The sequence below is a fragment of the Pogoniulus pusillus genome, chromosome 15 (assembly GCF_015220805.1).
Source record: "Pogoniulus pusillus isolate bPogPus1 chromosome 15, bPogPus1.pri, whole genome shotgun sequence".
NCBI classification, from domain to species: domain Eukaryota; kingdom Metazoa; phylum Chordata; class Aves; order Piciformes; family Lybiidae; genus Pogoniulus; species Pogoniulus pusillus.
The window spans coordinates 8991153-9060621 of record NC_087278.1 but is presented as its reverse complement, the minus strand read 5'-3'; the positions used below and the strand labels follow the sequence as shown (position 1 = coordinate 9060621).

The 69469-nt window shown below is 46.3% G+C and overlaps 5 protein-coding genes and 1 long non-coding RNA gene across 6 annotated transcripts in view; 2 read left to right on the top strand and 4 right to left on the bottom strand.

Annotated features, from left to right (window-relative positions):
• The window catches only part of KCNJ4 (potassium inwardly rectifying channel subfamily J member 4), a 19140-nt gene extending 753 nt beyond the window's left edge, over positions 1-18387 (bottom strand). Inside the window, exons 1-3 of the mRNA XM_064155257.1 lie at positions 17795-18387; positions 5747-5922; positions 1-3613 (exon numbers count right to left, since the gene is read on the bottom strand). The exon at positions 1-3613 is cut by the window's left edge and continues 753 nt beyond it. Of these exons, the coding sequence (XP_064011327.1) occupies positions 2284-3613; positions 5747-5769 (1353 nt within the window). The 5' untranslated portion in view covers positions 5770-5922; positions 17795-18387 and the 3' untranslated portion in view covers positions 1-2283. The remainder of the gene's footprint in view (positions 3614-5746; positions 5923-17794) is intronic.
• On the bottom strand, positions 8166-9868 carry LOC135181549 (endosome-associated-trafficking regulator 1-like). The gene has a single exon (XM_064154793.1). It carries the CDS (start codon positions 9412-9414, stop codon positions 8308-8310), a length of 1107 nt encoding a protein of 368 aa, XP_064010863.1. The 5' UTR covers positions 9415-9868; the 3' UTR covers positions 8166-8307.
• A 5731-nt stretch (positions 18388-24118) lies between the features above and the next one.
• On the top strand, positions 24119-31350 carry KDELR3 (KDEL endoplasmic reticulum protein retention receptor 3). The gene is made up of 5 exons (XM_064155255.1): positions 24119-24583; positions 25542-25642; positions 26180-26338; positions 26645-26897; positions 30602-31350. The coding sequence occupies exons 1-5, from the start codon at positions 24493-24495 to the stop codon at positions 30640-30642; spliced, it is 645 nt and encodes a 214-aa protein (XP_064011325.1). The 5' UTR covers positions 24119-24492; the 3' UTR covers positions 30643-31350.
• DDX17 (DEAD-box helicase 17) lies at positions 31347-52462 on the bottom strand. The gene is made up of 13 exons (XM_064155254.1): positions 52380-52462; positions 48139-48289; positions 45817-45916; positions 45554-45687; positions 44916-44981; positions 44482-44623; positions 41459-41619; positions 41199-41371; positions 40773-40883; positions 40197-40258; positions 39676-39735; positions 35195-35434; positions 31347-34559 (listed from the first exon to the last, which is right to left on the bottom strand). The coding sequence occupies exons 1-13, from the start codon at positions 52421-52423 to the stop codon at positions 34036-34038; spliced, it is 1968 nt and encodes a 655-aa protein (XP_064011324.1). The 5' UTR covers positions 52424-52462; the 3' UTR covers positions 31347-34035.
• Positions 52463-52897: 435 nt separating this feature from the next.
• Positions 52898-53466, top strand: LOC135181837 (uncharacterized). Its single transcript, XR_010305000.1, has 2 exons — positions 52898-52985; positions 53321-53466. It is a non-coding gene; the product is annotated as an uncharacterized LOC135181837 (long non-coding RNA).
• Positions 53467-55433: 1967 nt separating this feature from the next.
• DMC1 (DNA meiotic recombinase 1) lies at positions 55434-67585 on the bottom strand. The gene is made up of 14 exons (XM_064155256.1): positions 67487-67585; positions 66621-66711; positions 66007-66051; positions 63201-63347; positions 62826-62908; positions 62181-62233; positions 61189-61230; positions 59910-59982; positions 59219-59310; positions 58304-58377; positions 58088-58202; positions 56777-56837; positions 56142-56258; positions 55434-55516 (listed from the first exon to the last, which is right to left on the bottom strand). The coding sequence occupies exons 2-14, from the start codon at positions 66675-66677 to the stop codon at positions 55447-55449; spliced, it is 1029 nt and encodes a 342-aa protein (XP_064011326.1). The 5' UTR covers positions 66678-66711; positions 67487-67585; the 3' UTR covers positions 55434-55446.
• Between the last annotated feature and the right edge of the window lie 1884 nt (positions 67586-69469).

Below are 69469 nucleotides of genomic sequence, written 5' to 3'. Positions count from 1 at the left end.
GGGAGGTGATGGAGTCACTGTCCCTGGAGGTGTTCAAAAAAAGACTGGATGAGGCACTTAGTGCCATGGTCTAGTTGATTGGCTAGGGCTGGGTGATAGGTTGGACTAGATGAGCTTGGAGGTCTCTTCCAACCTGTTTGATTCTGTGATTCTATGATCATACCTGGGAAAAAAAACAGGAGTCACCAGGACCCACGAGCTTCTGCCCCTACTCTGTGCCCAATAGGAGGAAAGAGAAGCATCAGGAGTGATCCCCTTCCTTTCCTCCCGGCTCTCCTGGTGCTCTATGATTCAGTTGTCACCTGCCTGTTCTTCTCTCCCACCTGCTATCCTTCCCTTTTGGCAAGGCTTCCCATAGACAGATCACTGCTTGGTTGCAGAACAAAGCTGTGCAGGACAGCTGTCCCCACAAAGCCTGTGTGCCAGGGTGAGAAACGGCCACATCTGGGTCTAAACACATCTTGTTAGTCTATCCTTGGTCTTTCTCATCTGCACTCCCATATATGTCATTTTCTCCTCTTCTTTTTCCCTTCCTCCTCCGCCTGCCTGCTGTGCCCGCTTCTTCCTCTCCTGCTATTTCCTTCCTTCCCCTTCTGCTTCTTCCCCGCTTCCTCTTGCTTCTTGAACCAATTCCAATTTGATATTGAGATGCTATTTTTCTGCTTTGTACATCAGAGGTTGGTTGGGACATAATTTCTTCAGCCGTTCTCCCCATAGCACAACTGTTGCGTGCTCAGAGCAGTTTCCTGACTTACCTGCTTGTCTTTCTGTTCTCATGTCACCTAGTCTTGAAGGGGTGATTCTGCTGCTCCTGAAGAAAAAAGGCTCACCAGGTTTCCCTATCTTCTAAGTAACAGCAAAGTGATGTTACAGGTCTAACTCTGGCTGATGTTCTCTCTCCTTTCCCCTGTATCTTGCTTGCCTCTATCAAAAAAAGAAGCTTTGAGGTTTCTGTATTTTTTTTGAGTCTTACATCTACAGCAATGCCTTACACATCTCTGCCTCTTCATCAAGTGTATCTATAACCCTTCCCTCAGCAAAACTCTCTTTATCTTCAAAGCAAGCAGGATTGCTTGACCCATCCTACTGGTAATTTTAATTCAGATGCTTCTTTCATGCATTTTTTATGATCTTCTCCTCAAGAAAATTCTCTGAGCCTCTTATTACAGGTCATTACCAGAGAGGCCCAAAACAAGGGAGCCCTTGTGGTGGAGCTTCCAGGCACCAGCAGTGTACAAGCAGCAAACACCACACTAATAACTGTCATAAGTCTCTGTACCAGGCTGCAGTCTTGGGATCTCTCCTTTGCTTCCAACCCTCTCCCTGGGATAATAGACTTTATTAAAAATAAATAGTTACAAATTTCATTTTACAGCTGATGGCAGCAGGGAGAAGAACAGAGGAGATGGAAGGAGAAAATCAAGGGTCTGCTGTCCAGTCAGGCCACTTGTCTGTCATCCCAGCCGCACCACATCAGGGAGCAGTCTGAGTGTGCAAGCATGGGGCCCTGCCTCCTCTGCCAGGATTTCAGGAGAGGACTGGGAGAGTTTGGTCTGAGTCCATGGAGATCTTAGTCCATGGAGCTGAGCTGCTTCTGGAGGTGACAGGTGCCAAAAGCCAAGGAGAGTACAGAATAGGTTACAGAGTGTCCTTGCCTCCTAGCTTGGCATTTGCAGTGGGAGAATATGGATTTCAGTTCTCACTCTGGTTTGTGTACAAAGAAAGAGTCATGTGCAATAAAGCAATAAACATGCAAGTAAAGCACTCTCTTGATATCCTTCTCCACTCCCTCCAGGAGTCCTAAACTTTCCCATCCAGCCTCATTTGGTCAGTGCTTAGGTGCTGCTCCTCTCCAAGTGAAGGTCATGACTCTTGACAGCCGTGGGGACTACTCATGTCGAGGTGGGACGCAAAGTCTGCTGTTGCCTCAGCAGCAGAAAGGTTTGCTGTGAGTGCCAGTCTGTCCACTGAGGGCAGGGGCTCCTGTCACTTCTCCAGAGATAAGAAAACAGGCATGCTGCTCTCCTGGCTCTGGGCAGGAAAGGGGCCCTAGCTCACACTGCACGCATAGAAGTAGTGTAGCCTTACTCCTCTTCCAGGCAGCATGACTTCGTGGGAAAGGGAGTATATATCAGAGCAGCTCTGTGCCTTGGTGTACTCACAGGCTGAGAGCAGTTGTGGGAGGCATTTTTTGGTGGTCAAGGGACTTATCCAGCTACGTGTGGGTGCAGAATAGAGGAGGAGATGATGGGCAACAGGTGTGAAATGGAGAGGTTGGAGGAGTTAGATGGCCGACTCCCTGCGGTATGAGATCGTATCTAGGGGAAGAGTTGCCTGCAGTCGTTCCAGGTCCAGGTGGCTCCCAAAATCCATCATTTGGATGACACCTCCCTCCTCCTTGGTGCTGCCCCCTAACACCACGCCCACTTCATCATCATCTTCGTCTTCATCTTGGCTGACAAGAGCCAGCTCGTTCTCATAGCAGAAGGCACTGGGAGGTGGGGGAGAAGGCAGGATAGTCATCTTGCTCTCTTGCAGCTCCCGGGCAGAGCAGCAAGGTGTGCCAGCTACTTCATAGGTCTTGTGAAAGCGTGAGTAATCTACTTTGTAGTGATTCTTCTCCTCAAACACCACTGGCTCAAAACGATGACCCCAGAGGATTTCACTAGCAAGGTAAGAGCTTCGTGCCTGTGTGGTCATGGCCGTGGCTTCCACCATCCCCTCCAGGATAACAACAATCTCAAAGTTCTCCGTCTCCAGCTCCTCCTTGCCAATCCCATAAAGTGGGCTCTCCTCATCAATCTCGTGAACGATAATAATGGGGGAGACCAAAAATATACGATCGAGGCCCACGTCATAGCCCACATTTAGGTCCCTCTGGTCCAGCGGGAGGTATTCTCCTTCCTCTGTCATGTAGGGCTTGATGAGCTGAGCTCGGACATGGGCCTCCACAATGTGGCTCCTCCTCAGGTTGCCCACCCGCCACATGAGGCACAGTTTGCCATCCCGCACTGAGATAACTGCATGGTGACTGAAGAGGAGAGTCTGGGCCCGCTTCTTGGGCCTTGCCATCTTGGCCATGATAGTGCCAATCATGAAAGAGTCAATAACGCAGCCCACAATAGACTGGACCACAACCGCCATGATAGCCAGCGGGCACTCCTCAGTCACACAGCGAAAGCCATACCCAATGGTTGTCTGTGTCTCCACTGAGAAAAGAAAAGCCCCTAGGAAGCTGTTCACGTGCATGATGCAGGGTTTGAGGAGGGAGGGACCACCTCCCACCACCGGTGCGTTGAGGTCACCATGGAAGAAAGCAATGCACCAGAAGAGGAAGCCAAAGAAGAGCCAGGAGACCAGGAAGGCGGCGGAGAAGATCATAAGCATGTACCGCCAGCGCGTGTCCACGCAGGTGGTGAAGATGTCAGCCATGTAGCGCTGAGACTTGTTGCTGAGGTTGGCAAAGTAGACGTTGCACTGGCCGTTCTTCTTCACAAAGCGGTTGCGGTGCTTCCGCCGGGGAGCGTGGCCCTTCCCGTTCCGGCTGTGCCCGTTCATGCTGCCCAGTGCAGAGACCTTCTGTCCCTCCTCTTCAGTTGAGACGATGCTGTACCTAGAAGAGAAGAAACAGGCATTCCCAGCAGAAATGCTTGAAGAATAACAGTGGCCGTTGAGACAGTGAGGGTGGGAGACACTTGGGTGGCTCACAGGGCTACCATACCATGGTGTTGAGGTTCACAGCCACACATTTCCCAGGGTGTTGCACTTTGGTGCCACCCTGACCAAACTGGTGGAGCTCAGTCGTCGGGAGGTTGTATCTAGCAAAATAATGAGAAGCTTGCAGTACTGTGCCACCTTCTAGCTTTTGTGGTGAGAAGAGATCCAAAGCTTCAAAACCTGACAGCATCTGGGACAGCTGTGAAGCCTGGCAGCAAGCGCTCACAGTCTGGCCGCGTTTTGGCCTCGATGTTATGTAAAGCCAGGAGCTGTTATTTTCTCCTCCTCTCTCCTCACCGATTACATGGTACATTGGTGACAATGTTTATACACTTATTGTGCTCAGGACAATTCTGTTGCCACAGCAACATGTGTGGCTCCCAGCATCCTGCATCTGAAGCCAAAGGTGTCATTTGGAGATCAACAGTCAAAGCACTGGCAGTTTCCCTGGCAGAAGCTACTCACATGCTTTCTAGGAGACATTTGGCCCTCCCTTGCAGATGGCACTGCCACTGCCCTTCATGTGCTGTTGGGGTATGATGACAGAAGCTGCTCTGACCACTGAAGAAATTAAGCAAGTGCACAGCCCCACTGAAACAGCTCTGCCATTGTGATGATGGAGCTGCAACCTCTCAGGTCCCCCTCAGGTTGGCAGTGTCTCCTTCCCACTCCATGGTGTTGACATGTCATCTGGAGCTCACCAGCATGGACTTTGTGACTGCAGTTGTCATTCCTTCAGGAGATAGAGTTTTCTGCAGTGCTGCTGGAATTGGTAACTTCAGTCCAGCACCTTGCAGTGCTCTGCTTCTCCTCCATAGTACTCCTCCAAGCACTGCCCCCACCCACATACAGAGTGTTTTGGACTGGGGAATGACAGAGGAACCATACCTGGAGCAGAAGGGCCCCTGGCAGGTCATTTGAGAAGAATATACTGAAAGGCACAATGTCCACCTGGAGACAGTGCCAAGTGGCATCCTTCAGGGGTCAGTGCTGGGACCAGTGCTGTTTAACATCGTTACCAGTGACAGAGCAACCGAGTGCACCCTCAGCAAGTCTGCAGATGACACCAAGCTGTGTGGCACAGTCGACTTGCTAGAGGGCAGGGATGCCATCCAGAGGGACCTGGACAGGCTGCAGAGGTGGGCCCAGGCCAACCTCATGAAATTCAACAAGGCCAAGTGTAAGGTCCTGCACCTGGGTCAGCGCAAGCCCAAGCACAACTCCAGGCTGGGTGGAAAATGGCTAAGAGCAACCCTGAGGAAAAGGACCTGGGGGTCTGGGGTGATGAAAAGCTCAACATGAGGCTGCAGTGTGAGTGCAGCCCAGACAGCAACTGTGTGCTGGGCTGCAGCAAGAGCAGTGTGGGCAGCAGGCAAGGGAGGGGATTCTGCCCCTTTGCTCTGCTCTCGTCAGACTCCACCTGGAGTAGTGTGTGCAGTTCTGGAGCCCCCAACACAGGAAGGACATGGAACTGCTGGAGTGAGTCCAGAGGAGACCACGAAGAGGCTCAGAGGGCTGCAGCAGCTCTGCTATGAGGACAGGCTATGAGAGCTGAGGCTCTTCAGCCTGGAGAAGAGAAGGCTTCAAGGAGACCTTATAGTGGCCTTCCAGTATCTGAAAGGGACCTACGGGAAGGCTGGGGAGGGACTATTGACAAGGTCTTGTAATGACAGGATAAGGAGTAATGGGTTTAAACTGGCAGAGGAGAGATTCAAACTAGATGTTAGGAAAGGGTTCTTTTCAGTGAGGGTGGTGAGACACTGGCACAGGCTGCCCAGGGAGGTTGTGGCTGCTCTGTCCCTGGAGGTGTTCAAGGCCAAGTTGGATGTGGCCTTGAGCAACCTGTTCTAGTGGGAGATATCCTTGCCTATGGCAGGGGGTTGGAAATGGATGATCTTTGAGGTCCCTTCCAACCTAAACTATTCTATGATTGATTCTATGACAAGCAGGCTGAGGGTATGGCCTGAGTGGCCAGGTGAGGAAGACCAAGATATGAAGGGGAGCAGCAGTCCTTGAGAGGGTTACTTACCGATTGACTCTGACGCTGCCCATGGCTCACTCTATCAACAGGTGTCAGGGGGCCACAGGAGCTGGAAGGGCACAGGATCTCATGCAGCACCACTCACATGGGACCAGGCAGCTCCAGGTTTCACCTCTGGTGAGCTGGGACCCACACTGCCATTGTGACTGCTCCTGGGCATGTGCCTTGCAGAGAAGGAAGAGGCAGAACCAGTTAGAGCCTGCCCTGACAGCACTTGTCCCAGTCCCAGGGTGCAGGGCTCACAGCCTTTTGCTCCGGAGAGGTCTGGGGGTGTTCACTGAGCATCACACCACAGTCTGCAGCCTTCATGGTCCCCAGCACCTACCACCAGGAGAGGTGCAAGGCCAGGTAGTCACTGCTCTCCAGGTCAAGGGCACAATGGCTGACGAGCTTGCAGGGCCCTTGTCCTGAGCCCTTATATTAATATCATAGCTTACAGTAGGATGAGAGCTCAGGCAGGCTAAATACCTCATACACAAGGGCTCACAAAGCATGGACATGCATGGCTACCCTGAGAGATTCCTGCCCACCCAGCCTGATCTAGAGGGGATTTATTTCCAGGGGGTGAAAAGCATCTCCCCCCCACCCCCCAGTTTAAAAGAAGATAATAAAAGCAACAGGTAAGAAGAAGGAGAACTGCTGGCAAGGAAAGGCTGTAGGGTAGCTGAGGAGAAGGCAGTTAGAGCAAACAGACCTTGTGACATGCCCTGTGTACAGCATCCAAGGAGCAGGTCGTCAGCAGAACCCTGGGGAAGGATGTCCAACAGATGTTATGCCCCGGCCCAGTCCTCCCTGAACTGAAGAATGGGCAGACTGAAGGCTCCAGAGCTGACCTATACCACCTGCCCAGAGCTGCTGGGAAGTATGCAGTGCGGGAGTAATGACTCAGAGATTAGGCAGGGCTTTGTACACCCATGCTGATCCTGCACTGTAGCCTTTGGATTACAGCAGCTGTGCAGATGGAGCACAGGACACAGACGGGGACAGCTAGTTTGCTTCCTCTCAGCCTCACCACTGGACAACCAGTGATTGCCATATCTGGGGAAAATCCAAGTATTTTGGGGTCAGATACAAGGTTTAGAGCAACTTGCCAGTGGTCGTGCATGGACAGAAGAGAAGAGCAGCAAGTGATCTTGCCTGGGATGGGAAAGCTGTTGAGAACTATCCTTGTCTCATCACCAGTGTTGCAAAAGGGAGCTTCACCTGACTGGGGCTGTCCACCAGACTTCCCAAATTAGGAGCCCAGACCAGAAAACAGAAAGTAAGTAGCTGCAGACATCATCTCTGATGTGCAAGCACTGTGGTGTCTGAAATTAAGATAAACCAGAAGTTTCTCTTCCAGAGACCAAGGCTACTGAGGCAGTTTAAGCTCTGTGGCAGCACAAACATGGTTGTTCAGACCCAAGGTATTATGGAACCAGGAGAAGACAGCAACCTTGTAGTCAACAACTTACCATATAGAGGTAAAAGGGAACAGCTGCCTCAAAACTCCCATCAGGAAAAAAACACTTTGGCACCAAACTCTGCCAGCAGCCACCCACTCATCACCTTGCAGTGTGTAGGGCTCTAAGGAGGGTTGGTTTGGCCAGATAGGGGAAATTGTGTTGTGCAGCTGGGTAAACCTGCAGCAGAGGCTGAAGTCAGTAACCTAAATTCACCAGAAACACTGAGGGATGACTAAGTGATAAAAAAAGGTCACTCCCTGCCCACAGGTGGTCCTGCTGGAATAAAGCTAAGATGTATATTCAGTGATTGCGTGCTGAGTTTGGACTACAGAGTCTCACAGGTCCTAAGGAGGTGAGAGAGGCAAGCAATGTGGGTATGCCTCTCTATGCTAACACCAGCCAGAAGAGCTATGGCATCCTCTTGCTTAGCCACCCTGGACAAGCCAAGCTGATCCTTAGTCACTGTCACTGACATTGAGAGAGGAGGAAAGGCACTGCCACAGCTCACACATGTGGATACTTCACAACTTCCTAAAGATTTCTGTCTACCACCACCTTTTCCCCAGCTGCTGGAAAGTGGCTTTGGATTTCCAGCCCAGGCAGTTGGCCTCCTCCAGAAGAAGAGGAAAGAAGACCTAAGGAACTTCTGTAAGCATGTGCAGCAGCACCTGGATCTCTGCTCCTCACCTTCCCTTCCTCACTGAGAAGGTGAAAAGCAAGGGCTTTGCTTAAAGGAAGGTAAGTGCACACAGAGTAAGAGTGCTGCATCTCACGCTGCTGTGCTCCCTCCTGGCTCCCACAGAGGAGCTCAACTTTGCCAGAGCAGTGACACAGCTTCCTGTGCAGCACCCACCATGGCTGGACCTTGCAGCTCAGAGCCTAGGAAAGGCTTATTGCTAGTTCCACAGTGCCAGAGCAGAGCATCAGTGAGTACAAGTACATCACTAAGAATTTGTACTTAAGGATAAGAAAACTATTTCCTTGAAGAATAAAGGCTACAAATCTGAACACACACTTCAAGTAAACGGTTTTAGTATAAGCTGTAGTGGAAGTTCTGTGGTCTTGGTCCATATCCTCATCCATGAGACCTTCACAGAACTGGCTTCACAGCTCTTTTTCTGCTTCAGCTTTGGAAATTCTGCCAGTAGATCTGAGGACCTCAGCAACAAAATAGAGAGACTGTGCTCCAGAGGCAAGCTGGCTGATGGACCAGTTTGCACCCACTAATATCTTGTGGAGGTTCTGCAAAGCAAAGTCTATGTTGTGCTTCACTGCCCCCATGTCCATTGTTTGGCCTGCTTTCAGGTTTTTGTTCTCTGCCTTGGAGCACTCCAGCTCTCTCTGGAGAACAGAGATCTCCTCTTTCAGCTTCTCCACATTGCTTTCTGCATCCATTGCCCGCTGGGTCATTAGAGAGAGGCTCCACTCAGTCTGATGGACAAAGTACTGCAGCTCTTGGGCTTTCCTCTCCTCTTTGGCCAGCCTGGCCCTCAGATGCTTCTCCAGCTTCTGTACGGTGCATGCCTGTCTCTCCAAGGAGCTCTGCATGCTCCTGATCACCCTCTTGAGCTTGGTGTTCTCTGTCCTGAGCACATTGTATGTCAGCAACATGGAGGGGACCTCTCTGTCCTCGATGGTCTGCTCATGCAGCATGTGGGGCTCTGCTCCCCATGTGTGCTCTGGGTGTCCCAGATAAGGGTCATTGGCATGGGCCCATGGGGCAAAGTCATCAGTCCCCAAGTGTTTGCCCATGCTACACTGGAGAGAGTCATAAGAGCCACCCGGTGTTGTACTGGCAGTTTGGAGAACATGCAGCCTTTGATGCACAGGGAGATGATTGGTCCAGCTGTGGCACTCAGCTCTGGACAAGCCACCAGGAGTTTCTGTGTCTTCATAAAACGGCTTCTGAAACTCCTGAGCTTCCTCCCCAAGCTCCAGTGCGTGTTCAGCCAACCTCTTGGCATACATTTTGTTTTTCACTCTGTCTTTCACCATGTAAGAGTGCCTGAGATTTAGGGAAAGTGGGATGGGTTCTCCCAGATCCTCTACTTGACTGTCACCCAAGCTGTCGTAGCTCTTGCACTGGGTTGGAGGATGTAAGGAGTGACAGGAGTAGCTGAATTTGTCATCGTTGTCATCATCATCTTCCAAGCCCTGAGATCCTAGGCAGATCCTTTCCATTGCCCCAGAGATGTCCTGCAGCCACGACATTTTTCAGGATGGTTTGGGCTGGAGCGAGTGGGGGTATCCAAACTGTCCTCCTGGAACACGGGGCATGCAGGCAGGTGACACTCACAAGCAAGGTGCCAACTTCTGGACCCTCAGTGACACTTGTGAAGGAAGAGGAAGTCACCAAACCCCCTCCATTTAGATAGCTCACCAGGGTGTTTTGGAGGGAGCAGAGAGGAGGACCAGGCATCTGTGTGTCCTTGCCATGGGGACAACAGGAATCACCAAGATCTGTGATGTCACCGTCTGACTTCAGCTCCCGCAGTGAGGTGTGACAGGGGGGAGGGGGTGGAGGGTGGAAAGGAACCAATCAACTGCAGAAGTGCTTTTTTGGCAGTAGGAGAATAAGCTGGACCCTTGTGGTCACAAAGCCCATGCTGCCAGTGGGCAGAGATGAGCTTCTGAAGCCACCTGGGACATGCAGGGTGGGGCAGGAATCAGTCAGCCCTAGGCAGGCGGGGGAGGGGGGCAGAGGGGACAGCTCTGCCCAGCAGGCTACCAAGACAGCAGCAAAATCAAGCTGCTGGTGTCTTGGTGCCAGGGCTCACCCTGGGCAGAGGCAAGAGACATCACCAGCTTTGACCAGAGGCATCACCTGGAGCCAGTCAGCTAGCAAGGGGTCCGTGCTGTGCTGCTGCCAGTCTGATTCATCCCCTGCTGCCAGCTGGCACAGGGAAGCGTTAGCAGTACCGGGCGCCACAAACTCAATGTGGCACGAGCCAGGAGACGAGCAAAAATAAACCCACTTACCACTTCCACCTCAACACACCCCCACAGCACACCGTGCCACCATGGGAAAGAGAGACAGGCAACTGAGAAGCCCTGGGACCCATTGTGCTGCACCAGCATCTGAGTCCCCCAGGAGATGCCACAGCAAAAGGTGAGGTAGCCAACATCCCTGCACAGCAGTTGGTGGTCCAGGCATATCCTTGCCTGAAAAATGGATGCTACCAATTCAGCAAGGTTATACCAGGCTGAATCTTATGCAGATTCAGTTCAGATGGCTGTGACATGGTCCTGTTGCTCCTTAGAAACTTGAAACATGGATGGGATGAAGGGGGAACCTCAGGGATCCCTTCAGCAAAAAGGACATTCACGTCCTGAACAGGCAGCTGCCTGTCACACAGACAAGGAGAAGGAAAGTCGTGCCAAGGACAGAGGTGCAAACCATGGAACATACCTGAGGACCTTTTTGGGAGCTTGCTTTCCTACCTGAGACCCATATGAGAAGGGGGAAGACAGGCCATCAGCAGCAGCTCCTGAGGAGTGAGATGAAACCATGCTGGTGGGTGCAGCATGGGATACTCTGGGAGACGCTAGGCAGGAGACTGGTCCAGAGAGATGCCTCTCCACTCCTCTGCCACCTTGTCGCTGTCACACATGAGCACCCACATATTCATGGGCTGAGGAAGCCCCCCAGCACTTCGGGAAGCCCCCAGGCACTTCGGGAAGCCCCCCAGCACTTTGGGAAGCCCCCAGGCACTTTGGGAAGCCCCCCAGGACTTTGGGAAGCCACTGCAGCATGGCTTTGAAGCCACTGTCCTGCAGCATTGGAGCTGTCAGACAGCTGGATCCCTGGGGGCCAACAGCTGCCTCCATCACTGCAGAGTGGGCTTCCCTTCCCTCCTTCCCAATCGCTTTCCCCACCCTGTGCCCTAGATTAAGCAACACAGGGGACACTGCCGCCCTGGTGCAGTCATCCCCACCTTCCCGGGTGTCACTGTGTTCCAGCAGCACAAGCCATCACACCAGCCCACACTGCCACCCCGGTGCTGCTCTGACCCTGAGCAGATGCATGGGGCTGGGCTGCTGCCATCTCTTTCCAAGGCATCCGTGGGCTAATAAAGTCAGGGCACATGGTGCTGATGCGGTGCCTCCATCGCCCTATCCCCGATACATGGTGCAGCACCTCATACATCCCAGGCTTTCTCCAGAGCTTTTCTGCCAAAGCAGATCATACATTGTCAATCCTTCCTTTTTTCTGTGGTGGAAGAGTCTCATGAAACAGAGCAGAGAAGTCCACGCTGAAGCACTCCCCCACTTGTCTTTTTATAACAAGCATATCTGGTGCTCTGGGACGCACGCCGTGAGCAACACCGATGGAAAAATCACAGGGTATTTTTACACTCTTAGTCTTTGCTTTATGTGGAGCTGTCTGGCAAATGCTTCCCTCCTGTCTGTGGTCAATACCACAGCCGCTGGCTGCGCTGTGCCTCATGCCTTTATTCCTCTTACCGGCTGTGTAGCACTGTCTGGCTTGGAGACCAGCATCCATAGACCCATCCTGATGGCTTGGGCATGGTGACAACATGAGTGATGTCTTCTCATTTCTTAGGGAGTCAGAGTGGAACCACCTGCAGAGGGGCAGGGACCCCTTTGGCTTTTTGCAGAACCTCGCAGACCTGCAGCATCCATTTTGTCCTCTCCATCTTCTTTGTAGCTCCATCCCTTCTGCTTCTCCTCACAAATATTCCCAGGGTTCATGCCAGGGCTCGTAGGGCAGCTCAGTGCCACAGGGCTGTCTTACCACAAGAGAGAGTGGCCAAGCTCTCGCTCTTCCCTGCCGGCAGGACTGGGTGCTAGGTGCTGTAGGAGCACGGGCGAAGGCACAGTCACCATGCAGGAGTTTTACCATATTAAAAAGGCAAGTGACATATGGAAGGTGAGGGGAGGAAGCTGCAATCAACTCTATACCATTTTTATATACACACTTCTGCCTTTTCGTTCAATAATTATAAATAGATCAAGTAAGTGCCAACAGTCCCCATCTGCTCCGCAAGGCATGAGCCGCTGACCAGTTTCTCTCTCCAGAAGAGGATTTTGCCAATGTGCCTCTGCCCCGTTTATATTTTGGGGTGGAGTGAGAACAGGGGAATTTTTTTTTTCCCCCCTTGTGGAGCTCTGGAGCCTGGGGATGGGTAATATCAAAACAAAACAAAATGATTTGAAGTTAAACCATCTCAGTGTGTGACTCAGAGCTATTCATAGCTCCCTGAAGCCAGCTGCAGCAATGGAGCCAGAAGGATTCTGCCCGTATTATTATTCCAATTACCATCTGAATTAAAAGTTTGAGCAGTGATCAGCCCACATACTGATGGGAGGGGGAGAGGAGAAAGCAAAGAGAGAAGGAGAAAAAGAGAGAGAGGGAGAAAAAAAAAAAACAGATAAAAATGGGATCCACACAAAGGTCTCTACGATGACAAAGTTGGGAAGAGGCACAGAAAGGTGACAGCATCACCTCCTGCCTGCTCCCACACCACCCCGGTGATCCCTGCTCTGGCTGCACCATCCAGGCAATGGCACTGCGAAAGCAGCTGTCTGCTCCCCAAGATCTTGGCTGAGAGTGGAGATACACCACAGTGGGTCTGGTGGGACTGGCATGGACACTCACCCACTCTCCTCCAGCCAAAATGGGGATGGGAGGACAAGAAGCAGGGGCCGGTGGACAGCCAAGCAGAAAAGTAAGGAGAGGATGCTGCTGGGGCAGCAGCCAGGGAGATGTCCCCACTTTGTCTTATCAAGTGAGATAAGTGGGAGTTATTCCTTGTGGTCAACATCACAAGGGAAATTAAATGCTCAGAAGGCCCCTGGCCTTCTCTGGGCTGTCTTCTTGGCCAAAAAGGAGACAGGCTTTTGTGGCAGGCAGGCTGCAGATGGTGTGCCACCTGCTCCTGAAGGAGCACTGGGGTTGACATAGACCCCCAGTATCCGTCCTGTCCAAACCATGGCCTGAACTCCAAAGGGTTGGTGCAAAACCCACAAGAGCAGAAAACATGAAAGGGCTGAAGTGTCCCTCAGGTCCCTGTACCCTGGGCAGCTGCAGTACACTAAGGTGGCTTCTTCCAGCTTCCCTGCACAACTACACATCTCCCGTAGCACCACAACTCAGGAGCTCTGTTTTCTGAGCATCCTGCCCTGCAGGAGACTTCCCCAAAGACCACCTTCAGCAGTGCCCCTGTGCCTCAGCATCTCTCCAGTACAGAGCCCTTCCTGTGCTGTACTGGCCAGGAAGGCTTCCCATGTGAGGCCTCTAAATAGCTTTTGGCTGGTGGTGGCTGAGGATTGTTATTGATGTGCAGGAAAAGGGGGCAAGGGTGGCTCACATCATCTGCCTGCCCAATGCATTTGTGCTCCTGACAGGGCAGAAAAGACCTGCCAGTGCCTCCCCAAAGCACCCAGCAAGGCAGGCACCTGCAAATGGGTTATGAAGGATGATTACAACAGCAACAGCAGCAAAGGGTGAGCAATACCCAGGGCAAAGCCTGCTCGGTGCCAAGCCCCCGACCGAGAGAGGCTGCAGCTGCTGCTCCACACCCAGCTGCTGCACAAGGGCTGAGTTCCCAGCCTGGCCTGGCTGCTCAGCACTAAACTTACCAGTGACTGGGAAAAAGAAATTTCCCCCCCAAACCCCTCGTCATTACTCTAGCAAGGAGTGCAGCTGAGCCACCAGCTTCTGGAGGGTGTCTCAGCTTCTCCCCTTTCAGTCATGCCTGCCAGACACCAGAGACATTGCTGAGAGAGCATCCCAGGTAAGCTGCAATCCTGCACTCCTGTGGAGAGCAGATCGACTGTTTCACTACAGGTCTGCCGACTTGCACTGCAGCAGCTTGCTCCATCTGGTTAAACAAATGCACCTGAAATATGCCAAGCCTGAGTGCTACCCAACACTCCAGGTACAGAGGACCATTCCCTGCCTCCTTTCCCTGCCTACTGACTCCCCAAGCAGCCAGTATAGACAGGCTTGGATGCAGGGGGAGAGTGATGTGGCATGGGACATGGCAGCCACATTTGCATGCTACTACACCAGTGATATTCCCACCACCATCATTACTAGTTGCTGTCATAGTCCTGGTCCTCCAGGCTCTGATGCTTGCCCCTGCTGGCACCCTGCCTGCTCACCTGTCTCCTGCACCCTGGCACTTGGTGCTTCCCACAGCTTCTGCCTGATTGCCTCCACTCAGACACTAGGCTCTTTCTTGGTGGTGGGGTCAACATGAATGGCAGGGGAGAGGACTTACAGAATCACTGGGATCTAGTCCTGTGGCAGGCATCACCTCTTTGTAATGCCATTGAGGTTTTTGGAGGGATGAAGGAACACCTGCCTGTACCACCTCTGGGATTCCCCTAATGTCCTTCAGCCCTGCACTCACCATGCTGCTGGTGGAGCCAATCTCTGCAGCTCCATGGGGCTAGAGGGCAGCTTTCTCCTCCTCCATGGGGCCCCTCTGTGTGAGTGCTTAAGCAGGCTGCCAGCAGGCACCATGACCTGATGCAGAAAGGGAGCAGGTCAGGGGGCAGGGGACAGCAAAAATAAAGGCAAGGGAAGGGGCAAGAGGCATCAGAGAGGCAGGTGAGATGAGACAAGGCGAGATGAGGCTGACAGCTAATTGCACCAATGCTGGTGCTACTCACTGGGCAGGGAGGAAGAAAAGGAAATGAGAAGGGAGGTAGGAGAGGTGATGTGGTCTACTCTCCAAGCTGCTGCCTCACTCTTTTTCACTCAGTACCAGGCTCCTTCTGAAGTATTTCAGGAGAAATGTTGCCATAGAAATAAACCAGCCGTCCAGATTGCAAGGGGCAGGCCCACCACCATGGTGCCAGGGGCTGGCACAAGCACAGCCCGAATTGCAGCAGGAGGCCCTGGCCAGTGGCATGGGGCAGTGCTGGGCTGGAGGGTACCTTGTGCTGCATCCTCTGCTGCTTCTCCATTGAAAGCAGCAGCGGTGCTACTGTGCCAGCGTTGCCGGTACCTGCCCCAGGTGGCATCTCCTTCCCAAATGCACTGGAGGGTGAATGCTGAAACTGCCCCTTCAGGCAAACTGCCTGACATCAGCCTCCTGAGGGAATGGGCACAGAGATGTATGGATCTCTGGGACATTCTGGGACACTGAGGACAGGGTTGCACTGCAGCTGGCTCACATTCTTCATCTGCCCAGGTCATGGCATCACCTTCATTGATGGAGAACAAGTCTAAGAGAGCTGAGGGGGAGAATCAGTTCAGAGGTAGCCCTGCCCACCTTGGGCCCCCCACTGCTGGAGAATCAGCATCTCTCCCAAGAAGAGGCTTCAAGACCAAACATGCCCAGCAAAGCCACCTTGTCTGGGGAGAGAAAGCAGCGCCAGTGTCTCGGTAAGGGGAGGGAAGCTGCGCGGTCGAGGAACAGGAGTTTAGGCTGCCGCGGTCCCGCAGCGCGGCGAGGCGAGCGGGGACGGTTCCCTCGGTGCTCACCATTCAGAGGAACGGGAGCGGTTCCCTCGGTGCTCCCCATTCAGAGGAACGGGAGCGGTTCCCTCGGTGCTCCCCATTCAGCGGAACGGGAGCGGTTCCCTCGGTGCTCCCCATTCAGCGGAACGGGAGCGGTTCCCTCGGTGCTCCCCATTCAGCGGAACGGGAGCGGTTCCCTCGGTGCTCCCCATTCAGCGGAACGGGAGCGGTTCCCTCGGTGCTCCCCATTCAGCGGAACGGGAGCGCCGGCGGCAGGCTGCGAGCCACGCGGCTGCGGGAGGCATTGATGGCTGCGGCGCCGGCAGCCACCCATCGACCCCAGGCCCTGCTGTCGGGCTGAGCCAGCCTAGCACGATAACGAGACAGGACAGGGGGAACTTGCTGAGGGCAGATTGCCATCAGCTGCTCTGCTCTGCATCTGCACTGATGTCAGCAAGAGCCCAGCACAGGCACCCCTCACCGTGGCCTGTTCGCCCTTGCTGGCACAAGGGGCTCCCAGGGCGGTGGCTGGCAGCTGAACTCGGGGTGGCCCAGAGACTGGAGGGCCCAGCAGAGACAGGGATCCATTCTTCCATGCCCTTTCTGGCCAATTCGCTGCTTCCTGCCTTTCCTTGTAAACCATGGTAGGGGTCATACGGGGCAAGACACGCTGCCAGTCCCCTCCCAGAGCTGCACAGCATGGGATTTGGTCCTGGCATCCAAGGAAGGTGAGAGGAGATAAGCAGAGGAGAGGGAGCCCCAGTTGCTCCCAGATCAGACCTTTCCAGATCACACTTTATGTGGCCATCCTCACTGTCCCTTTTCTTCTCCAAGACCCCCTGTCCTCTCCTAAGCTACGTATTCTCCCTGTACATATTATTATTGTCATCAGCTACAAACAGGGGTGGTCACATGCCAGGATGACTCAGGCATCTGTGGGCATTCCAGTGGTGAATGAAGAGGGGGCACATCCCCAAGTCTTAGGCAAGATGTGCTCCCCTTGCACCCCTTGTCCCTTCTCAGGCTCCAGGTGACCCCAAGCCTCAGGTTCCTCTCCACACCTCCCACCTTCTGTGCACACCTCCTCCAGAGAAGCCGAGGAGGGCACAGAGAAGAGCTTGAGGGTGATCTTGGAGGCATGTCACCTCCACCACTCATCCCCTGTGTACACTGTCACCGACTCCCCCTTTCAGCACACCCCCTGAAAGGGAGGAAGGGGAGAAGGAGGAGGCCCAGAGCTGCCATTCACTTTGCCATGGATGAAGCCAGGGCTGAATGGTGAAGATGGGAGACTCTAAGCTCTAGGCAGAGAGGTTTGGTTGTCTGCAGGCAATTTACCCAGGAGGGAGGGCATTAACAGCTGAAGGTGGCACTAGGGACGCATGAGGTGACCTGCCTTTACTATGCAAACCTGCATACCTGCTCCCACTTTGGCACAAAAACTCTGCAAAGGCAGAGTTTCTCTGGCATTTCATTCATGGCTTTCTCCTCAGCTCTTTCATGCAAACCCAATACTCAGAGGATCATTTGCACTGTGCCTGTCTAGTTCATGTTGGACCACCACTGGCAGAATCAGCCATGCTGGGACTAGAAGAACTGGAAGGCAAGGGAAAGGTGAGCAGGTCTGGATCCTGAAAAGCTGCATGGGCAGTCTGAGAGCCAAGACAGCTGCTAGAGCCCCAGTTGTGCCCGAGTGCTTGGAGAACAGGTCTCCAGCTCCATTCTTCTCTGGGAACCAGCTGAGACCTTCACCCACGTAGAACAGGAGAAATGAGAGGTGAGCAAGATCCAGCCCCAGGTAAGGAGGCACTAAGGAAACAGAAGGAGCTGAGAAAAAGAAGTCACCTGCAAAGCGACTCCAGGCAGGGTGGCGAGGGATGAGGAGGGAAGCTTGGGGAGGTTTACAGGCAGGCAGTCACCCCTGTCCCTTGGCCCATGGCCACCCAGGCAGCCGTATGTGCATATGCCGTGCACACAGGCAACTTTATTATTCACTGGCACGCTCACATGAAGCCACGCATCTCTCTCTAAGTTATATTTATAGCTGCTCCTCAGAGCCAGCGCAGATGAAACAATGCATTATTTTGCTAAGGGGAAAAAACCCTCCCCGATCTCATGCCAGCGAGGGCTGCAGTGCGCCCCGGCACCGCCTCTTACCCGGGTCCTGCCGAGGGCTGCAGCCTGCTCCAGCCGAGCCAACATCAGAGGAAGTGGACAGCGACCGGTTTCTCCATCTCACCATGAAATATCTCAGCTGGACGGGAGGAATCAGGAAGGTCTCTTCTGCAGCCCTCGCTCGCCTCTGGCTTGTTGTTTTTTTTTTTCTTCCCTCTGAGGAGCGACGACCTGCTCCACTGCGACCTGCTCCTCTCCTAACTCTGCCCTGCCCACGCCAGCGTTCTCCTCCTGCCTCTGCCTCTCCTCAGAATTCTTTGCTCCCTGGAGCATCCATCCCACGGAGCACTGATGTGACTTTGTGGCTTGGCAATGGATTCAGGTCTCCCTCTCCTGCCTGGCTGTCTCTTTCCCTGCTGTTACTCACCCCATGCCTTTCACTGCCCCCTTGCTCTAGTTCCCAGATTCTCCCTCTCCCTTCCACTCTCCCTTGCTTTGCGCTCCGCTCCCTTTCCCTGGCTGCCTCTCCCCCTCGCTGATTGCTATGCAGTCTGTAGCTGAGAAGTCAGTAACTCTGTGGTAGGATCCAACAGCTTTCCGCTACTTTAGCCCATCCTCGCGTGTGAGCTCAGAGCCACGGAGGCACTGCTGCCGAGCCACCATGGGGGAGACAAGAGCGCAACCATCGGCAGCAGGAAGGGGACAGGCAGGCTCCTGGATGCCCTCGGGGAGGCAAATCCGCCAAGCAGGCTGGCATGAGGGGCTGAAATATCTACTGCTAGAGTGTTTTTTGCATCTGAGGTTGGGATGCTGAGCTGACTCCTTGCCCTGAGGAAGGACCAATCTCTCCCAGCTTGTACAGAGCGTTTGCTCCAGGGTCATCAGCCCTCTGCATCTACAGCCTGACCTTTCCATCCCGCAGTGCTGGAGCCAGCCTGCCAGGCCGGGCAATGCTGGGGACGAGGCATGGAGGGACAAGGCATGGAGGGACAAGGAAGACTGGTCAGGAGGGACTGGCCCTCTGGGGCTCTGGGATGATGTACAGTTGCTCTGCTGGGAAATATGTCCCAGAAAGCTCCACTGGGTCTCCATGGTCAGCAACATCTCAGGGCCTTTGAAGAGCTCACTTCTTAGTGGCAAGATGAGGGGCCAGGGGACCCTGTGGCAGTGAAGAGAGCCTCAGCCCCACAGACATGGACTTCTGGGGACAGCCCCACACCAGGCTGACAGAGTGCAAGGTTATTGTTCCCATCTCAGTGTCTTATCTGCTGTACTCAGGGTTAAGGTCTGTGCAGGAAAGTTTAAAAAAGGTTAAAACCCACTCTTTGAATGGATCCCAGTCCTGCAACAATTACAATTGTCCCTCCCAAAATCATCTCAAGATCCCTGGCAGATGGGATGCTCCCTCGTGTAACACGCTGCGAGAGCTGCTGTCCCCCATCAGCATCAGTGAGCACCACGGTGGCAAGCATGGCCTGCTCTCACCTGCCAAAGCCACCCCAGGGGAAGCAGAGGGTATTTTTAGCTGCTCTTCTCACAGAGAAGCATCTGCAAATGAGAAGCATCAGTCTTCTGCACCAGCCAGTGCTCCCTGGTCTGCCCACAGCTGCTCCACGCTGCTCAAATGGGATGTCTTGGGTGGCCACAGCACCTAGCAAGAACTGGGCCAGTCCACTCATTCCATCACCTCTGCAATTGTCCTTATGGTGACCTTGTTGAGGTTCACAGTGGGACTTGTTTTCCCAAAAGCCCTAGCCCTAGGGCAGAGAGGGCTGCTTCCCAAAAGCAATCAGCTGGGAGCTGCACAAAAGCTCCACGGCAGTGTAACAGCCCCCTGGCACCACGACAGACCCTTCTCTTCTGGGCAGTAAAGGGAAGAAGGTGCTACCCAAGGTGGGAGAATCCTCCAGGCATGCATGCACACCTGCAGCCTCCCTGACTTTAGGTGGGTTTTCAACCTCTCTGCCTTTTGCTTCTCATCACCAGCTCCCCCTAAACATCTCCTTGTTTCCCTCCACCTGGGCAGCAGCTGCACCTTGTGCACAACGCAGCACTCTGGTGCAGCCAAGAGGCAGCCAGCACAGCCAGGGCCACTGGGAAGGACAAGGGGATGTTGCATGGAGGATGTCACCAGCCTGCCACTGTCCTTGTGCCCCCGAGGTGCCGTGCCCTGGCTGTGCCAGGCCCGCTGGCCCCAGTACTGAGGTGGCTCACACTCGCCACCCCCGCGCGTCTCCACCAGCAGCGTCTTTAATAAGAAGCGTGGAATATTTTAGCACCTATGGAAAAGCCACCACAGACGGTGGTGGCAGCCGTTGCTAGGGAGACGCTCCCAAAAATAGCCCCACGCCGCCAACCTTTCCCGATGCTGCTGTGGGGAGGAGGGAGGCAGAGGGATGGAGGGACAGAGCAATGGGAGGGTGGAGAGATGGGTAAAGGAAAGGAGGGAAAGGGATGGAGGGATAGATGAAGGAATGTTTGGATGGATGGATGGATGGATGGATGGATGGATGGATGGATGGATAGAGAGGAATGGATAGGTGGATGAAGGGATTGAGGAGAAAACAGAGGAATGGATAGAGGAATGGTTGGAGGGGTGGATGCTGGAGCTCCTGGAAAAGTGTGCAAGTGCTGCCTGACACCTCTCCTGCTTGGGGATGAAGTCAAGCACAACCACCATGACAGCAGGCCCTGCTTGACTACTTATGGTCCTACTTCCCTGCTACACCAGCTAAGCCAGCACAAGCTCTTGAGACCTTTCTGCCCTGGGCAGGTCTGATTTTGAGCAAGTGAGACACAGTTTTGTACCCCTTAGCATCTGCCAGGCTCCCTCTCTCACCCTCCTCTGGCTGACTTCCAAGACTTCCCCAGCCAAACTGTCCCAGTCCAAGGGCAGAGGTAAGGAGAGATGGAGGTGACCCAGGATGCTGAACCCCACTGTGTTCCCCAGCACCTCTGGGAAAGCCAAATCACTTCCCTCTCTGGGACCGCTCTGGTATGAATTTCATGGTCTGCTCACCCTTCTGAGGTGTCTGAACGTGGCTTGAGCCACAGCCCAAGGCAGAAATGTGACAAGTGAGTGTCAGGAGGACAGAGCCAGGCTCTTCTCAGAGATGCCCAATGATAGGACAAGGGGCAATGGGTGCAAGCTGGAGCACAGAAGGTTCCATGTGAACATAAGGAACAACTTTTTCACCATGAGGGTGACAGAACACTGGAACAGGCTGTTTGGAGAGGTTGTGGAGTCTCCTTCTCCAGAGACATTCAAAACCTGCCTGGATGCATTCACGTGTGACCTGTTCTAGGTGATCCTGCCCTGGCAGGGATGTTGGACTCAATGATCTTTTGAGGTCCCTTCCAACCCCTAATGTTCTGCAATTCTGTGCTTCTGTGAGATGGAGAGGGACTCCCAGCTGAGCACCTGCAGAAGCCTTCCTGGTGGCAGCAAACAAATACTTCAATGAGAAGGAAACATCCTTCACTCTTCATGGCATCACCATCACCTTGCAAGTCAGGCAGGAGCGGGGAAAGGCCTTTGATGGAGCTGCTGCTGCCTGGCCCAGGAGCTGTGGGGGTGGAGCCTGCCAGGCCAGTGGAGGCAGAGAGGGAAATCCAAAAATAGAACTAAAGGGAGGAATTAAAAAAAGAAAAAAATGCCAGAACCCCAAATTCCCGATTTTCATGCCAAATCCCAGCTCGCTCACTTCCCTGTCACCCTGGCGACATTCCTTGTGGTCGCCATGGAGACAGGAGGCATGGAGAGAGCATCACCGTGTGGTGCAGTGGCAGCACCCGGCATTATTTCGGGAGGCAGGGAGACACCCGGTGCAAGGCGTTTCGTGCTGGGGCAGGGAGGGAGGAGGGAAGGTTTATTTTTACTTGCTCCCTCTTAGTGTGCCACTTTTTCCTCCTCGAAGTGTCCAGGTGCCCCTTTCCCTCCCAGCAGCTTTCCTATGGGCCTCCTTCATGCCACCCGGGGATGTCCCGTGGGGAGGCCCAAGCCCCACCACATGTCCCATCTGGGTGAGCTCAGTTGGGCTGCTGTCATGAAGCCTTTCTGATGGCCACCTCAGCTGTTTGGTTTGGGTGCTGCAGCAGAAGGTAAAGCTGTGGCTTGAAGGCTATCAGATCTGCTTGGGAAGATGCAGGATGAAAAGAATAAACCTTTGCCACCTAAAATTGTCTTACTCTTGCACAGGAGATTTTGTCCTAGGTGGGATGAGAAGCTGCAAAGGGGAGTGGAGGCACAAGACAATGACAGGGGCTATACCAGACAGTGCACCCCAGGAACTTTGAGGGGGGTCAGAAAAGATGACCTTAACTATGCTCCTTTCTCTGAAACCTCCCATGCCCATTCCATAGTTCAAACCACACTCTGCCCACCTGCAAAAGCACCTTGGACACCAGGGACCTTCTGGGTCACTGAGGCTGAGACTTGGCTTTCACCAATACCCACACAGCCTTGCAGAACCCTGCTGAAACCCTGAGTGACTCTGCTCTGGCCGCTGGAAACTCAGTTTTGGCTGGACTTTACCCCATTGCTCCTTTGTCAATGCTCTCCTGCGGTCCAACCTCCTCTTCTCCTCTGCACCAGCCTCTGCCTTGCTGCTCTGTCTAGGGGCAGGCAGGCCCTCCCTGCTTTTGCAAACCCAAGCAGGTGTTTTCCAGCCTGAATTGGGAACATGACTGGAAAAGCCTGGTGCAGCAGGTGCTGGAGCAGCAGAGGGAAAACACAGCAGTCAGCCTAATGGGCAGGGAGGAAATGTATGCAAATATATTCAGAAAGGAATCTGGTGTTACTAATAGAGTTGGTTATTCCTCTCAGGAAGCACCAGGGATAACGTTTTTACACTTTAATCACTAAGGACGTTACTCCAAGCCAGCCTGTAAGGATGGAGGGACACCCGAAGTAGATGGCAGCAGGGGACAGGAGGGGACAGCTGGGGACAGGGAGGGCTGGCGAGAGCCAGCCACAGGTCAAAAGCAAGGAGGGTCAGGCGACCCTTGAACAACCAAATTAGACTCACAGCCAGATGCGATTTGCTCGGGGACAAGGTGGCATATTAAACATCCACTTGGTTGTATTAAAGCAACTTCATTTTAGTGACTAAATAATGAAGATCTATTATCTAATGGATATCTCTCTTGATGTGGAGGTCCCCCACTGCTGCAAGGGTTTATCCTGGCCAGGCTGCTCACCCAGGGCTGTTCCTGAGTAAATGGAAACTTAAGCTCCTTCCTGTTGAATCTCTACAGGCAGCAGCACCTGTGTGCTTCTTTCACTTGCAAGAATCCAGCATTAATATGATCAGAGAGTGCGTTGGGTTGGAAGGGACCCTCAAAGGTCATCTGGCCCAAACTCCCTGCAGTGAGCAGGGACATCTCCAACTAGATCAGGCTGCTCAGGACCCCATCTATTTTGACCTTGAATGTCTCCAGAGATGTGGCTGCCACCACACCTCTGGGCAACTTGTTCAAATATTTCTCTGCCTTTATTGTAAAGAACTTCCTCCTAATGTCCAGCCTAAATCTATCCTGCTCTAGTTTCAAACCATTGTCCCTTGTCCTATCTCTACAAGCCCTTCTTAGCAGCCCCTCCCCAGCTTTCCTGTAGATGCCCTTCAGATACTGAGATTCAGCTATAATGTCTCCCTGGAGCCTTCTCTTCCCCAGGCTGAGCAGCCCCAACTGTCTCAGCCTTTCCTCTTAGGAGAGGTGCTCTGGCTCTCCAGTTATCTTCCTGGCCTTTCTCTGGACCCACTCCAGCAGGTCCATGTCCTTGTGTTGGGGGACACTTCAGCAAAGTTTGTTTCAAACCAGCCCTTGGGAGGACCTTTTCTTCCCTTCAGGGCTAGGCTCTGGCATTCACAGCACTGCAGGGTGGGCAGCCGAAGGCATGGGTGCCTGCTGGGGAGGCCACTAGGGAATGTGGCACATGGCCTGCTGTGGAAGTGGGGTGTGATGTACGGCTGCAGCTACACAGTCATCCAGATCTCATCCCTCTTCTTCCTTTGCTGTGGGAGACAAGGTGGAGCACTGAGAAGGTGGCACTGGAGTGCTGGAGCCAGGATGGGGATGGGAAAGGCAGAGGGCAGGCGGCTGCCAGCTGGGAACAGGGCAGAGATTAATGCACCCAGAGGAAACGTCAGGGCAAGCCCTCGCAGGACAGTGCGTCCCCAAAGCCGGAGGATGCGGATTCCCTTCCCTCTGCCTTTCCCCCTTGAACGACACTTCCGCATGTAACTTGAGACAAGTTAGGGAAGCAGAGAGGGGAAGGAAAAAAAAAGAAACAGGGGAAAAAAGCGCAGCTATTCCCGCCTCTGCCTCCTCCTCTCTCTCCTCCCCGGCCAGCCAGGAGCCACGTCACCGTCCCCCAGTGCTGCTCAGCAGGCTTAGCCCGAAGCTCTCCAGGGGACATCCCCAGCTTTCAGCCTGCAGCAGGGACGGGAAGGTCCTGGGGCAGGGAAGAGAAAGAAAATATACCTTGGGGAAAACACAAGCGAGGGGAACATCCAGCTTGAGTGCCTGGCAGGGGAAAAGCACTCACGACCAGCGGGGAGAGGAGTCTGAACTTTCCTGTGCCAGAAGAGAGGACTCCGTACTTGAGGACAAAAGGAAAGTTGAGCCAGAGGAGAGCGTTTGCTCGGTGAAGGCTTGGGAGAAAAAGCTCCCGACCCTTGCCCTCCCTGCCCACAGAAAGCACTCCACTCCCTTCGCCCTAAAGGAGCACCCCTGGCACCATGAACATCTTCCGCATCCTGGGGGACCTTTCCCACTTGCTGGCCATCATCATCCTCCTGATGAAGATCTTTAAGTCCAAGTCCTGTGCTGGTGAGTGTTCCCACCAAGGAGGGGAGCCCTTCTTGGAGGGCTCGGTGAGGGGTGCAGGCAAAACAGGGTGCCAAAAAGGCTAGCAACAGTCCACACAATCTGGCAGCCCTCCCTGGTGGGCTTTCTTGAGGGAATTCATCCCCCTCCTCTGGGAAGTTTCTCAGCCAGAAGGAGATGGCTGCATTGGAAGGATGTGATGTGGCAAGGCACACTACCTTGGACACATACTGGTCAAAGGCTGCTGTAGCAAGGGAGAGGGCAGCAAAGCCAAAGAGAGGTGGAAAATGGGCAGCAGTTGTGGCAGCACCAACCAACCTGGAAAGATAGCTGCTTTAGGTCAGAGGTCCTGTCAGGGGCTAGGTACCAGAGGCAGCCCCATCTCTGGATGAGGAAATCGGGGCAGCAGCTTCCCATGGGAAGATTTTGCTCTGAGTTCATGGTTTTCATCCCAACAGACTTTGGGGCCAGGCTGCAGCACCATGGCTGTCACCTCAGGTAGAGAAATGGGTGCAGCTGACTTCTTGTCAGCAGTGACTGAGCTCTATGAGCATCCCTGGGCTGGTTCCTGACCCCACAGCTCTTCCATCATGCAGCAGATGTCACAACACACAACCCTCAGTGAGGTGGGCAGATGAAAGGGGCAAGGAAGGGAAAAGAAAGGGGGTTTGATGACAGTAAGGCCTGAATTGGCCAAAGCAGTGAATGCCCTCTGAGCACTCGTGCCAATGACCCAAGGTAGGACTCAGGGACATCAACAGAACCCTGCTGACATAGTCCCTTACTTGGGAGCCTCCAGGCAGTCCTGGGGTAGGTCTAGCACTACCACAGCACCTACATGCCAGACCTGGCTCATGATGTAACACACAACTGCTCCTGAAGAAGGCATAAAAGGAAACCACCATCCTAAAGGTCTCTCCTCTCATCTGCAACACTTTCCTTTCTTCTCCCTGCCACGCAGGTATCTCTGGGAAGAGTCAGATTCTTTTTGCCCTCGTCTTCACAACCCGCTACCTGGACCTGTTCACAAGCTTCATCTCTGTCTATAACACTGTGATGAAGGTAAGGAGAGGGCAGTGCAGAAGCAGAGGTTCCCCTCAGCTTGTGATGGTTTCCTGGGGAGGTGAGGGTACAGTCACCAAGTCAGTTTTTCAGTCAGGACAGCTGGATAAAGAGGCTTCCTTTGGTGTCACTGACCCTCCACTGACCAAAAAAACCCCAGACCCTACCCACAGTCAGTGAGCAAGCTGAACCCACCACATTTAGCACCACCAGAACAAGACACCATGAAGCAGGCCTAGACGCCCTTGCACAGCAGGAGCTCTAACAAACAGCTGTCACCAAGCCAACTTCTTCACACAGAGCTCTCTCCAGAGAGCTCAAACAAGTGCAACCCTCATTGTGAGGCAGTCTTTAATTGAGCACCAGATTACCTGCTGCTGAAATCAACCCGCAGGACATTGCAGGAAAAGCACTCACCACTACCTTGCTCTGGCATGGCCCCACCAAAGCTGGGTTAAGAAGTCTTGAGTATGGCAACGCCTCCCTCTCTTTGAGCAGTTGCAGGTAAAGTCTTGCCACCTCCCTTCCCTCTCCCAGGTCATTTTTCTGCTGTGTGCCTATGTCACTGTGTACATGATCTACGTGAGATGCCGGAAGACGTTCGACAGCGAGAACGACTCCTTCCGCCTCGAGTTCCTGCTGGTCCCTGTCACAGGCCTGTCCTTCCTGGAGAACCACAGCTTCACTCCCTTGGAGGTAAGGAAAACCTCAGACAGGAAGAGGCAGAGGAAGCAGCAGCCTGGCAGTAGAGTGAGCAGCACATGGAGTAGCTGAGGGTTTTAACAGCAAAAGCCAGCAGGCCAGGCTGGCAGGCTCGAAGGCCATACCATTCACACAGCGGCTCAGCACCATCTCCTCTCGCTCCCAGTGTGTTTTCTTCAACTCACCAGCACTCTTTACTCTGCCCACACCACAGGTGCTCTGCCAGATGAAAGGCTTTGGGTCTTAATGCATGTTAACTAGTGCCAAGACTCTCCACTGCTGTCATTTTGCATCTCACAGATACTCTGGACCTTCTCCATCTACCTGGAGTCAGTGGCTATCCTTCCTCAGCTCTTCATGATCAGCAAGACAGGGGAAGCAGAGACCATCACCACACACTACCTTTTCTTCCTGGGCCTCTACCGCGCTCTCTACATTGCCAACTGGGTCTGGCGCTACTACACAGAGAATTTCTACGACCAGATTGCTGTGGTTTCTGGGGTGGTACAAACCATCTTCTACTGTGATTTCTTCTACCTTTATGTTACCAAAGGTAGGTGGATAGGCTGGTATAAATCTGAAATGCTCATTTGGCATTCTTGTGAAGCATGATGGAGCTGCAGCTTGCCCTGCGTTCATCTTTCCATGGCTTTATTGTCTACCTCAAGTCCAGTTTTAGAAAGGAATCTGCTGAATGCACCGGGGCACTTCTGCTCACAAGGTTCTGCATGTGCAGAACCAGGCTTAACCTCACCTTGGGAAGTGAATGACTGAGGTATATCCAGTTCTACATACATTTTGAAAGATTATGAATCACATAAAAAATCCCTTTTGAGTGGGGAAAAAATAGCTGTAGGCAGACAATGTACCTGAGAAAGCAACTGCAGACATATGGAGGTATTATTAAGCCTCCTTTTTCTTTTGATGGAAAGGGTGTTAACATTCTGCAGAACTGACTGTAAGGAGATGGGTGCCTGCATGGACAAGGCACCCTTTCCTGCTTCCCAAAATCAGATGCCCTTTCCACTTCAGCACTGTGGTAAATGACTATGTACCAGAGCTAACAAGTATAGAGGGCATAACAGGTGGTAGAACATGCTATGGCTTCTGAGGCTGAAGCATGCTTTGCAACACTTTTCTGCTCAAGATGGGTCAGGACAAGGGGCAGTGACTGGAGGTGAGGCATAGGAAGTTCCATGTAAACATAAGGAGGAATTTTTTCACTGTGAGGGTGACAGAACACTGGAACAGGCTGCCCAGGGGGTTTGTGGAGTCTCCCTCTCTGGAGATACTCAAAACCTGCGTGGATGTGTTCCTGTGTATAGGTGATCCTGCTTTGCATAGGGGCTGGACTAGATGATCCTTCAAGGTCCCTTCCAGCCCCTGGCATTCTGTCATTCTGTGAATGGAGTTCGATGAAATCTAACTGAGCAGAATTCTTCTTTCCAACTTTCTTCTTCTTTGCGTTCCCAAACTACTGTGCCCAAAAGCAGCAGTGATAGCCTGTGTTTGGTGTTCTGAGGGACGGATTGTGGTAGCTTCAAGCTGACAGAGAGGTGACAGGAGCATCGAGCAGGTGGCTGGCCTTGGCAGATTAAGACTTCCTTCTGTCATTAAAACATTTTTGTAGCCAGAAAAGTACTTTGTAAAACTGCCATCAAGGTGCTCCACGTCAATTCTCCTTTTTTTAAAAAAAAAAAACACTTCCCATTTTAGCTTCACTCACTTCATGCATCCTCTGTGCTTCTGTGTTTTGTGAGAAATCCACACCCTTTGTAGGCGCGGGTGGAACAAAAGGGAGAGAAAACCAGCGGCTGGCTTCCAGTCTCACATCACTAGCATTAAAGCTGCAAAGTTTAGATGATAAGGCAGGCAGGCAAAAAATACCTTTGTCCCTGGGACATCACAGCAGGAAGAGAATGGCCTTTTCTGTTTGTTTCTCTTTTTTTCCTCCTTCTTTCTTTTACACAATTGTTCTGGATCACAGGAGAGGAAAAAAGGTGCCTGAAGATATGCAAATCCTTTGCAGTCATTTATGAAACCCACCAATGTTAAAGCAGGATGCATCTCTTGCACGTTCTTGCAAAAAAACCCCACCAGCAACAACCATCTTTTCAAAACATTTCTACCTGTGAAGTGCTTGGACAAAAGGGCAGCAGCACTGCAAAGAAAGCAGAGATGTGTTACATAAAGAAATCTATTTAACTGGCTTCGGAGCCGATTCCAAAATAGCCTGAAGGGATTTTTATAGGACCCAACTTCTCTTTATTTTGTTTTTATAACTTGATGAGATCCTTTCTGTTTAACACAAGGACCTGAAAGATGTTCTGAGGAAGCTTTCAGCTCCCAAAAGTTTGTATTTCACAGAGTGGCTGAGGCTGTGAGCAATCAGGGGCATCACCTAATTAATCCACCTGCTCACAGCAGGATCACCTACAGCACCTCGTTGAAGGTCCTGCCCAGCCAGGCTTTGAGTATCTCCAGGATTGAGATAGCTTCTCCTGGACAACCTGCACCAGTGTATGACCACCTTCAGTGTAAATAATTCTTCATGTTTAAGTGGAATTTCTGATTGCCCCTTGCCCACACACTGAGCACTGCTCAGTGCAGTGACCCCACTGCAGTGTGGGCCTATCTCCGTTACTACTCCTATCAGACATTCTGCACATGGGTAAGATCCTCCTCAGCCTGCAGTCTAGTCCCTTAACCATACACATGGTCTTTCTGGGTCTGCTCCAGCATGTCCCTATCTCTTGTACTGAGTCCAGAGATAGACCCTTCCTTTGAGCTGCGACCTCACAAAAGCTGAGGACACCTCCATCAACCTGCTGCTGATGCAGCTCAGGGGGCTGCTTGCATTCTCTGCCGCAAAAGCACATCAGTAGCTCACGTTCACCTTAGTGGTTCAAGGCCTTTTCAGCCAAGCTGCTTTCCAGATGGGCTGCCCTCAGCAACCGGTAGTGCAGAGGGCTGCTCCACCCCCTGGGCAAGAGCCCTGCCAGCCCACGTCTCCAGCCTGCCACTCTCTGACCCAGCCTGCTGTTATCAGCTGCTCCCCTCCACTGTGCATCATCAGCAAATCACCAAGGTTGTACTCTGCTCTTCCCTCTGGCACCAAAGCCATTGAGCACTACTCGCACAGTACCCACCCCCACAGTACAGGAACAGTAGGAGGCTGAGAGCTGTATCCCACACCACTCTTCACCACCCAGTCACCTCATCCCAGCCTATGGACCCCTGTTGGGGTACAGAGGCTTACGAGAGGCGAGATCGGGGTACTGACGACTCAAGACAGCAGCTTCTAGGCATCTGTGCATCAGTACGATTTATTAAGGCAATACAATAGCTTTTATAGGCCCCAGAGGGGGCGTCCACAACCAGCCTGGGGCAGGCAGAAGTAGACAGTACAAATTGGCCCCAAGTTATGTGTAAGGCAGAGATAGGTTACCTGTAGTAAACAACCTGTGAGTACCACCCAGGGGCGCTGGCCGGGGTCAGCCCCCTTGGGGCTGTGTCCGCCCCGGAGGCCGGCAGATTCCACCCCCTGACAGCTGTGCGTGGGTTGCTCATGGTTCTCAGCTTAGGCCCCTGGGAATCAGTAAGACTCCAAGGACACTTCCCATCACAGGGCCTGATGTTTACATTCCATACCTCATTGCAGGAGAAAGCTTCCCACAGACCCCTGGTAGTCCCAAAAAGGCCTCTCCAGTCACAGCTTCCAGATGAGATGAGGCAAATGTGGAGAGGCCTGGTGACAAGCTAGGCGAGGGAAAGCAGTGGGGATAGAATTCGAGACACCATACTGCAGCAGAACTTAAAAACTGGAGTAAGAGGATCTGCACGTGAGTAACCATGGAAGAGGAAACAAGAACCTTTTCCTTTAGCCTAAGTAGGTTGTAGTTTCCACCCTTAGAATTTTGTAGTGGCCATCTCCCATCATTCTCAGATTCCTTAATTTCACCCTTACTTGTCCTAGATGCTCCCTTCTGAGCACACAGGACTTTCTGGACCTGCTAGCATTAGTCACAGCTGAGGATGAGCATTTGTGCTACTTGAAGCCAGCAAAGCTCTAGTCCTACTAGCCTAGAGTAGCACATGAAGGATGCCCAAAGTCTATTCAACAGTCATCACCCCACTGCTGTTTGCAGACCTGACAACCCTCAGTCCAGCACTCTGAACAGCAAGAGAAAATTTAAAAATTGTTGAAACAGTTGAATTCTACAGAGGTCCTTCACTACCCTATCCTTCTCTTTGCAGTCCTAAAAGGAAAGAAGCTAAGTCTGCCCATGCCTGTTTGAAGACATTTTCACAGACAACACAAGGCACTCTGTAGAAGCTCTGAAGATCACAGCTTTCCTCTCCTGGCCCTTTTTGACTAATGAATGGCACAGCAAAGTTCTACTCCAGTGCCACGAAGACAGTGATACCTGGAAGGCTGATAGCTTCTCACCCAGATAAGACTTTCCCTCAATTATTTTTTCCCCTTACTTGAATTTGGTGCTAGTAAGTAGTGCTGGCCAACACTGAAGTAGTTAAAATTAATCTCTCCTGGCTCTTCCCAACATCTACCTCCAAAACACACCTCTACTTTGACCCTGAGGCAGCACAAGGAGTATAAGGAACTAGTCACTACCTTCAGTCTTGTAACAAGTGCCCATGGTAATGTGGCATTACTACATCTGGTAACACAAGGGCTACTGACCCATTTCACATGTGGTCACTTCTGACACAGAAGATGCTATAAACTGTTACTCTAAGTCCCTCTGAGCTAACAGCCTCCTGAAAGTTAACTGCCTGACCCTCAGTCTGGTCAGGTCCTGTAAAAGTGACATTCTTCCACTTTCAGTGACAGTTCCTCATGTTCTACAAATGGGGACCATTTCAAGCACAATTCAGAGCACGGCCAAAAAATGTTTCCAACTCTTCTAATTTGACTTTAAGAACTGGGAAGAACAGGGTCAGAGACAGTTTTACACTCTAAAAATAAAGACAAAGTTCACAATTTATTGACAACGGTGTTTTTATTTATACCTACAAAAGAAAACAAGATGGTATCAAAAGGACAATTTACAAACTAAGAATAGTAACATAGCTCTTAGTATCCTGTGTCTGAACACCACAGATCTATGCATCTCTCAATTCAAGTCTTTGTTAATACAACAGGAATGTGCTCAGAGACCAGCAGGTGTGTGAAACAAGATGCTGATCCCACACAAAGCCACTAACCCTTCCGTTGTTCAGAGAAATCCAAATGGTAAATTGCTTCAGCAAGTGGGAGGGGAGGAGACACCCAACTCGTCTGACACTCCCACAAAACTTGTACAGACTGAAAACAGTGCAAACACCACAACGTGCTAATGCTTTATCCACAAGGGTCCAGCAGCTGGTGGATAGACAGAGTAGCAAGCACCCGGTGCGACAGGGGCAGCACATGCCATGGTGCATTTATGCATTCAACAGTCTGGTTACCACTCTGAACTGAGACCTTGGACTTCAGCTGACTTCAACCTCAATAGCAATAAAGCACTGCAAGACTTGGCATAAACATTTACACGTGCACAAGTTGTGCTGTGTGTCCCTTAAAGGAAGTGAAAGCTATAGCAGACTATAAGGCAGTTTGAGTGGTCCAGAGACCCTTTTAAAAGCCAGTCAGTGGGACATTCTACTCCTACACCCCTCATACACATTTCTGTGTTAACTTGCAAATCTGATTTACTCTTTCAAGAAAAAAGAAAACAAACAAACTTTACATTGGCTTGTGAGGGAGGCCAAAGACAAGTCAGTCAGTGTCTGGACAAACTAAATGTGTCTGGCTTTCATTTAACATAGGCAAGAGAACTTCCTGCCCAAGCACTAGAATTACAAGATTGGATGAGGGAACCAAGGTTCTGGAAGATGTCTCCCTGTGGCCTCTGTGCCAGCAAACTTTACCTGTGTATAGCGTTGAAAAAAAGAAAAAAAAGAACAAAAAACCAAACAATCCTAAACCAAACAAAAAAAAACCCAAAACCCACATTCATCCCCCAAAATTTTACTCTGGGAAGAAATTACATTTTATACCAAGTAATTTCTGTATAAGCAAGCTCTTTCTGTGGGCTGTAAGACGTTCCACTCTACTAGAGGAGAGTGAACTGCCTTGTTCATCCATATGCAACACCACCAACTGGAAAAAAAAAACAACCACCAAAAAAAACAACAACCCAAACCCTGCACTCTCATAATGTAAAGATGAAATCTCACAAACCAGGTGATGTATCCAGTCCTTTGGCACAGTATCAGATCAAGAACAGCCAACTCCTGTTATCATCTACTGTCTCTGAACCGTCTGGTATTAGAAATAACGAGTCAACAACATGCATTACTAAAGGGGAACTCCCCCAAGCCCCCACCTCAGCCTGTAAAATAAACAAGTTTTATTTATGTATTTACTAAAATTTCACTCTTCTCTAACATTTTTCTAAAATGCTACCTACCTGCGAGAGCTCTGCTCAAAGAGACCAATGGAGCAGGGAAATGCACTCAAAAAGCCAGGAAAAGCAATAGTCAAAGCACAAAAGAAAGAAAGGTTCAGAATCAAGATACACTAACCAGCTCACCTTACCTCATGAAAAGGAGATTCCAGGTAATCTCCTTCTCTTCCCTTCCTCCATGTGCCCTCCCCCCCACCCACCCTAAACAAACCTCTTAAATTGAAGTGTGGAAAACTCTGTCACATTTTATTCGGCGTAGTGGCATTCGGAACATTCCCCACAGCAAAAGGTAGTTTGTTCATGAAGGGCAGACAAATGAGATCTGCCATTCATCATCTCAGTTCTGTTTAGTTTCTGGGCTCTCAAATCAGACCTCTCTCAATAAACACAATTTGAGAGCAGAAACTAATTTAAGTACAACCGGGCTCCACGTGTCTGAGATGCTGCAATGTAACAACTGGAGGAGAACTGATTTGGCCGAACATCACAGCAGTGGTACCTACACTGGCTATCTGGTTTTCAGGTATGGAGTCCAAGGCAGGTTTGGTCTCAACACTGGGGTTTTAATCCCAACCTCCTTATTGCAGGCTGCTATGGGTACCTGAGGATGGAACTGCAAAATGTACTTTGGGTGTTTACTCTGGACACCACCCAGCCCAGGCCAATAAGCAGAGTTTTCCTATAGAAAGTCACCTACAATAGATTACAATAATAGTGAGCTACTGAAAAAACAAAACCAAAACCAATTAAGATTTGGAGATGTGAGCTTTGCTCCCTTGCATTTATCACTTTAAATGAAGTGTTTTTTTGGCTCCCCAAGGCCTCCCACTTGATACTTCCTGAAATTAAGTTAACATGTTACAGAACAGAAAGTTCCTCTTCTCAAAAGCAAATATTCACCCAAACCTTAGACACCAAGATGATCAAGCTGGGACCTATCTGCCTTATACCCTTTTTGTTTAGAGAAATTAAGATTTCCAATTTCCTCAACATGCAAGACAAAAAAAAAAAGAAAAAATTCCAGTCAACTATATATATCTCTTAAAAAAAAAGAAAGAAGAAAATAGGGTCAGTGAAGTGGACTAGGGGCCATTTTATAGGCTTGAGGGATTTAAATGGTGAATTCTAAGTCTAATCTGCATGAGACACCACAATGGGAAAGAAGAGAAATAAAAGGTTCCTTTAAATGCAAGTCTACACTGGTCACCAGTGGATGTGGTCTCATTTGCGTGTGGGGGGAGGGGGCGGGGGAGGGGGTGGGTACTGGTAGGTGGCAGTCTGTCCCATGTAGCCCATCACATTAGCGGCAGGGGGCTGCGGAAACTGTTGTGACATGAGCGGCTGTGGCTGCTGGCCTGAGCGCCCAACCATCCCTGCATACTGCTGTTGGGTAGCGCTCTGTGAGGTTCTCCCAGCGGTGGCAGCTGTGGTGCTGGCACCATAGCCACTAGCACTGTACTCTGCAGTGCCATAGCCACTCGTGCCATAGGCAGCTGCTCCATAGCTCCCTTGAGTGTAACCATACTGGCTCTGTGCTGCCCCAAAAGCAGAATTTGGGCTCCCGTAGGCACTGCCATAGGTCTTGTTGGCTCCGTTGGCAAAACTGTCACCACGCTCACGGTCTCTGAAGCCACCTGAGTCTCTCCGGCCCTCTTTCACTCCCCGGAGCCTCCTGTCACACTCCTCCTGGTACATCAGGTTAGGGTTGTTTACTGAACTGCTTGTTCGGTAACGAGAACGGCCTCCTGGCGATGGACATATTGAGATTTAGTACCATGAACAGGTCTTAAACAATGAACTCTGGTACAGTTACACCACCCTTTCTCCCCTTCTACACCCACAATTTTGCCCACAAGGAGCAAATTCTTTAGACTGATTGTAACTTCCCCGCACAGCTGTGCCCATGCCTTCTTATTTTGTTCAAGGTTCAAAAGGGGTTCTTAATGCATGTGCTCGGAGACAAAGAAACAGAGTAAATTCAGGACTAACTTGGAAATAAAAGGAAACGTATTACTCTTTCAAAGAATAAGAGGAAAATAGTTTCAGTCCCTTAAGGTAAAGTTGGTGTATCCCTTTACTGATTTCCATTTTCCACGTGCATACTATTGCCTGTGCCTAGGCAGGAGCTGAAGGAAATCAATTTATTCAAATGGAGTTAGTTCTGTGAGGAACTTACCAGGAGAAACAGAAGTAATAACAAGAAATTCTACACCGAGTTGGGCACAAATACTACATCTACGTAACATGTTGGGACATGGAGTACAGAACAGCTTTATCACTGATCTGTTGCTTTAGACTATTTCCCAACCTACTTTTAATCTTCCCTCTGTCAAAATTGGGAACCTATGCCCTGCGTAGCCCTTTTCCCATGTGCCTTTACCTCCACCACCACCTCCGCCTCCTCTGTGGTCGACAAGCTGCATCAGCTTTGGATTGATGGCTTGATTGGCTTCCTCCAACACTTTGATAAGCTCCCTGGCTTGTTTCAGGTTTCCTGGTGTGAAGAAGGTGTAGGCAGTACCTTTGTTGGTACTGCGCGCGGTACGGCCAATACGGTGCACGTAATCTTCAGAGCTGTTCGGATAGTCGTAGTTTATCACAAATTTAACATCTTCCACGTCTTGTGAAGTGCCCAGGTGCAAAGCACAGTGAAGGGGTAGGGTTGAGGAAAGGGGAGAAGAAGGGAGGACGTGCCAACGAAAGGTGGGGAGCACGAATGCAGGTGACAGTAATAAGAAAAAAAAAAAAAAGCAACAAAGTTAGTAATTGCATGGAATAAAAACAAAACAGACTCATCCCAAGAGAGAAGAAGACTTAAATTCACGATCATCAGGAACAAAGATCTGTGTCCTGAAAAAGTGATAATTTGAAAGCAGTTTTGCCCTGTGCTCAAACTCATCCTCCCCAGAATGCACTTCTGTGTCTTCCTGTGTCAAAGACACCGATGTTCATGAATAAGCTAATTGAATTTCATACTCATTTTTTGGTAAAAAAAAAATCACAATCTGTGAAATGAAAATGTCACTCTCAGAGCAAACTGGGGTGGAGGATGGGCAGAACTGCCACAGTAGAGCTTTTACTCTGTTGGGAGAAGTCTAACAAATAAAAACGTTAATGAGATCACTTACCTTCCACTCCGTAACATGAAATAAAAGGCAATCTTAAAAACATTAACTTTTACAGTCCTAACAAAATACAGTAAATTACCTTCCCTAGCCTAAAGCTTAAGACACTCCAATTAGTATTTACTCAGCCAACTCATTAAAAAATATTCAGAGTATTTTAACTCAGCTTTGTAGTTATCACCAGAATGCATTGCACTAACATCTTACCAAGCTGCTCCGTCCAGTTCTGGCAAGCTTTCCTAATTTGGACAATCCTGAATTCCATTACCAATTCTCTACTTCCAGCATCAGACAGAAGCAGCAAATGATGGGAATAAAATTGGATGCAAAAACATTATTGGGGATTAGGAGATCAGAACTGATGCTGTATGGCAAGAGACTGACTGTTTAAACTTGTGGGACGAAACAAGGTAAATGTTAGTGTAACGCTTCGGTGAAAGCACCTCAAGTACCAAACCCACCTATTTACTAGAGTATAAACCAAGTTTTTTTAAAGCATGGTATTATAGCCAAGTGCCCTAACAGCTCATTAAAAAAAAAAAAAAAAAAAAAAAACCAAAACACAACAAAAACCAAACAAAAAATAATTAAAAATCTGCATTTTATGAAGAATATTCTGAAAATATCCAAGATAAAACACAGATTTTTGTGATTTCCTTTCTTTTTTTCGTTTGTTTTTAAAGAGAGAAACATTCTCTGTTTGTTACCAGACCGATGCACACTCCCTCCTCCTGTGGGAAACCGCTGCAGCCGATCCCGTCTCTTTGCCTTTTATTTTTGGCGGCCTCCTTTCGAAAACTCCGCCCTCTGACACGGGACCACTGGAGCGCGGGGAGCATGCATCAAGGGTCCGTGGCAGCGAGAAGTCCCCACACACGCTCGCTCTGTGAACTGGCTTAGACGCTTCTCTGTAGCCCCATTTGGTTGTGAAGCGCCGGAGAACCTGGGTTCAGGTAAAAGTTTCAGGTCCTCCAACGCTTTTTGTCCCCTATTCAGGGTTCTTAGGGGCAATTGTCAAAAAAATGAAGATACAAAAATTACATCCAAAGGGTCAGACTGCATCTATTGCCCAGACTGCATCAATTTCAAAGGGGTGGTAGGAAAAGTAAAAACGGGAGGGTTGTAGTGACAAGAGGGGGGACTGTATGTCTGTTTCTTATTACAGCAAGGGGGGGCTCCTCAGTCTTTGCTGACTCCAAAGTCCTGAATCACACCAAAAAAAGGGAGTGAGAAGGCAGGTTTCACAGGGGGCTGCGCGAGTCTCCAGCTAGGGTCCTTGATGCAACAGGGCTTTGTAAAAAGGAAGAGTGAAGTAAAGAAAGAAGTGTGCGCGACAGATCGCATCTTCACAGCCAGGCTGTAACTAGTCTGACAAGCTGCAGGCTACATGATCCTCAGTCAGTCCCGTTTTTGCACATCCACCAGTAGCAAAGTGACTTGAATTACCAGAGAAGAAACAAGGACATGCTTTCCTGGCAGAAAGCACAGGGGATTGTGGCTACCAACATAGACAGAACTGACTTGATTGGGAAGAAGCGGGAAGAATGGGAAGGCCAGAAGAGGGAAATTGCAAGGGTGTTTTCCAGACTAGGAAGTGGTCCTGGTAAAGCACGCAGCTTGCTGAAGAGCAGAGCAAGTACAAGACCCAACTCTTGTACTGGAGGCTTCTCCAGTCTAGCATGCTCCAAAGCGTTTGTGCGCTCCTGATCTTCCTGCACTTTTAGAAGGTAACAGCAGGATCAAGAATTGAAACTTGTCAACCACTTTAGACTGCTACCTGGGAAACGTTCCCTTTGTCAGACAATCAGGATACCCTATGGTACAGACAGTCTCCAGTTATTTACTGAGAGGGATAGAAACTAGCAAACAGGCTAGCCTAGAGAGCTGTTTAGACCATCAATGTAGATGTGTCCCCATCCCTGCACTGAGAATGATCTGCAGCTCATACCAAAGCTTCTGTTAAAGAAAACAAAACAAAACAAATTCAATGTTTTCAGTTTAATAGACTGAACCAAAAAAAAGAAGTCACTGTAGAGAGAGTACCTCACTCCAGGGAATTATCACAAAGAAGTCATGAGGGGACTGAGAACTTACCTGGAAGCTTTTTTGAAACCAATGTTCCATTAGGAAGAGGGAAAGCCCTGGTGACTCAGCCAAAAGGCGCGCGCCCCTGTTTTATGTTATTTAGGTAGAAGCCTTCACCTTCCAGGATCTTGGAGAAGTCGTCCAGAAGTTTGCCAGTTAAGTGACTTATTTTAAGAAGCAGCAAACTCAGGGCCCCAAAACAAGCAGAGATGTTCAGTAACAAGAAACAGACTCTGGTACCTTTCCCCCTTCGCTCAGGTGAAGTGGAGGATGGGAAGTGGGGAGACTTTTTCTGAAGTGTTATCCAATTGAGTAGTTTTGGGATGGGCTTTTTTTTTTTGGAGGGGGTTGAGGCTGTTTTAAATGTCTAGGCAAGATGCACAAAGAAGCTACCAGCACATAGCAAGCCTGTTTAAAAAATGCTGCTAGATAAAGCAGCTCTTTCATATAAACTGGTTTCAGGCCTCAGTCCCTTCTCCCAACAGGCCCAAGTTCTAACTGCACAGGTCCAGACATGACCCTAGAGGGCAGAGACTGAAGTCCATATAATCACCTCTCTGAGGAAGTGTTGGACATTTTTTTGAGGGGGGAGGGGAAGGAGGGGTGAAGGTTGTGTGAACAAAGTCTGCCAAGTCTAGTAATGGTCTGCCTGTATTGCATTGACCATATGATGCACAGCACAGCCACCCTTTCAGCAGATTAAAAAACAGAGATCAGGTAACTGAGATTTTTAACAAACTAGAGATCTCTATGCACTCATTTGCAGTAATTTTGTCTAAAATGTAGTATAATGAGACATTGTAATTTATCTTCTACCAGACTTAGGGATGGCAGAGTATTTACAGTCTGTTACTTATCTCAGAACACTTTGGAGGCCATGCTCCTCTTCTTGAGTGGGCAGATGTACAAGCACTGCACTTAGCACACAGTGCTTTACAATACAAACATGCTTATTAAGAAAGGGGGCACAACTGGTGCATCCAGACAGATCATTTTCATACCACTAGAAAGGGGTTGTGTGATTCTGATTCAACTGCACCTTTGGGTAACACGATGTTAAAGGCCAGATATAATCTCAGTGGTCCTGCCTAGAAGGAACACAGAGGAGGGAAGGTTACATGTCAAGAGCATAGATCTGGAGCAGTGCTTTCTCAGATGTGAACACATCTGTGGGGTAAACATGCATGTACATTGGGCTTGGTATGTTCAAATCTGTGGTGTGTCATGGGGAGAATATTAGCGATTTGTTGTTGAAATGCTCTCCCACAACTTGCTACTTGGAACTTTATCTGACAGGCTCTGAACTGAGAGCAATCCATCCCTATCATCCAGCAACAAAAGCTGGATTTGGGGAAGAAGTGAGTGTGATGGAAGGGTTGGGTTGCATAATTGGACATCTCTTCTCCCTCTTGGCGATCGAATGGTCATGCCTAGGCCTTGCTGCAGACCAAAGCCTGTTCATTAGGAGCAGGAAGAGACTTTGAATATGAAAGAAAAAAAAAAGATTAATGTTAAAAAATGTATTGCACATGTGGGGGAAAATCACGCTTTTGATTTTTTTTTTTAAGAAAAAAAAAGCAAAAAGAAAACATATTTCAGTCCAAAGAGAAATATATGCAGCAGTAGGCAAGATTGGTCTATGTGTACAAACCTAGCCCACGAGATGCAACGTCGGTAGCAATGAGGATAGGAGCCTTTCCAGAACGAAATTCTGTAAAACAAAACATGCTATGAAGTAAAATTTTTTTCAGAAAGTGATGTGACCTTGATTTACACTGAATTCTCATCTTCCAGAATCTAAGTAAGATGGGTCAGGATAATGTGTCAACTATTTTTCTAGCTCTCTAGGCTAAGCAATTTTCTCGCTGTTTTTTGTCGCAGACAAAAAAAAACCCCAACACACACACAAAAAAACCCACCAAACCAAAACCCACACAAGAAAAACCCACCCCACACAAACCAACACCAAAAAAAAAAACCAATAAAACACCAGCATAAAAATAAAAGACCCCCAACAAATGCCTAGAACTGAAATAAACAGTACCAAGGCAAAGCAAGTTATTCAGAAATGTATCTTCTGAGTATAGGCAGAAAAAATTAAAAATACAGAAAAACATATTTCAGTAAATTAGGTAGAGCAGCCCAAGTTATTCTCCCCTCAGATGGACTCACCATTAAGCACCCAATCTCTCTCTGGCTGACTCTTGTCTCCATGGATACACATAGCTGGCCAACTGCCAAACAGAAATGCACATTAGTATAGACAGAAAAGCACATACATTAAAGGCAAGAAGCAGCTTTATTTGCCTTTACTGAAATACCAAAAATAAAAAGACTTGAGAAATATTTTGTTCCATGTCCTCCTCTGGCCTTTATCTACCTAGCGTGTATACCATTTTGTTTCTTGGATGTTAAACTACCTACTTAGACAACCATCTAAGCCAAATCACATTTGCAATATTCATAGAAGCACCATTCACAGAATCAACCAGGTTGGAAGAGACCTCCAAGATCATCCAGTCCCAATCAATGCATTGATATTTTGACACACAAAGAGCTGCAGAGCTCACAAATACTCTCTTCACTAATGCTCTGCTGAACTGGAATCTTCTGGGATTTTTGGCTGCATTCAGCCAAAAAAATAATGGTGTTGTTCCCAGCAACAGCACCATGAACATTTAAACCTTACTGCTTTTGACTATGATTTCTGTTTCCCACTAGAAACAAGGGGAGGGGGTAGCTAATCACCCATCTCTGCGCATCCTTCGAGTGAGATCATCACATCGCCTCTTTGTCTCCACAAAGATGATGGTCTTGTTTTCCTTTTCTGCCATGATTTCTTCCATCAGTTGTATAAGTCTAAAACAGACATGAGAGACAAGATGTAAATCCACATAGAAAAACCTAGAGAAGCACACTCTCAACTGACACTGGTATCACGTAAACCACACATCCACATAAGACAGTACCACAGGCAATTTAGGTCTGTTGCATAATGGTATGGTTAGACTACACACAATGGATGAGGTCACTGTAAGACTCATTTTTGCAAGCCTCCAAAGTTAAATAGCACCACAAGTCACTCCACTGTCCAGCAGTGTTATATAGCTTATAAAGCAATGCAGAGTTTAAAGTACAGTTTAAAAAAGTGAAATGGCAGAAAACTTGACTTACTTATGGTCTTTCTCACTTTCCATGCATACATCCACTATTTGCAGGATATTGTGGTTGGCACTCAGCTCCAAGTTCCCCACGTTAATCTGAACATAGTCCTGCAGGAAGTCTTCAGCAAGCTGGCGCACTTCCTTTGGCCATGTGGCACTCCACATCAGAGTTTGTCTGTCAGGCTAAGGAGGGAAAATGGATTTTTTTTTAAGGTACTGGACTGTGGATGAGAAAGCAAAGGGAAGTGTACTCTTACAAGGTTCACGCACCCTGATCTGGTCAACTATTTTACGGATTTGGGGTTCAAATCCCATGTCCAACATCCTGTCTGCTTCATCCAGCACCAGGTATGTACACCGACGGAGGTTGGTCTTTCCTGCCTCAAGGAAGTCAATCAAGCGACCTGGTGTAGCAATGCAGATCTCCACACCTTCAAAACAGAGTAAGTAAAAAGAGTAAGGCTCTTCATTTGAATGTCAACTAGTATTTTTAGTCAGAATGAATCACCTTCAGAGGAAAACTGTTTAAAAAAAAACAAAACCCAAAAAACACAAGAATAAAAGCACCACCCTCATTCGTACCCAACACTGAGTCATTTCAGTAGAAGCCCTAGTTTCTTTTAATACTTTTTTTTCCATTCTGAAATTACTGTTATGTTGCCATTAGAATAATAAATGCAGTATAAAATGTAAAAGCTCACTATCACAAACCACCAGTGAAGTGCTGTCCAAAAATCAGAAGTAAAAAATTTCTACTCAAACCTGACCAACCTTCATCCAGGATTATGCAGCCTAGAGAGTTCTCTTCAAAATCAAAAGCTAAATTCCCTGTGTTAATTTGACCTGTTACAGAGGTCAAATTACTTCTTTTGCTTTGTTTTTAATATATAAAGCCACAGCATGAACTTTAACACTGAGTAGTTATGCTCCAACAGCATCAGACAATCATTCTGCCCATATGTCAGCATAAAACCAGAATTCAAACATTCATAAGCTAGTTTCAGGTATGGCAATTCCTACATCCCTTAAATCAAAATTCCTTAAAACAAAATTCCTTGAGTCATAGGTCAGTAGGGGTTGGAAGTGACCTCTGGAGAGTCCAATCCCCTGGCAATGCAGGATCACCTACGGCAGGTCACACATGAACAGGTCCTAGCAAGTTCTGATAGTCTCTAGAGGAGACTTCACAGTCCCTCTGGGCAGCCTGTTCCAGTGCTCCATCACCCTCACAGTAAGGAAGTTTCTCCTCAAGTTGAGTTTCAACTTCCCATCTTGGAGTTTGTGTCTCTCACCCCTTTTCCTATCACAGGTCACCGTGTAAAAGATCTCCTCTCAGTCTCTCAGCCTTTTCTCATAAAATAGACAGATAAATGAATGGAGAGACTGGCCTTCTCAGATTCCCAAATCTTACAAGGTAGTCAGTGTCACTGAAACACCCAAAGCCAAGTTGAGAAAATGAAAAGTTATGGGGAATGAAAAACAGCAAAACCCCAACAGCTTTCTTGATACTGCATTTACAGATCCAGAGTGTTTTGTGGCAACCCTGATCTTTTTGTTTATGACAACCTGGACTCCAGGGAGCTGACAAAGCTGGGCATATCTGCAGTTTCTATAAAGCTCATGCAAGAATTAGATTTCTAATGGAGCCACTGGTCTACTAGCAAGACTGAAACAACTGCAGTCTCTGTTGTCAACGATTCACTCCTCCAAAGTAAATTCAATAAATACCCCACAGATCACAACTAAGGAAAAGAAAGTTAAAAAACATATTCTGGGTTCTACCTCTTCCAACAATCTTTGCTGCAGAAGATACTAAGCAAATTATCCAAAGACAGTTATGCTTGAAATGAGCGAAAGCCCTTAACCTGCCTACATTCTCTGAAGGGTTATCCTCCTAAGTAGAACAATTATGCTACAGCTCTCCAGAAAGGTGTTCAAAACCCACTAAGCTGATCTTGCCAAGGTCTCTTCATGTAACCTTTGACTCTACCATTCAAGATGCAACTTTTGAGTTAGAATGCACTGCCATTTTCCTGAACAGAACTACCATACAGCCTTCTACCATGTGTGCCTTTTTCCACTACTGCAGTTTTCAGTAATGACTCTGAAAACTGCAATGGTAAATGGTTTTATGATTTCTTTAATAGATCATATATTGGCTTAGGTTGGAGATCTACTCCAACCCCACTACACAGGCAGGGATGTCTCTCAACTAGACTCAGCTGCTCAAGGTATCATCCAACCTGGCCTTAAATACCCCCATGAAGAAGGCATCCACAACCTCCCTGGACAGCTTACTCCAGAATTCCACCACTCTCATACTAAGATCCAGCCTGAACCTACTCTTCCTAAGTTTAAAACCATTCCCACTTATCCTATCACTAGAAACCCTTATGAGAACTCCCTTTCCGGCCTTTCTGTAGGATCCCTTCAGATACTGGAAGGCAGCTATAAGGTCCCTCCAGAGTGTTGTCTTCTCTAGGCTGAACAACCCCAGCTCCCTCAGGCTATCCTCATACAGAGGTGTTTAAACCCTTGGATCACGTTTGTGGCTTTCCTCTGGACTCACTCCAACTGCTGTGTGTCCTTATGCTAGGGAAACCTGAACTGGATGTAGTATTCAAGGTGGGGTCTGTATAAATAACCTTACTTTGATAATATTTTTTCATCTTTCCACAAAGTTCCATTACTTTTTTAGGATAGTGAAGATAAACATTCCTGCATTCGAAATTATGTGTAACTAGCCCCTGGAACGAAAGCTGGGTCATCTGAGCACTACTGTGTTACTGCGGCTACTAGGGAGCCATGGGTTCTCATCATTCCCAGTTCCACTTCCTTGCTGTACAGAAATAGACCTCAGTGCTTAAAGACAAAAACCTCCAAAATACCCCAAGTCCCACTGTCTAAAGAAGTTACTATACATTGAAAAACTAAGTTTATTTGAACAAGTCTAAGCAGAAAACGTGAGATTTGGCCTAATGAAAAAATAATTCCTTTAAGGAAATGCAGTAGCAGCAACTCCGATTGGTCTCTTTTTACTAACTTTCCTATTTCCTTCCCTAAGTCCTGATGATTTTCATGAGTGGAAAGCTCAAAGAGAAAACAGAAAGGAAATTCAATATCCAAGTAAGTTGCTATACACCAAAGAACTACCTCATGAGCAATCATTGTAAGTGGAGAAAGACAGCCATGCACATACACACCCTTCTGCAGAGCTTCTAAGGAAAAAAATTTAGAGATATTTTTACAACGCTGCCTCCTCCAGAAACTGCATTCAGACATTTTAAAATTACCTCTTTCAAGATCTCTGATTTGGGGACCTTTGGGTGCTCCTCCATAAATGCAGGTGCTCTTCAGTCTTGAACACTTTCCATAGTCATCCGCCACCTGCTGCACTTGCTGAGCCAACTCTCTAGTAGGTGCCAGGACGAGACACTGCAAAAGGAATCAATTCAGGATAGCCAAGTTGAGTACACATCGTTAATAAGAGAGTTCCACACAGATGCCATAAGCAAAGCTGGACAAACTGTTCTTTATTAGCTAAAACGTTTAAATAGTTTCAGACTACATCAGCAATTGCACAAAATTTCAACTCAGTGGGAAGCAAACACTGCAACACTAAACATTTCTCTACTTATTATTCTCATATGTCAATTAAATAATGAACACAGCTCATTAACAATGCCATGTCCTAACACAAAAAGGAAGTGAATCAACAAGCACTTACAATTGGGCCATCCCCTCTCTCCAAATATGGCTGGTGGTTGATGTGAACAATTGCTGGTAACAGGTACTAGAACAGAAGAACTTTAAGTCAAGTCACAGGAATTTGGTATTCAATGCAAATGACCTCCTGCCATGATAAACAGATCATGGCAAGAGCCTGTTTAGTCTAACACTTTCAAGAAGCTAACGCCCATCATGAGAGATGTAAACCTTGACCATAGAGAAACCAGAATTCTGCACACACAGATACTTGTATTCAACCAGCAAAACAGATTTTCAAAGCCCTAACCAATGCTTTTCACAAAGGGTAGAACTCCTAAGTCACTGCAGATAAAACTCAGGCATATCTTATGCTAAAGAGCACATACTGGTTTTCAAACAGCAATGTCAGAATAGACTGAAGAGAAGTGACTAAGCATCCAAAACCAAAAAGAAAGTGAAACACAAAAGATGTGCCTGTAAGACAATATAGTCGAGACTTAAGTCTCACCCATGATGCAATAAAACAAGCTTTAAAACATGTAGTCCTCTCACTTTATGTATGCAATACTGACAAGGCCAGAAACCACTAAGAAGTATCCAAGAGTGACTTCTGTGGTGACAAGGAAAACTAAATGAAGAAGAAGGATGAGTACATACTGCTAGAGTCTTCCCAGAGCCAGTCTGCGCAATGCCCACCATATCACGACCACTGAGAGCTAGTGGAAAGCCCTGGCACTGAATTGGAGTGGGTTCTGTGAAGTTCTGGTCCATCAAGGCATCCATCACATACTCTAAGAATTTAATAAAATTTAAAATTTCTTAAGAGCATAACTGAGGCTTCAAAAAAGGTTTTACAAAACAGAAAGGCCTAAACAGTTACTGGGTTTCGAGTAACCCTCAACAAATAGCAAAATACTTACGCGGAAAGCTGCACTGGTGGAAAGCAAACACAGGCTTGGGGCAACCCTCCATTCCTCGAATTGTTATCTCTTTCTTTCTTCGTAATTCTTCAACTTCATACTGTTTATGTTGGAAGAAAAAAACAGCAAAGGAAAATGCCAGATGTCAGCAGGGACTTAGAAACTGAGTGTTTTCACTAATTCTCTTCACACCTATTTATTAGAGAACTGAACTGAAACAGAGATGCGAAAAAGACTGTTATCATGAAGATTTCAGAACTGAGTTATCAGATAGATCCACCAATATTCAGAGGCATGACCTCTCTAAACAGTCTAGAAGGACTAATGTTCCTCTTTTCTTCCAACCATCCCTTTTTAGCAAAAAGTGTATTAATAGAGTGTTTTTAAGAATTATACTTTTCCAGAGAACAAAAATGGTCAACAACTTCAGAAAGATTAGAAACTGAGGGGAGGGTTTTTGGAAGATGGGACCAGTCTTTTTTCCATGGTTCCCAGTGACAGGACAAGAGGGAATGGGTGCAAACCTGAACATAGGTTGGTTCCATCTAAACATGAGGAGGAACTTCCTTCCATTGAGGGTGGCAGAGCACTGAAACAGGCTGCCCAGAGATGGCCTGGAGGCCATCCTGTGCAACCCGCTCTAGGTGAATCTGCTCTGGCAGGGCGGTGGACTAAGTGATCTGTAGAGGGCCCTTCCAATCCCTAATCACTATGTGATCAGAAACAGAACGTGTTTTCTCTGACAGTGCTAAGAACTAAACAAAATAAATAGGCCCTGATATACAGTGGACAAGCAGAAGGCAGAGCAGTTTTCCTCCCTCAATTAACACATTCCAGTGGTGGTTAAACACAGAGCTCTTGCTGGAAATGCTGTTTGGCAATCTTTCCTGAACAAGCACTTCTTTTATGCATAGAAGCAGCACAGGCAACATCACAGTGATACATTAAGACTATGATTTTTTTTATATTAGAACTTCTTAAAATATTTCTAAAACGTGTACCCTCTTAATTTTAGTTAGAAAAAATTGTTTGTCTAGGTTATCTTGCAAGTCCAACTGCCCTTTGCAACATGACTCAAAAATTCATGGGCTTACTCTAATGCTCATTAAAAAACAATCAACAGAAAGATACTCAACAACACCAAGTATACACTTTATCCAGAACAATGAACTCACTACTTGTGAGTGTCTCTTGATGCTTCAATAAAAGGTTACAAAAGGAAAAAGTACTTCTGGAGAAAATGTGAAAATCCTTTTAGTTGGCTAAGGCAAAGACAGTTACAGCAGTGAACATCAGCTGTGGTTCAGTAGTTCAAGGTGCTGTATCTTCAAAAATAACACCTCCTTTCACAGAATGGCCTAGGTTGGAAGGGACCTCAGAGATCATCTCCAACCCCTCCTTTCCCATGGAGCATGGACATCTCTCAACTAGACTTGACTGGCCAAGGCCTCATCCACTCTGGCCTTAAATACCTCCAGGGAACACTCCTTCAATTCCTCTAAGTCATGTAAGTATTTCACATAAAGATTTTTAAGTCTATGTAACTGCATAGGAACATTTTGTTTGTTTACTGGTGTTAAGAATTAAATCTTCTAAATACAAAAAGATGTTAAAGAGAGAAAAAAAAAAGACTTTAGACCCAAGCTGGGTAGGAAGGGGAGGTTGCTGTATCTACACAGTAAACACAATGTACTACAGAGTTTTGAACCTCCAGCATAAACACCACATTGTTTTTAGCAGGGCATGTTCAATTATAGGGGGAAAAGCTTTCCTGTTCCACTTGGGACAGTCACCCAGAAAGGATAACCCAAACTCAAGAGGACAATGCACTAAGCAACCTGCTCTAGTTTTGAGTTATTTCTGCTCTCAGATGATAAAATGAAAGCTCCCATGGCTCCTGTTAGTCTGCATTATTACTACAATAGAACTCAGAAGATATGTTTGAAAGTAGCATTTCTGCCAGTCATTATTTTAGTCCATTATTTTGGGCTCTTTCAGGTTCTTTGCCAGTATTGTAACTCCCACATTCTCCAAGTCTACACTGATGAACAGCTACACCAGACAAGCATTATGATGATGAATTACAAAGGATCAAGTGTAAAGTATCTTGCATAAAAACAACTAAAAGCAGAAACACCACCTTTGCTAATGTTAAATAATCAAGGCAACCGAAGAACCCACACTGTGCAGAGTAAACACATGCCAAGCAAGCTTAATGAAAAGACAGTTCTGTTACACACTGTCCCAGACTTCTTTGGACAAGTTTTCCTACTTGTGACATTTTCTCTTCTGGGCAAAATGTGACAGAACACAAAAACTTACTGGAGTAAGCCTGGCCACTTCCGGATGTTCCACATAGAAATTCTTCTCAAATTTGGGCAATTCACTTAAATCCCATTTTTTCTTTCGCAAACGTTCCCCTGGGTTACCAAATTTCTTTGGAGGAAGAGGACCACCACGACTTGCTCCAAACCTGAAAACATCAATTAGAAGAGCATATTTAATTACTCTGGAATGTTCAGGTTCATTAAGCATTTTTCAATCTATTTTATCTCAGTTGACACAAGTGCACAATACTCTAGCAAAAGCCACCCATCTTCAATCACTATACTGGTACACAAGTTCTTGAAATAATCCAAACCTGCTTTAAGTCAGTTCTAAAAGCCAAAACCCAAAGTTTCCTTTCAGTACAACCATTTCAAGGTCACTGCCTTAACACTCGTCTCTAGGAAGGAAACCTCAAGGTTCTCTTCACCAGGACAAGGCTGTGGGTACAGATAAAATACTTATCTCCTCTGACAGCACACTCGAAACATGGTTAGATGAAAAGGATGAGGAAAATCTTTAATCCCTCTCAAGGTTAATTTTAGACAAAATCAGCTATTTTATTGACTCTGCCTCTGTCTTCTTTCTTATCAAGTAGCATACCTCAAAAGGAAAACAAGAGTGTAGAGTAGAAAGTAAACAAGTCTAGCCACACCTGCAAGGCCATCTGTAACTCTGGAACCAAAGCAACTTGAAATGAAAAAACCCTCTTTTAAAACCCAAGTCTAACAGGAAAAAAAACAAAGACATGCCTGGGAAAAATTATATCCTCTCTCACATGCCTCTGAAGAAGACTCAAGAGAGTAAAGAAGCTAATGTCTACTAAAAATTTCCTAATTAGCAGAACAACTCAGGAGTTGCTCTCTGTGTCACATTTCCTTTACCCAGTTAATTTAACATACTTCAGAAGGTTAAGAACTAACTTTAATGACTCATCAATGCATCAGACAAAACATGAGCTTCTGGCAATAATCTGTAAAAGTAACTGAGTGGCATAGAATGATACTGTAAGTATTGTAAATGATGCACCTTAAAATTCCATTTAAAAAAATATTGAAGTCTCTTCATCAGTATTATACAGATAGAGCAGAAGGCAATTTCCCAAATGTTATCAGGTAAAATTTTGTCCTAATTCAGACTTTGGTTAATAAGGCTGCAGCTTTCTGCAAAATATGTGCTCATGAGAAATGCCCATTTTATTTAGATGCCAAGTCCAAAGTGTCTGCATCTTACCCAATCAGACCACTAATAAATAACTGCTAACAAAACAAACTGAAAGCAACAAAAACCCCATAGTAATCTTATCACATTTGTGTCCTAGAGCAGGGGGGCATGTGCCAAAAAAATAAGTATGATCTGAACAAATGTCTAAATTAAGTACAAGCCTATCTGTTCAGACACTAACTACTACTTCTAAAATTACTTCATAATGGAAACTAGAAATTACAGTGATGAAGGCATTAAAAAAATAGAACTCAACATATTTAACAAGAAAGGCTTACATTTTTGGAAGTTAAGCATAGTAGATATAACTTAAAACCTGCTAAGTGAGTTTTAAAATGTGTTTCATTGAAACTGTTCTTTAAGTCTCTTCCCTTTCCTATAAACATTCTTTATTTTCTCACCAGTATGCCTATCAGATCCCTTCATAATCAGCAATTTCTGTCATACAAAAAGACTGAAACCCAAATTTAAAAAAATCATGTAAGCATTTAATTTTCTTTCAGGACAAAGCCAAAAAAAAATTAAGTGTAGTTTTCTTTTTACAGGAACAGTCACCTTTGCTGAAGACGTCTGCTACTGATCACAAAAACTGGAGGTCAAAATAACAACTATTTCAACATGCCAAAATAACAACTATATTTTGGGGGTAACAAAACCCAGTCTCATTGAAGTCAACTGGAGAATGAAAGTTGTCAGCGAGTTTCCTTATGAAACATATGGAAGAACTGACTGCAATACTGGACACTGAAAGAGATAAGTATTATGAATATTTGCACAACTAAACAGAGGGAAGAATTCTTGTATTTTACATGTAAGTCACACTTTCAGTTCTTCATTCCTATACAGTATGGCTGTCCACTGACCTGAAAGAAGCCCTGCAGCAGTCTTCCAACATTGTTTTGCTCAAGTTTATCAGCTAAAATGATGACTTCACTGATAACAGTGACACTATATTCTGATCACAAATAATACAAGATTCCCATTTCAGTTAAACCCATTTAAATCTAAGATTATTCCACTGATCTGCCAACAGTCCTCTTTCCAAGTTTAAATTCGATCAACTCAAAACATTCTTCTTATTACCAGCACCATCATTTCTGCGATAGAATTGAGTGAATCTGTTACACTGAACACTGAAAAAGTACAACTCCCATTCTAAAAGTCACCTACAACTCAGTCCTTACAGGAAGTAAAGAGAACCCCTGTATTTGGTTAGCTTACTAAAGAATTAGCACTGAGAAGGGGATAAAACTTCCAAATGATGCTTAATCAGCACACTGTTCAGAATTTATATTGCAGAGGCTATTTATGAAATACGATGGTTGGCAGTGGTTACAAATGTTTTTACACCTTAAATAGATGTCTATAACAACCTGAATCTTGAAGCATTAAAGCTTCCAGGATAATATGCCAAGAAAACAATTTTCCATTCAAATGCTCAAAACAGTTCACAAAGCAGCATGTAGGCCCTCCTTTTACGTACACAAAACCCCTGGTCTAAAAAAGAAGCATCCATCTATATTCAAAGTATTCACACAAAATGAGACTATACAAATTTTAAGGTACTACATCAAGTGATGAGACCATGCTTTGGTCAGTGTTAAGTAGCTGCATATAAATCTGCATACTCAAACTCACTAAACTCCAAAACCAGCTGAGGTCTGACCTATCTCAGACTTGCCAAAGCACTTTCCAATGTCCTTGGGTTAAACTGAGCTGGAAATCTCATATGAAGAAACACCAGAACTCTCCTCTCTGCGAAAAAAAAGAATGAAACTATCTTTTAATTTCAGAGCATGAAATGTGGGTCTAAGATAAAGCAAGGATACAACTATCTCTCCTCACGGGCAACAAGAAACTACATGTTACAATGCACTGCAACGTAAGCCAAAATATTCCTGACTCTCCCAGCAGGGAAAGAAAACAAGGAAGGGGGTGAAGGAAGAACGAAAACTCACTAATTGAGATCTAGTCTGCCATATCAAGAATAACAGAGGGCACATGACACGTTTATTGCTAATCCTTGAGAATGGAGGCCTAACTATTTGTGATCTAAAGGACAGAAAACGCCACTCCTGAATTACTTCTAGCTTTAAAAAGGCTTAGGATAAACATCTTATTACTTTCAACCCCTTAAACACCTCAAGTTGCAAACTAATCACATGCTATAATGGCAGTATATTGATTGTTGCTATCCTCAGAAGAAAAAAAAAAAACAAACAAAAACCTACATAAACCTTTTCCGAGCCAAGCTTTCAACAGCAGATTCAAGAACATCAAGCACTGCCTGATGCACAATTCTCTGCAGTGCCATACAAAATCCTGTCTGACTACTATGTAAGTAAGCTTGATCATGCTCATTAAGTGCGGTCCAGGGCCATGTTTACTGAGGATCACCTCTTGAGTATGCCATTTGCCTACACGGCACCAGTTTTCAATCTCATTTCCTCTCACGATAAGCCTGGGAGCGCAACTGAGAAAGATCTTTCACCAACTGCCATCTTTCTAGTAAGTCTAGAAGGAGCAATGACAACCCGAAGGGCAGCAGACAGTCCAACCACCCTTGCCACAGCCACCAAGACCTTCGTTAGTTGCAGAGAGGGGAAAAAGGGGGAGTACGGCAAAGAGATCTGACAGAAAATGTGAGGCCTTAAAATTGCAAACAAGGCACGCACGGTTATACAAGAACGACAGAAAAGCTAAATAGAAACCCCCTCAACCCACCGCTCGGCTCTGTTAGCAGAACCTCACCAAGAAAGCCTCCTGCCCATCCCCCTCGGGTAATTTCGGGGGGAAAAGTTCGCCTAGTACCGCAAGCAGAACGCGGCCCCCTCACCCCCACGACTCCCCGGCCTTCCTCCCACCAGGCCTCCAAAGCAGGAGACCGCTTCCTCCACCGCCCCAAGCCCAGTCGACTTGCGCCGCGCCAGCACCCCACCCCCACCTCCCGCTTCTACAAACAACCCACTCGGCCCAGCCTATTCCCCCCCCGCCCTTCCCCCCCACCCCCTTACCCGCCGCGGTCTCGGTCGCGACCCCGGTCCCCGAAGCCTCTCATCGCACCCGGGGGTGTGGGAGAGAGGCAGCGGAACGCCGGCCGTGGGGTCGGCGAGGGACTAGGGGTACGGGGAGAGGGTCCAGCCAGGGGCGGCTGTGTCTCGGAGGAATCGTTTTGCGCCACCTCGCTTCTTTGGTGGGATACAAAAGGAGAAGTCGTCGTCAGTGGGTCAGAGACCCGCTGAACGTCCGCAGAGGGAACGGCGGGGTTCTCGGTCGACTCCAGGGCCCGTGAAGTGTGGGAACACTAGCGTCTTCTGTCTCCGGTCTCCCGGCACAAAATGGCTGCCGCCGCTCCAAGCTGCCTCAGTTACGTTACGGGCGGCCCCGACGTTGCGCAAACTGCGGCCCTCGACAACAGCTAAGCCTATTCTCGGAAGCCAACTACACCCGAAGGTCGCTCGGCGAAACACTGCTCGGTGCCGCAGGACGGCTAAGAAAAGTACGTAGCGTTCTTTACTTCAACCAGGCTCGGTGTGCGGAAGGGAACGAGGAGATGAACACTCTCCCTGCTCTTCAAAGTCTGCCACGCATGGAGCCAGCCGCGTAACCTCGTCTGGACGGTAGGGAAAGCCAGTGCTGAGGGTACGTCACGCCTGTGCACGGCGTACGGATATTGCGTGACTCAGGCTGGTCTAGGGCAGGAAGAGGCCGTGTGCCTCACGTAAAATGCTTCCGCGGGCTGTGCAGGCGGAGCTGGAGGGGTACGTTAGGTTTGCAGCGTAGCAGGGCTCGGAGAATACGGCCTTTCGCCTACGCGCACGGTGGCCCCGTGGAGGGTGGTGCCTGGCTTGAAGAGACAATAACGGCAGTAGGGGCGGGGGTTACGCCCTGCCGCAGCAGTCCCTCAAACGTTCCCTCCGAGTTGGGAGTTTCTCTTCATTTCTTTCCTCGGCAGATCATTAGAGGAGTATTGGCGCTGGGACAGGAGCAGGAGTCACAGCAGCCATGATGTGTGCTGGCAACCCTCGATCACACTCTCAGCTCCGCAGCTGCAGGAGGGTCATGGCAACCTCTCCAGAAAATAAATGAAATTCACCAATTTTCCCACTGTGGTGCTACTGCAAGTGTTCAGGGGGGGAAATAAAAGTATTGGAAGGACACCGTACACAGCGTAGACATTGTGTTAATGGCCAGTTAGCATTGGCTGCCCAAATCGGCCAGAGACTCCTAGCTAAAAAATACAGTAAGCCATGAAGCAAGTACGTGGCGTAGGCCATGGCTCCTCTGTGCTGTGCTTACGCGCTTAGCACTTGCCCGCAAGCAGCCAGTCAGTCTCTTCTGACATAGCCATGTCAGGAGGGTGGTCCGTGCACAGCAGCCAAGCCAAGTGTTTGCCTGTGCTGTCAGATTATCAGGAATCGGCTATACTGGTAGAAAAGACCTTTCTAATTTCAGACTCTCAAAACAACAGTCTGGAATGAGACACAGATTATTTACCATTTTAGTTGCTGTATGTGTTATGTGTGGCACATGTGGGAAAGCGAAAGCCTTAAAATACTGGAAGAAACGTAGGCCACCTAAGTGGGTGGGAGAGGGTCAAGTGATGCTGTAAGCTCTCACCTACACTCAATACTGAGCCATAAGATAGGAATGACTGGTGTGGCATGCCTGGCACATGCAAATAATTAAATGGCTCCCTCAGATCAGCCAACCTCCTTCTCTCTTGTCTTGTGTCTGCTGTCAAAAAAAAAACAGTGCTTCACCTCAGGAAAAATATCAAAGATCTGTTAAGAAACCGCTTCCAGAAGGCAGACTCTCTGGCTCTATCACAAAGCTACAGTGGCAAACTTTTCTCAGATGAATTTGTGGTAATTGCTACCTTTTTACTTCATGTTATCTTACAAGCATTAATTTATGTGGAAAAAAATCCTATGTTGGTGAGGACAAGCCTTCTAAGTAGACACCATTCAGGCCCATTCCAATCAGTATTTTTGTACAAGAGGACGAAGTAAGGCCTTTCCTTAAAGCATCTAATATATAAATTGTTGATTTTAAAGCAAGCAATTCCATGAGCATTGGAGGTAATGCAAACCAAATTGGTATTTTGTCACTTGACCTCCCATTTCTCTCTTTGCTTCCACCTTCTTCTTTTGCCCCACTTCCATAGCTGGTTCAGAGGTATGCTTGTGCTGGCCCTCAGCAAGCTGAGTCATTAGTCCCTTTCTCTCAGTATTAAGTACTGATGCTAGCGTCTTTGCCTTCCTAGCCACTGTTTTTGTCATCTTCTGCTTTTTTATGATATTTTCTATTTATTAATAATACCCTTTTATATTCCCACTTATATTAGGAGCCTGACAAGGCAGTTATATAAAGTTTGTTTCTTTAGACAACTAGATAAAAGGTTTGAAAATGTTTGCACTTGGCTTAATTCTCTCTTGTGAAAGATCAGTGAGATTACTGAGAGCAGGGTTTGATTCAAAGCATGCACACATTAGCAAAGTGCTGTTCTAACTCATAATCTTTATTCTCAACTTTAATTAAAAAACAGTTTTAAATCATCCTCTCAAAAATAAAAGAAAATTCTAAAGGAAAAGGAAAAAACTTAGTCAAGATAAAAATGCCTAAAGATATATGTTTAAAGTAACATGTTCCTCTATTGTACTGTATTGTATTGATTCCATCAAATTCTTGGGTTGTTTCTCCTGCCACTGGCTTTTTACATTAGTTTTATAAATGAGTTTATTCCAGTTCTGTTACATTTTGCACTATTAAATTCTACCATGTAACAGTCTTTGAAAGAAGCTGAGAAAGAGTACATTAATCTCATGTGAAAGGACAACTTTGATTTTCACAAAATTGAGGAAAAGGATTCTGTGAAGTTTGTCTTCAGCTGACAAAAGAAGAACCTAAATTAACTAAATTCTATTAAGATATACACAGAGTTCATCTCATTATTCTCTCAAAATATCTCAGATGGTTCCCAAAAGACAGAAATGTGGCTGGGCAGTCAGTAACCTTGCACAAATCTTCACCCTAACTGCCCACGTAGTTTTCAGTTGTACACTTACATTGGTTTTCTGCTTATTCTTTGGCATCTCCGATTCCTCCAGCAGTTATTGCAAATGTGGCTTCATTTTCTGGCATCTCAGGGCTGGGAAAAAAGACAAAACAAAACAAAAAACACAAAGCAAAACAACTTGTGGTTTTCTCCATGTCCCCGAAATATTCTAAGTGTAAGCAACCTGGCATACTTCAACATATTTATGTGCAAACTGTAGAATATGATCAATAGTATCAAGATCAGATGTGAAATCCACCTCTTGGAAGATGACAAACAGAAGTGAGGGAAATGGAGGAGTTGCAGGAGAAGGAAAGATTGTGTGTGTGCAAACTCTCATTTCAGTTTCTTGGTTCCTGAGCAGAAGCACTGGTCTTCCCACTGTTCTGCCACAGTTTACCAGATAATAGTAATTGTGTCAGTAAAACTTTGCAATCTAACAGGTCTGGAATTTTCATGCCAAGGGATCACCAGGCTTAGCAAATTATTTGATAGCCTTCTTTAAGAGATGAGCATCTCACTGGGTTTATGATGAAAGATTATGCAATTAAATGCACACAATATGCAAGACAACTTTAAGTCTATTTTTTGTCCTTTCCGGTTTCCTCTCAACTTACATGTTTAGTTCTAACCCATCAAATGGCTGTTCAAGCTGTTATGTTTCACCTCATGGTCGCTCATCATGAAGCTTCCTTCCAGTGATGGAAGGGTTATTTACCTGTCATATATCTTTGCGATACGCAGCTCCCCTCTCCCTTTCCTCAAGCTAATCCTGGTAGTTGAAGCATGAGCAAGGATGTGGCCCCCAATGGGCTTTTTTGGGTCTGCCTGAAAGCTACATGAGCAAGAAAATTGGTGATTCACTGTCCAGATACTACAGGTGACAAACTGTCAAACAAAGCATATTGAACCCAATAATGAATAACAAATGGATAAATATACCAAAAAATATACCTAAAGAGGACGTTAACACACTTGCCTCAAGATATTCTGATGTTCAATGCTGGCATATTTTTCCTCTCATTAAAACCAAGAGGCTCTAGAAATATGCACCTTGTTTTTCATATATAAGCTGTTCCAAAAGAAAGTGGGGTGCTTTTTTAGTATTTTTAATGGCTTGGTTCTCTTTATTCAAGCCACAGTGAGAGAAGCCATCATGCTGGGCAGCAGACGAACATTAAAACCTCATTACAAACACTGAAACCTACAGGTGTCATCCATGACTGACTCATCATAGCAGAGGGACTCATCATACCAGAGGGACCCTTCATTTTAGTGCCTCTTGCTTTTTACAATCTCAGTTCTCATCTCTGTCAAATATGTAATAGAAAAGATAGAGACAAAGTATCTTACGTCATGGTTGCTCCTGGATCAGCAGTCATCTGGTTGGTCACAAACACAGCCACATTATATTCTGCAATAGAAGAAAATGTAAAGTGGGACTGGATTATATCCAATTAGAATTCCAAAATATCCTCCCATCCATGGTAGAAGCAAGACTGCTACTGAAGCAAGTCGAATTTCAAATGAAAGAGAAGCAAATATACATTATGTCTGATGGTGGGAGTGATTCAGGAGACAGCATCAATTTGCTTCTGTATGACTTTGACTGTGATACTTACACCAAAAATTGCCACTTTTAGAATTCCATTGAACAAGTCTTCCTCAATTCCCACTTTAGCCTTTTCTCACTCCCTTTGTCTGTTTGCCCCTTTTTTTTTTTAGTTTTTTGCATGAAGGGAAAAAAACAAAACTAAATAATGTTCGCTTATTCCTCAACAACATTCTGAGACATTCCAAAGAGGAGGAAGCCTATTCATTCTATCATCCTCCCTCAAAGCATTGCAAAGCACTGGAAACATGGGAATAAGCACTGCTTTTTTATCTCTCTGTGCCTTCATCCTTTTTTCTGTTCTTTATCTCCAACAAGAAGGGCCCTGGAGTCCTAGTGGACAAAAAGTTACCCATGGGACAGTGATGTGTTGTTGTGGCTAAGAAGACTAACAGGATGTTAGAAGAGTGACCAGCAGGTCAAAGTTCTCCTTCCCCTCTACTCTGCCCTGGTGAAACCACATAGAATCATAGAATCATAGAATCAACCAGGTTGGAAGAGACCTCCAAGATCATCCAGTCCAACCTATCACCCAGCCCTATCCAGTCAACTAGACCATGGCACTGAGTGCCTCATCCAGTCTTTTCTTAAAGACCTCAAGGGACGGTGCCTCCACCACCTCCCTGGGCAGCCCATTCCAATGGGAAATCACTCTCTCTGTGAAGAACTTCCTCCTAACATCCAGCCTAGACCTCCCCCAGCACAACTTGAGACTGTGTCCCCTTGTTCTATTGCTGGTTGCCTGGGAGAAAAGGCCACCCCCTCACCTGGCTACAATGTCCCTTCAGGTAGTTGTAGACAGCAATGAAGTCACCCCTGAGCCTCCTCTTCTGCATGCTAAACAACCCCAGCTCCCTCAGCCTCTCCTCGTAGGGTTTGTGTTCCAGGCCCCTCACCAGCTTTGTTGCCCTTCTCTGGAGACATTCCAGCACCTCAACATCTCTCTTGAATTGAGGGGCCCAGAACTGGACTTTGATGTGGTTGTGCTACTAAGAGCAGCTGTCTCAGTAACTCCAGTCCATGATTTCCAAATTTTGCATTGTTTCCCTTACCTTCTGATATTTTTTGGAGCCTAGACAGCATCTGAGCCAGCTTCTGTTGCCGTTCAGCCAGCTCTCCACGACCACTGAAATCCACACGGAATAGTGCCATTACAGAGTCGATGATCTGCATTGTAATTATGCTAGATAAGTATAGTGAAAGAAAATAGGAAAATGTATTCTGACAGAAATAAGCATACACAGCAACAAAACCAAAATGCTTTGTACCAGTAGTTTGAAGATACCAGCTTCCTCGTGGAATTTGGCTGCTACATAGTCAAGCAATTCCATCTGATGTTCACCTGGTGGGAATTACAATTGCCAAATAAAATTAGGACCTGAAGGAGCTGTTAAGCAACAAAAGCCTGGATTTTAAAATTACACTTTAAACATCTGCACTGTTTATATTTTAATTTCCAGCAGTTTTAAACCCAGCAGCAAGCCACCTCTACAGTGCCCAGCAGTGCCTGCACTTTAACAGGTTCCAATTTCTATTTGCCTAGCTGCTGCATTAGGGTTTTACCACACCATCTGACAAAACTACTTTGTGGAAAGCTTCACAACAAAAATATTAATGAAGAAATTTTGTTGTTGTTGTTAAGAACTGGAAAGCAATATAGACATTTATTTTTAGTGTTGAATTAAACAGTGCACAGAAATTGTATTAATAATATTATTCATATTCATATTGTACTCTCAAAGTCCTCTTTTAAACTCTCTTGATGTTTTAATGCATTGTCTTGTGACAGAGGGTATTTGAGCTGTCCCCATGAAGTCACATTCTCAAGATGATAGAGAATGTCTCAACAGCATGTATAGAATTAGCTTGCATTCAGGTGAGCATAGTTACAATAATTGGTGCTTATTTTACTAAGATGCTATGTTGACACAACATATACATGGCAGAGTTTACTTCATGTTGTGGCAAACTGCAAAACATTATGTAGTGCAGGTGAGCTGGAAAACACAGTGAACAAACCTGCTTAGTGTACAACACCAGAAAATGGAAGCAACCTTAAGAATTATTTTGTTAGGAACATGTGATCCCCAGTTGGCCATATCAGTTAATTAACTGAGAATTATTAAAACAGAAGGCATAAAGAAAAAATACAGGTATCATGCCAGTTGCAATGATGGCCTTACTAGTGTATGCACGTGCATAGAGCACGTTGTCAAGTACTGCATCATGGTCCACATTGAAGCGATCAGCAATGTCACGAAGACGGTCTGGTCGGCTGGCATTAGGTACAGTTAAGGATTCTTTTGTACAAAACATGATCTGAAAGTAATAAAACTCCATAACAGAACTGTGGGAAAACAAAGACACATATTTATTTTGATTCTAGAAGATACAAACTTCTCTTCACACTCTCCCACATACCCTAAAGATAGTTTAGGGCTCACAATGATAATTGGTTTGTGTTTTATGGTTTGAGGTGGGTGTTGGGGGGTGGGGAGGTTAACATATGGATATCTCTGCTCTAGGAATTTAGCTGTGAATAAACCCTATTTATTCACAAGTCTACCACAGATACAGAGTGTTAAAAATAGTGCTCAGTACTTAGATGAATTTCTCTTGAAGTAGATAGAAAATCTGCTATCACTGGTATCATTGTGAGGAAGGCATATAAGATTTGTTTCTCCAGGCTGCATTATATCAAATGATGGAGTAAAAAGTCACTACCTTGTGGGGCACTGCACACCGTGCTTTCCAGACTGTGGGTAGGTCATAATGTCTTACATGCATGAAGCTGTCTGGAGTCTCCTACTTAAAACAAAATGAACTGACTTCCCAGTTCATCGTTCCTGTAGCTTTCAACAGTCCAAAAGATACAAAGTGTTTTCAGTATCAATGAAGATGATCTTTCCACCTGTGTAGCCATTCTGTCCTGGAAGCTGAGCTGTCACTACAGTGAATCATAGATCAAAATATCAAAGTGGGAAAATGTTTTCTTCCTCCTTCTAACATAAAATATGACTGGTTATCCATAGCACAAAGAACGACCAGTATTAGTCAGTGTGGAAATCAGGAGTAACTCAGGACTTACTGCTGGCTTGAGAAGAAACTCAAGCCACTTTTCTCAATTGGAGATCAGGTGAGATTTAAAGAATGGTGTCAAAACTCTGTTTTACTCAGTACCATCACTCAGTCTGTACATTTCATGTTGAAAACAGGTAAAGACATTACTAACAGTTTCTTATACAAAGTATCCTTTTAACCCCCTGCCTAAATTAATGATATTGACTTAGCAGGTTGTTGTTTTTTTCCTGTTGTAACTCGTATGTTCAAAAATTCTTTGAATCTGAATTTTTCCTGATACATGACTAGATATTGATTGTGGGTTTAGTCTCTTTGGAGTGAATAAGCTAAAATAATCAGTTCAGTTTGTACAAAAAGGTACAATGCTGACCATTAGACTGTACTAAATGAAAGAGGCCTTATTTTTCCAGAAGGTACCATAATTTCGTTTATAATGTAGGCTTAATTTAAGGGGATGTTTGCCTACCCAATGTCTGGTAACTGTATTTTAGCAGCATTAATATTTATGGTAGTTATTGCATGCTGCTATTTACATATTGAGAGATACTGTTGGGAAATCAGAGCCCTGCTGTATTTGGCACTGGATGAACATGGTGACTGCCAAAATGTTTGTTTATGCAGTTACTGGATAATCAGCCAGTAGTATCCTTTCAGGGCCATTTCAGAATGTCATATTCATAAACCTCTTGAAACCATGAAATTAAAGTTAATAATCCTGCCTTTACCCTTTTCTGAGCAATGCCACTTGCCACCTGTAACTCATATTTGTGCTCTGCTTTGCCAGATGGTGTCTTTACTGGTTTCTCTAAGACAAGTCTGCTATCTTCCCACTCCATATTGCAAAACTTACATTGATGTGAGCAGTATTAAAATGTATTCATTTATATGAGTTCTCTACTCAAATACAGCTAATGGAGGTAAGAATCACCAAGGTCTGTTCACTGTATTTGTAGGGATAACAGAATCTGACTTATCTCTATGTGTTTAATTCTGATGTATTTGTAAAGAATGGATTCACTGAGAAGAAACAGCTCTCTTTTTTTTTTTTTTTTTTTTAAGATATTGCACCTACCACAAAGGGTGTGAGATAGTTGGGTTTTGCCTGTCCGGAACTCTTAAGTAAAATAAAATTAAATTAAATCAAATTGGAAAAAAAAAAAAAAAAAAGAAAGAAAGAAAATAAAGGAAAAAAAAAAAAAAGAAAGAAAAAAAAGAAGTCAGGATTTATTTTTCTAAGTTTGTCAAATTCAGGAGTTACTGCAGTTAGAAACACTCTTACCAAATTCACCTCTGTCTCTACCTTTTCAAGTCATTTAACCCCAATTTGTAAATCATATTCTGTGCAATAAAAGTATGTTACATGAAAAGCAAAAATTTAAATGCTTTAATCTGATCAATCTTGACTGCTAAGGTTGTGTCTTCTTTTCTGTGTAGAAGTTAAAACCTGTGGAAAACTGTGGAAAAGTGTTAAGTAAAGGAGAGGGTGAAAGAAATGGTTGATTCCACAGACCTGGCCCAGTTTAATTTTCAGTAAAATCATGAAGGAGAAGCTTATAAGTTTATGAATCTCATTATATCAAATCATGATAGTCTCCAGTTTATCTTTCCTAAAGGGAAGATTACTGAGTTTCATGTTAAAATGTTAACCACTAACTGATCAGATTTACTATAATAGTAACTTAATTGTAATTTTAAACCTTATATGAAACCAGCATATCCAAAGTGTGCATAAATAAAATCTCTTTTGTGGCAGTTTTGTTACTGGACAAGAAAACAGATTGCATCAGCAAAATCTTTTCTATATGGCACATTCATAATAGTATTAACAACACTATTTTGTTCTGAATCAGAATGCCTAATGATTACTGAGTTCAAACTTAGTCTTCAAACAAATGAAAAAGAAAACTGGGAAAATGAAAAGAGAAATTGATTCTTCTTACACTCATATAGGTACTCATGTTTATGACTACTAGGTGGTAAGTTTGATAGAAGTAATTCAGCTTGATTAAAATTCTAAACTAACTTGCATTTTTTTGTCCAGTAATACTCTTTTTCTTTTCTCACCTCCAAAGGCCTCAGTGATTGCCATGCTTTCAATCCCACCTCCCAGAAGTTTGCTGGAGAAGGGAGAATATGATATAGTTAATCCAACAAAATCATATGCAGAAAGTAAAATGAGACATTTTTGCTACTTTTAGAAACATTGGGTTTTTTCTGCCTTACAACTCCTCACTTCATGCATTAAGTTCAGGGGCACTAAATGATCACTGATTCACAAATAATTAACCTCCCTTTCTCCATGCAAGAGAAAGATCTATTGAAATCACTTCTGGAAAGAAAGAAGAGAGATAATAACATTTGAAAATATAATATTCTGTAAGAATATGTCGAGGGAGGTCTTGAAGACATGCAATTTTGACCTGAGAGGTTGCTTTGACTAGATTAAAAAATGATATGTTGAGGATTTCTGGATGCAGATTGTGCTTATTTACAATGACTGTACAAAGTCCAGTTTCACCTCAAAAAAGAGTTGGTTTTATTGGTTACTCATGCAGGCAATTTGAGCCAGGACTAGCTCCCAGTGCAAAGTAACCTATGTGTCCTAGCTGAATACTTGTTCTGTTATATTTTTGTGTCTCATTAAATACAATAAATATGATTATTGGAACAATTTGGCCTAAGAAAGGATTTAAATAGAGATAAGCTTACTCAAATTCCTGGCTGCCAGTAGTAATATGAAATACCATCCTGCGTTTTTCACTGTACTCAGAGGCAGTCAGGAAGCCTGGTTCCTAAGGAAGACCAAAGAGAATACAAGAGATGTATTTTAAGTTGAAACTAAAGTGCAATATCCCACCTAAGCATCTTTTTTCCTTCTCTAACCTCATTTACACAGCTTCTGTATGAAAAGCACCACAGCATTTGTCTTGTTGTTGTAGACTATAAAGTATTATCCATGTAAAGTAATAAGAGTAACTTTAAAAATTACCTTGATGTAGTGAAAAAGTCTGTTAAGATAAACAATGAACAACATTTTGCAGAGCCCAGCATTAGTTTAAACTATCAGGAATGTGGTGGTCTTACAATGAGCTTGTTTGCAGCTTCTTTAATCTTGTCCACTTTGGCCTCTGAAAGCCCTTTTACATTGCATAGTGCCCGTCTTGTGGTCATCTGGATTCCTTTGATAGTGCAGATCCCAACTGACTTCAGTTTTTTAATATCTGCCACGTTCTGTGAAGAAAGTTCCCTTCTATGACTACTCAAGACAATTAACAACTAGAAGGCAAAGTAAACCTTTGAATTATATTTTATTACACATTCATATGCATGTGTATTTTCACCAAGAAATAGATTTACAGTGAACTCTTCATTGTGTAGTTTGTGACAGCAACACCAGAAAATTCTGAGTAACATCATGATGCAGAGAGCAGATCCTAGTGATTTTGAGAGAAAGGTGTCTTGGGTCCAGTTCTATTTATTTGGCCCTGTTCCATGTCAGTCTTTCTAGATTCAAGATGGTAATAAAGCAACTGCACTGATTATTGTAGATGGTTTGGAGACCAATTTTGTAAACCCTTTGTAAATCTGTCCCTTCGCATGGATAATCTGTAAACCAGATAATCTGATTGTGGATAACTGGGAGCTAACTTGCAAGGATTGTCAGAAGCTGAGTCTTAACTGCTGTGCTGGTTCTGCACATTCACAGTGTGTCCATCCTAAAACACACGTATCCTCCAGACCTGACTGACACTTTGGGCTGGAGGGAACTACTAGAGTTCATAAAAAACTGGATACAGTATGACTTCAGTTAGCACCCTACTGACACATTTTGTCTCCTCTCACCTCATTTTGTGATTTCCACATCACTGGAAACTTAAAGGTAAGCCACAGTTTACTCTCAAGAAACCATAGTGTGTGAAAGGTGTGGGATAATGCTCCTATTTACCATTTCCAGACATGTTTTTTTCTTTGAAAAGAAAAAAAAAAAAAAAAGAACTGGATGTACCATCTATTTATCTAGAATGTGTGGGTGCATGGGACATAAGAAGGGAGGGAGGTTATGCAAGAAATTAGTCATCTTCATTTGGAAGCTTATTTCTCATCCTGTGATGTTTTTTGATTATTACATTAATAGGGATGGGTGAAGTAAAATCAATCATGAATAAAAATGACTCTTCCATCCAAATGAATATAAAAAGATGATGATGATCAGAGAGCTGGGACACCTCTCCTACAAGGACAGGCTGAGAAAGCTGTGGTTGTTCAGCTTAGAGAAGGGTCCAGGGACATCATATAGTGGCCTTCCAGTGGTTAAAATGGGCCTACAGGAAAAATGTGGAGGGGCTTTTCACAGGAAGTGTAGTGATAGGACAAGGAGTAAACCTCTACCTCATGTTGCAGCCCTCTCCCAGTTATGTGCCTCTGGGGTGGAAAAGGGAGCTAACTGAGCATTTACAAATAAAACTCCTTAAACTATATTTTTTTGTTGTAATTTTGTTTGTATTAATTGATTCACAAATCCAGTTCACAGGGTGGCTACAAAAGTAGACATGCCAGAAGAAGGGTTCTAGGAGCAGAAATACTCATCAGAGGCTGCAGGGTCACATCACCTTAATTCATAAAGAAGATTTTTGGGGAAAAAGAAAAGTCAAACCAGAGCCTTGGTTTTGCTGATCTGACTTTTCTTTTTTTGCCACACTGTCAGATCTAGTAAATAGTTCTCTATTTACTGCTAGGAAAAAAAGTAAACTTATGCAACTCTAAGCAAATTAATTTAACAGATGTGGGTCATCATATGCTCATACAAAGATTTTTAACTGGCACAGCTGAGAACAAAAACTCTCTCTGGGGTGTGGGAATAACCATTTGGAAGGAAGGGGGGAGAAATGACTCGAAAACCCTTATTAATCTAGAAGAACAGCCTAAGTCATCTTTTATTTTCAGGATCTTCTCATACTTTATCATTCTTTGCATATTTAATTTTGACAGGCTAGTACAGCTGCCTTCCAGCTCATTCTCTTTGGTCAACTTGTTAAATTTTTAACACAGAAATTTGTGTCTTTTTCCTTTGTTCCCATAGTTAGAGCCTCCAACCTCGTGATCCTTCTTCAGAACTCTCTTAAAAACTGTCAGTTAATTGCCAGTAAAACCAGTTGACAATTACATGACTACAGTGCTGGTTAATGCTGTCTTATGGTGTCTGTGTCCTCCCTGTCTGCATCTGTCTGTAGTCATCCATAGTAGAGTTAAATCTTACATTTCTTTGGGCAAACCCAACTTTTTATTCTGCTTCTATAGCACTGAGTGTAATAAGGTTCCAGTGCATGAGCCAGTCTCCTGGATAAGGATATAGTAATAGTAATTCAAATAAATAAGTGATGTTTATATGATAATAATGAAGATGACAATAGTGATAACAATTATAGGAGTTCATATTTGATGAAGAAAACCAAACACATCTCTAGCTACTAATATTTTCCTCACTCCCACTCTACTCCCTGCACAGGCACACTGAAAATAGTACAGCAACAATTGTCATGGTGTAATTTCACAGACACCAGAATGCAGGAGTAATTATAAAGATTGGCAGGAGCAGGAAGTAATCTATCACAGTTTTCAAATAAATTAGCAAGTAGTTGTTTTTTCAAGAGTGCTGGGTGCTAAATACTTTGAATATCTTACCACTTTAGTTAGAAGTTTGATGGGAATGAGATTTTCTGAAAACCTGTCTTACCACCAAAGGCAAAACTTGCCTTCACATGACTGATTTAGATTTTATTTCAAGGTGGAATTTCAGTTATTTATATCAGTGTGTATATGCTTTTGGAAACAACCTTGCAATAGCTTTAAATGGACTACTCTGTGCAGTGTAGTCACTGCTAATACTTACAATTCCATGTTTCTGTAGCAGGTCAATATCCTGGAAAAAGGATTCCTAGAAGGATAGCAGGGGGGGAAATGTAAACATTTGTAAATGTTTAAATCATTTTCCTTAACAAAACACTAATACTTGTTGGACTACCCAAATAAGTAAAGCCACAGCGTACCACGAAGGCCTATACATTTCCTATCACCTTTTCCATAAACTGTATCTTCACAGGCAAAGAATCCTCTGCTGTGCTAATAAAACTTGTGTTATGATGTCATCTTGTTCTTTTCCAAAACAGTTTCTCAATCTTTTCAGGCTGGTGAACATCATAAAATTAACTGATCATCCCCTCCCCTTGCATTTAATACAGAAGTGTAAAATATAAAGAAATAATGGCAATCCTCTTTAAAATCATGTATAGCTTTTGAAAGGTTAATGAGTACTTGAAGAACAAAGCTGTACAGGGACTAAGAATGGGATTTTCTTGGCATTAGACTCAAACAAAATTCTAAATGCACTAAACTTCCTGATGGCCTTTGGGGACCTCCTGTCTTTCTGTGAATCTCATAACATTATCAAAATACCTTCAGATAACATTTGCCACACATATATTTTTCAGTGAACCATAAATTTACCTCATCATCCTGGTACCCTAGTTCTTCTTGGACTACTTGATCCTCCATGGCCTTCATCGTGAAAGGGCAGGCAATAATGTATTGGTCACTACTGGGAAATACAAACAAAAATAGTATTGAGGTAGCAATAAATATGTAAATGACTATAAGAGGACTTCTACTAAATTCTTGAACTACAGAACCTTTGCTGTATGCCATCACATATAGATTTAAACTTGGATACACCTTCCAACAATTCATTACCAAACCAAAAGGAGATCTAACCAGATATTTAGTGTCTGCCTAATCTGTTTACAAGTCTTGTGTATAGAGAGGATGGGAGAAGTGAGAAAGGAACTATTCTAATTTTAGAATTATTGTATTTGGGGGTTGAAACAAAAATATAATGAAGCCACGTTTGTTAGATTTAATAAATAAAATATCCTTATAAAATCAGCTTTTTCTGGTAGTGTCAGGATATAGTTAATTTCTGTTTCAGAACCTTGGAACAAGAAATCATGCCTTCACACCATGTGTTGTATCAATCAGAAAAATAATTACAGTAAAACATTAATTTAAAAGTACTTGAAGGGATATTAGTAACCCCCTTATCTCCAAATACCAAGGAAAGGAAATGCAAAAGTATTGCATTGCGTTAAGTCATGCAAAAGGTAGTACAGGTGTTATAATCCCCTTCTCCCCTAAAAATGTCCTCTTGAAATGCACATAATCCTGCACTCCAAGCGCAGCTGAACAGGTTATGGGACTGCTCTCCTGCTCCCCGTCCTTAGGCAACTGGCATCTCACAGCAGAAGAGGGAGGCAGAGACAGGGTTGTGCCTTCCTGGAGGCTAGGAAGGAAAACAGAGAAATTACACCACACCATACACCACACGCTTTAGAGATGAACACAGTCCTCCTGCTCAGCAGAGCGGCCTCCTGCTGCTGGTGCCTTGGCTCACTGAAGACCCGGAGGATTTCAGCCACCAATGCCTGCAGTGAACCGGATAAAAAGGTGAACGTCTGAGCCACCACAGCAAATCCATGAATCTTGTGAGGCGACACAAACAGTTTTGTGCCACCTCAGGCGTCTGAGCCTCCTATTACTGCCCTGGTAGGTAATTCCTTGGGATATGTGAGCCAGCCCTACGTGCTGCACTCCTTCCCACAGGTGCAGACTGTTGGTGTGACAGCGACCTAAACCCAGAGCACAATATTGAGTTTGAGGAGTGGGTTTTGAGCTGACAGGAGCATGGCAGCCAACTTGACTGCCGCCACAGGGGTGGGAGGTGATCTGGCCTGCTCCAAGGAGCACTGTGGTGGAATTTCACATCTCTTGACTCAGCGGAAAATGAATTATTAATCGTTTATCAACAGATGGATTTATTTGGGTTTTTTTTTTTCCTTGCCAGCTGCCTTTTCAGCGGACACAAATTTCTATTTCCAAAGGGTGAGGCGCTGTGAAATTGCCCTCCCTCATCCAACACCAAAATTCCTCGTCAAAATTGCAGTGACTGAAGCACAGCTCATCCCCGGGCACCTCCAGGAGCACGGAGCTGTGAGTGCTTACGGCTCGCCGCCGCTGCCCGCCTGCCTCCTCCTGAGGGAGCCGGCCCAGCGCTTTTCCCGCCGAAGGGCGCTGCGGGACCCTCCCGCCAAAACGCGGCGGCCGTTAGCCGCGGGCGCAGTCCCGCCGGGAGAGACTCCCTCCCGGAGCGGTGACTGCCTGCCTCTCTCCTAACCCCCGCACTGAAATGCACTCGCGTTAATGCTCTCAGTCACTTTAACCTTCTAAAACGTGCCAACTGCTGCATTTGCCATTTCTGAGGAGTGTTACATTAGCCTTTGTTTTACACCTGACAGAGGCACGCTCGATTAGAAGCACTGCGTGGGGTTGGTTTGGAGGAACATCAGTTCAACAGCCTCGCTTTTTTTGGGTGGTGCTACATACATAGCTTCCTCACAGGGCATTTTTGGATGGGATGGCCAAAACCCGTCAGAAAGCTGGAAGGGAACTCACTTGCCTGAAGTCACAGGACAAGAAAATGACGCTGAGTCATACACATGACTGAACCTGCTATTTTAGAAGGATGGAAAAGGCACTTCTTACGATACAGATACTTCCACAAGGCTTCTGCAGTCTTCTTGCAGACAGTATTTGGAAAGCAGTCACTTGTTTTAGCTCACCTCCAGCAGCGCAAGTAGTACAGGACGGCACATCAAGGAGACCTCAGCTCCTGGCTGCCCCTCACAGTTGCTGTCCTCCTGGGTAAAGGGATTTAAATGGCAGAAGGGATGGGGACAGCATCTCAGCTTGTTTTAAGGTTCTTCTGAAAACTTGGCACCCTCTGCCTGTGGGAAGTTGCGAGTCTGCGTGAGTGCTGTCAGTGTCCCAGTCCTATCCAGTGCTAGCTAAGTCAGGAACCCAACTGACAAAGTCCACAGCCCCTAACCATCAGCAGCACACCGCAGCAGTGTTCGCAGGGTCCTCGTTCGAGACATCAAGTGGTTTATCTAAGCACCTAAAATCTAACCCTGGGTGCCCAAGGCTTTGTACAGAGGAACTGGCTGGCACTGCTTTTGAAAACAGCATTATTCCACAAGAGCTATTCCAGAAGAGCACTTAGGCAGACAGCCCTTTAAAGACAAATTCCTTTGCAAAGTGTATTTTTATTCCAGAACAGAATGCACATGCATGGAGCGATCCTTCTGGTGCTGCTGCATAGCTCTGCAACAGCTAACGCCTCTGTAAACAACTTTCCTTCCATTATCCCTCTAGTTCATCAAATACTTCTCAGAGGGGTCAATGAATGCACAGAATCTGAAGAGCGTTTCCCACCTCGAAGTGCTACTTGGGGCAATAGTTTACAC

Excerpts from the sequence above, each read along its gene's own strand:
- DDX17 (XM_064155254.1), bottom strand. The coding sequence starts at position 52,423 with ATGAGAGGCTTCGGGGACCGGGGTCGCGACCGAGACCGCGGCGG. Across the intron at positions 40,884-41,198 it reads GAAAGTGAGAAAGACCATAA|ACTTATACAACTGATGGAAG; the intron begins GTAAGTCAAGTT and ends TGTCTGTTTTAG. Across the intron at positions 34,560-35,194 it reads AGGCGGAGGTGGTGGTGGAG|GAGGCCGTTCTCGTTACCGA; the intron begins GTAAAGGCACAT and ends GTCCATCGCCAG.
- KDELR3 (XM_064155255.1), top strand. The coding sequence starts at position 24,493 with ATGAACATCTTCCGCATCCTGGGGGACCTTTCCCACTTGCTGGCCATC. Across the intron at positions 24,584-25,541 it reads TAAGTCCAAGTCCTGTGCTG|GTATCTCTGGGAAGAGTCAG; the intron begins GTGAGTGTTCCC and ends CCTGCCACGCAG. Across the intron at positions 26,898-30,601 it reads CTACCTTTATGTTACCAAAG|TCCTAAAAGGAAAGAAGCTA; the intron begins GTAGGTGGATAG and ends TTCTCTTTGCAG.
- DMC1 (XM_064155256.1), bottom strand. The coding sequence starts at position 66,677 with ATGAAGGCCATGGAGGATCAAGTAGTCCAAGAAGAACTAGGGTACCAG. Across the intron at positions 63,348-66,006 it reads TGCTACAGAAACATGGAATT|AACGTGGCAGATATTAAAAA; the intron begins GTAAGTATTAGC and ends CTTTCTTCACAG. Across the intron at positions 58,203-58,303 it reads CTGGTATCTTCAAACTACTG|ATCATCGACTCTGTAATGGC; the intron begins GTACAAAGCATT and ends ATTACAATGCAG.
- LOC135181549 (XM_064154793.1), bottom strand. The coding sequence starts at position 9,414 with ATGTCGTGGCTGCAGGACATCTCTGGGGCAATGGAAAGGATCTGCCTA.